At 35.5% G+C, this 72,089-nt stretch overlaps 3 protein-coding genes and 1 long non-coding RNA gene across 4 annotated transcripts; 1 reads left to right on the top strand and 3 right to left on the bottom strand.

Moving 5' to 3' along the window:
- Positions 1 to 27,356: 27,356 nt before the first annotated feature.
- Positions 27,357 to 32,033, bottom strand: LOC134854620 (uncharacterized). The gene is made up of 3 exons (XR_010164420.1): positions 31,894 to 32,033; positions 29,548 to 29,681; positions 27,357 to 27,653 (listed from the first exon to the last, which is right to left on the bottom strand). It is a non-coding gene; the product is annotated as an uncharacterized LOC134854620 (long non-coding RNA).
- Positions 32,034 to 42,300: 10,267 nt separating this feature from the next.
- On the top strand, positions 42,301 to 48,131 carry LOC134854091 (uncharacterized). Its single transcript, XM_063870192.1, has 4 exons — positions 42,301 to 42,548; positions 44,931 to 45,047; positions 45,349 to 45,463; positions 47,612 to 48,131. The coding sequence occupies exons 1-4, from the start codon at positions 42,516 to 42,518 to the stop codon at positions 48,061 to 48,063; spliced, it is 717 nt and encodes a 238-aa protein (XP_063726262.1). The 5' UTR covers positions 42,301 to 42,515; the 3' UTR covers positions 48,064 to 48,131.
- A 1,131-nt stretch (positions 48,132 to 49,262) lies between these two features.
- Positions 49,263 to 58,000, bottom strand: LOC134854217 (small ribosomal subunit protein uS7m-like). Its single transcript, XM_063870384.1, has 3 exons — positions 57,499 to 58,000; positions 53,253 to 53,399; positions 49,263 to 49,570 (listed from the first exon to the last, which is right to left on the bottom strand). The coding sequence occupies exons 1-3, from the start codon at positions 57,992 to 57,994 to the stop codon at positions 49,452 to 49,454; spliced, it is 762 nt and encodes a 253-aa protein (XP_063726454.1). The 5' UTR covers positions 57,995 to 58,000; the 3' UTR covers positions 49,263 to 49,451.
- A 122-nt stretch (positions 58,001 to 58,122) lies between these two features.
- Positions 58,123 to 68,685, bottom strand: LOC134854011 (zinc finger protein ZPR1-like). The gene is made up of 7 exons (XM_063870073.1): positions 68,413 to 68,685; positions 65,477 to 65,620; positions 64,857 to 65,085; positions 62,067 to 62,175; positions 61,630 to 61,713; positions 59,565 to 59,793; positions 58,123 to 58,926 (listed from the first exon to the last, which is right to left on the bottom strand). Exons 1-7 carry the CDS (start codon positions 68,678 to 68,680, stop codon positions 58,595 to 58,597), a joined length of 1,395 nt encoding a protein of 464 aa, XP_063726143.1. The 5' UTR covers positions 68,681 to 68,685; the 3' UTR covers positions 58,123 to 58,594.
- Between the last annotated feature and the right edge of the window lie 3,404 nt (positions 68,686 to 72,089).

Genomic DNA, 72,089 nt, shown 5'->3' with positions numbered 1-72,089 from the left:
TAATTGCAAAGGTGAATAAAATTTCGGACAATGGTAGAGCCAGGCAACATTGCCATTGGTCTCTAAGAACATAGAGCGGTTTTTGGTTAGAATATAGCCAGCCAAACGTGGGCTTTCAAGTGAAAGCATTAAAGTATTTAATATTGAGGAGCGTTCTAGCTCACATTGATTTTGCAGAAGGGCTAACTCGGCCGTTCTGAGCACTTAGAAGCTATAAAAAAGAATATAGTCCAATTTGGTTCCTATATGAGCTTCGTAGTCAATTTGATGACTTGAAAATTGCAGTGGCGGCGAATCATCACTTAATGTGAGAAAAGTAGAATTTGGTTGGCCGGCATTATGAATAGTTCCCGTTTCTGGGGTTGGCTTAACTTGGATTCCAGTATCCATATTGAAACCGTCAGTGTATGCAATAAAAAGTGGGTCATATGAAGTTGGATACACTATTCTGAGATGACCACAAAGAGATTGCGGTTTATTCATCACCTGTAGCATAAATTTTTGTGAATCCCTTGTATGGGTACAATGAATAGACGGGCTAGAATCGCCTTTAATTATATAGTATGATTCTTCGTTTTGAATCATTTTAGCCGGAAATCTGTTTAAAACAGTGAAAATGCAATTGTTGGGTTCTTCCCAAGTATAAGCGAAAGCGTCTAAGGATGCTGTTTCACATCCATTTGTAGACACTGGACAGGGCAAAGGAATGTTTTGCCAATTATTGACTGTTCCATCTTTGAGGTTAACAGTCAGAGTTACATTTTGCATGTAAGTTTCAAAAGTGTCCAATTTAATCCAAGAACGGCCATCACATTCGTTATGATGTTTGCCGTCAACTTTGCCAGCATGGGCATTAGTTACTGTTTTAACATTAAATTTGAAAGGAATATTTCCAATACTAGCATAGCCTAGGTTAAGATAGCCTCTTTCGGCGGCCGATTTACATTGATCGGCAGATAAATGGAGATCAGTAGTGATCATATTTTGTCGAGCGTCGATACCACTCGAATCAAAAGAATCGCAGAACCAACGCATTGATTGGTGTTTGATTCGACACATTGTCGCATTTACTTTTGTGCGATAATGTCTCTGATATAGAGTAACATAAGCATGGGCTACTTTAATATTTTCTGGTTGGACTTTGCAAGGTGCTACTTTATTTAGAGAGAACATTTTGTTAGAAGTCATTAGTTGACAATCATAATGAGCAACCCGAAGATTATTTGCAGTATTTGCATATAATTGTTCTTTCAGATCAAATGCTGAGGTTTGATTCGAAAGTATTATTAGAGTTAAAAGACCAACCAAATAAATTTTTTGCAAATTTATTTTTTGGTGGTGAATGTTAGCAAAAGAACTTTTAAAAGTACTCACTTTAAGCATTTCCTCGAGAGTGGTTAGAACAGGATCTTGGTCCATTAGTTCACCTTCCTCTAGTTCACTATTTGGATTTGTCATTTTGTGGATTTTTTGTGATGGGAAATCTGAGTTAGATTTCAATTTTGTTGAGGAATTCAGGAGATTTATTTTTTGGAGAGAGAGGAGGTTTTGAATGGAAGATGTGGAATTGAGCAAGAATGAAAACAACTGTATATCAGTTAGTTTTTAAAGTTTGTTTTTGCTTTTTTGCAAATCTAAGCTCTGATTGGCCGTTGTTATTCGGCGTCTTTCGGAAGTGACTCTTTTTAAGTCGTAATTCCGTCGCCATTCGTTTTGTGGTTTTTTCCACTCTGGTTTAATGTCGTGGTTTTTCCACTTATTTTTGATTTGTTGAGATCTAGCAGTGGAATGATTTTTATTCGTTTATGCTGATGTTAATTTTTAACAACTGCATTCCCCTTCCTTATTGGAGGAGGAAAATGAAAAATAACATCTCTTCATAAAAGAGGACTAAAAGCAACATCATTTGTTTGCTTTCCTTTTAGCTTGAACGATCTGTATTTTATCTTTAAAAAAATTTTTTTTCATCGTCCAGAATGAATTTTATCAATCCCGATGATAATTTGGTGGACTTCCCGGAGAAGTTTTTGAGCTAACGGGATGAGCTAGATTTCAAACACGAAGCCTTGCTGGAGGACAAGGAAGTCGAGAGAAGGGTGGAAATCTACGACGGATTAATAGAGAAAGGTGCAAATCTAACGCCCATGGAATTCATGATTTTTATGGACCGGAGTTACGTCTTCAAGTATCCGGTCCTGAATACCGATGAGTTATTTGAGCTGGGCTCAATACAAAGTAGGTGCTTCGCGAAGAAACTTCGGAGCCCATGGAGTGGAAACCATGTGGTTTCGCAAGAAACAATGGACTTTTTGTCCTTATTCTTTGGGGAGGATGTAAGTTTGTTTTATAATACACCCAATTTTAAAAGTAATAAAAAAATCTTTTTTATTCAAGTGGCATACTATATAAATTTGTTTTAGTTCCAAGAAGAATTCTTCAAAAAGCCAGTGGCAGAGGAAGAGTTTAGAAGAAAAATAGAGCTGGATATTATGTTGGAGGAGATATATCAAGCTTGGTGGCGGCCTTACTCAGCGCTGCAGTTTGCAGTGAGGAGCCTGAGTAGGGCCGCGGAAAACTCTTTGGAAAAGATGGCGGCAGTCAAACTAGTGAAATCGTACACAGATATTAAGTCTTACATTTATAAAAGTTATTTTTAAATTTATGTTAATATGTTATTTTTGGTGTTTTGTGCTTTTATTACAAACGAAATATTTATAAAGTAAAAAAAGGAAGAAAAAAAAAGAAAGAAAAGGCCAATAAAAAGAATTAAAAAAATATTTAGTTTGGCCAAATAAATGGTTTAGTGTTTTTATTTCTTTTTAAGTTTGCCAATCAAACTAGATGGAATTGTAGTTCCATAAAAGTTTGTAGGACGATTTGTCCGTTTAGGTTTTTTGGATTCAGAAAGTGATCCAGGTGCGGATCGAGTGTTTTCATAAAAACTTTCCTGAGAGCTATGAGGGATATTTTTCCATCAGTAAAGCTTTCTGATGATTCAGATAAACGAGGGATATCAGGAGGACGGGGAGTATTATATTGTGTTGTTATATTTTGGTGGCGGCGGCCAAAGTCATTTGCGAGACTAGTATTAGGACTTATACTGCGGCTAGGTAGGCGGCGGTGGTCATAACTACTAGATTGACTAGTTGAAGGATTAGGGGTTTTATCAACAGGATAGGGGGTTGAACTTCGAATAGGTCTAAGATTCTGGTCAATCGCAGTCGCATCGAACAAAGTTCTTAGATGCATGGTTTCTCTGCCTGAATCTAATGAGTGTTCATGAACAATGGTTTTATTTTGATCCTCATTTGTAGGGGTATGATCAGTCATTTGCTGATAACCATTGTTGACTACTGGCCAAAACTGGTATTGTAGATTTTCAACCTGTTTAGGTTTATTGAAAGAGTCGATTTGATGATTTGTTATATGATCATAAAAATCACTTGAAAATAAATCACTAGAGTACTCTTGTAGTAGCTTGGGCATTTGTTGTTCTTTAGGAAAGTATTCAACAATATGATTGCGGTGGACAATCTTTTTTTCGTTAGTGAAATCATTTTGAATTCCGTATGTTACTTCCGTGATTTTTTCAATCACGGTGTAAGGTCCAGATCTCAAATTCAAAAGCTTTTGACTTTTCAATAGTGGTTTGGATCTATTTTCTAGTAACACCTTAGTGCCTTCTTTTATAGGCCGTCCTAATTTAAATTGATTTCGGAACATGTGGGCCTTATTAGTGATGCGGCGGCAATGGGTATAGGTGTTACTATAAATCAACTTAAAATCATTTTCCCTTTTTAGTATTTCGGCGGAAATTTGATTTTTTAGAAATCTATCTATGGTCTCATTGTTTGACTTATGCTCGGTATGAGCATGATTTTCGAGACCAGCGCAAAATTCAGAGGTACATCTTTTGTTTTGGTCGAGGTAGCGGCCTAATTTAAGGCTAAGGGGAACCTGTGGTTTTATGCCAAAGACAATCTCATATGGAGTGTAACCTGTACTTGAATTAATGGCGGTGTTATGTGCAAAACCAAATTTATTTGTTAATTCAGACCAATTTGAGCCTGAGTTACTCAAAAAATGTCGAAAGTACTGGGTTAAATGTTTATTCTGGACTTCAACCTTTCCGTTAGTCCAAGGCGAGTAAGTAGTTCTTGGCCTCAGGGTTATTTCCAATTCAGAGGACCAATGAGCAAAGTCATTACTCATGAATGCACTTCCATTATCATTAATAATTTGTTGTGGAATACCAAATGTTGTGATGTATTTCTCTAAGAGCTTAATAGTTTCCTTAGGGTCTGCATGGGTGCATGGATATACTTGAAGATATCTAGAGAAGGCATCTATCACAACTAAGCAAAAGTTTTTGCCATGACTTGATGGTCTAAGTGGACCTTTATGATCAATGTGGATCGTTTTCATTGCGATTGTTTCTAATTGTCCCCATTGTTGTAATGGAGCTTCATTCAGGTCTTTTCGTTTAGGTTTATTTTTCTGACATTCTAGGCAATCATGAAGAAGCATGTTGACCCATTTATAGAGTCCGGGCCAATAGAAATATCTTTTGATTAATTCCAAAGTTTTTGTTTCACCGTGATGACCGCTAAGAGGATGCTTATGAGCTAACTCAAAGCAGTTTAGCACTAGGGAGATTGGTAAGCAAATTTTTGGACTCTTAGTATAGTCATCATTGTATTCATTAATCCATAGAAGATCATGTTGGTCTTCAATGAATAATAATTCAAATTGCCTGATATAGACTTTTAATCCTTTTTCTTCACGATAAGGATTTTTTTGTTTCTTTCTGGCTTTTCGTTTTGCTTTATGCACTTTTTGATATCTATGATTACAGTATCGTTACACTGCTCTTGCATAATTGTTTCAACGTCTAAATTTGCTTCTTTAGCAAAGTCGGTCATTTTTGCTATCAGTTCAAGAGAATCTGATTTATTCTCTTCAGATTGGAGACTTAGGGGTTCAATCAACTTCAAAGATCTTGTTTTGGTTGCAAATCATTTTTTGCTTTAACCAGGTCGTTGAGAAGGTTGTTCTCAACATTGCCTTCATATAAGTCAAGCCATTCTGAATTTTCCAAAAGATCATCAAGTGCAGATACTTCATCTGGAATTTCTTCATAAATATTTTGATCGTTCATATCTGGTATAGATAGTCTTTTGATTTGGTTAATTTGTTTGCCAAATCGGAAGAAATCTGTTATATTCTGAATCGCACTACACGATTCTTCAAAATATTCTGGAGCATCTTCAATGCTGAAGTCTCCTCTGTCACTTATGTTGATTAACTTCTTTTTTCCACCTTGCACTTGAGCAATGACTGGATAGCAATCGTTTTGAAATATGTTATCATCTTTGTGGAGTACTGAATAACATATTTGTTCTCCATTGTTTAGGATGAACTTTATATCATTTGGAATGGTTTTGTGTTCTGGTTGATATCTTTTGATATCAGCGATGGGTACATTTCGGCTCAATAAGTCAGGAAAGGCTAGGTTTGAACCTGGGGTATAGTTTATTTTCAAATTGTTGAATTTTGTCAAGACGACTTGATATTTGAAAAATCTATGAGAAAGTTGTCCTTTTCTGGACCACAAGAAGAGAATAGGTCTGTGGTCGCAATATAGGTATAGAGGAAAGGGTGAACCTATAATGTAGAATTCATAGGTTTGCAAAGCAGATATTATTCCACATAATTCACAATGTTGAGTAGACATTTTCTGCTCAGCTTTATCAAAGACTCTAGAATTGGCAGAAACAATTCTTTTCCCTTCAGGAAAGTCTTGGATGAGTATACATCCGGTTCCTACATTTGAGGAGTCGGCGTGAATGTGGAATGGGTAGTTTACATTAGGTATGGCATTTGAAATATCATGACAGAATTTGTCTTTCAGTTTTTGAAAAACTTCTTCATGGTATGGTAGCCATTGAAACTTATCACTACTGTTTGCCAGTTCATATAGACATTTTGCGTCCACATGAAAATTGATGATGTATGTGCTGTAGAATCCCATGACACCTAATACTCCTAGAACTTCTGTTTTTGATTCAGGGGATTTCAATTTTTTTTATGTCATCGATTCGTGAAGCGATTGGAGAAAGACCATCTTTAGAGACAACATGGCCTAAAAATTTAACTTTTCTTAGGAAGAAAAAGGTTTTTTCAGGGGCAGCTTTTAAGTTGGCCTTCCGTAAAAGAGAATGATATTCTCGAATTGTGTCAAACATTTCATTTTGACTTTGACTCTGTAACAGAGTGTCGTCTATGTAAGTAATTGCTTTTTTTTCTTTAATGAGGGGTCCGAAGGCATATCTCATTAGTTTACTGAAGAAATTTGGAAGTGGTTTCAAACCATAGAAACCAACTTGGTAGGTATATTGTCTACCTCCTACAAAAAAACTTGTTAATTTCTGGGCCTCATCTGTTAGAGGTACTTGATGGTAGGCGCAAGAGAGATCACTACTTGTGAAGTATGATCCGTTTATTCTGGTCATGAGAACTTGTAGTGGTTCTAATGGCCAACTACAATTGCTAGTATCTGTGATTGAGTTTAGATACCTAGCATCCAAGACCAACTTTACGTAGTCTTTTTTTGGAAGAATGATGACTGGATGTACGAACCATGAGTTCATATCATCTTTTTCATTTAGTTCTCTGACTATGCCTGCTTGGATTAATTCATCCATTAACTTGTCCAATTTATCTCTTAGATGGACTGGGATTTTACTTGTTCGTTGTTTTTTGAACGTTGCGTCCTTTTTGAGTGGTATATGGAATTTATGTTTTGTTTTTCCCATATCATATTTGTGATGAGAATAAACATCTTGATCCTCTATCAGCATTTGAATTAGATCTGCAAATTCATCATCCGATATATCACTTTGGGTGAAATCGAAGTCAGATAAGAATTTAATAGTAGTTTCGATTTTTTCCAAAGTACTACTATTGTCATTATCAATTGAGGAGTATTGGGTAAACGTTTCGTTGACTAGAAAGGCAATTAGCCGATCATTATGTTCTTTGTTTCGGTACTTTTTAAATTGTTCTTTCAAGGGAGGCCTGCAAAGGTTCTTTGCATCATTAGAAAAGTCGGTTGCTATTTCGTTTTCATTTTTGCATACTTTGACTATATCTGAACCAATTTGTTCAAATCTTTCTGATACATTTTCTGTATCAAACACTTCAAGGGCAGGCATGTCCTTGATTTCTTGTCCTGAAACATAGACAAATATAGTAATTCCAGAATGTTGGAATACATCGACAATGATTTTGGAAACTTCTTCCCAATTCATTTTATCTAAGCCACAAGCAATTTTGGGCATTGCGATAGATCGAATGTTATTTGCTATAGCATGATCTTTCATTTCGGACAAGGTATTGAATATAGCGTCGTAAGTGGGTTTCTGAAAGTACCTCTGTTTGGTAATCAGATTAATATGATTTGTCCAGATTTTGGATCAGTGAAGATGAGAATATCGTTAATGTTAACATGTATTGAGTTACAAAAGTTTCGTAGCTCAGGATACCTTTTGCTAATCGATTCAGCAAATCCTTTTTTCATTGCTCTATCTGCAGAGATTGTATGAGCAATGGGCATATTCGATTCGAATATGGACCTTTTTTTGAAGTCTACATATTGTAGACAGGGGCCGGATAATTGAGTATTGCTTTCCTGTGTTGTATTGACAACAGTGTTCAGCATGAAACAGCTATCGAATTCCGAACTTTCGTTTAAAATTCTCGTTGTGAACTCATCACAATCGTGGATAGCAAATATTTTATCCTCGTATCCTTGAATATCAGTTACTGCATAGCCTAGTACACACTTGTTTAGTGTGACAGGATGATCTTTCTGATTCTCAATTAGGATAGGTAGGCTTTGCTCAATTTGAGTACAAACTGTATTAATGAAAACCAATTCGGTTTTAGTTGTATTTTTATGAGGCAGGAATGTAGTCCCTTTTTCGAAGTGTGAATTTGGTTCAGCCAAGTGTTTGTATAAGTATGTAGAGCGTGCTGGAATGAACAAGGGTTCTTTCAAGTTAATTGAGACAATTTTTGAAACGTTAGGATATTCTTTATCGTTGTTCATCAGCCCGTAGGATATTACACCTTCTTTTGATTTGAGCTCAACTGCGGGGATATCAAAGTAGAGAGCTTTTAAGAAGAGATGACAAAAATCTACTCCTAACAGATTAGCAGTCTTTTCTTCAGTTATCCACACTTTGTGGTTAGATGGATATTTTCCATCAGTGTCAAAACAAGACTGAATAGATGTATTGCCAAACATACGTATATCAGATCCATTATAAGTCTTTGCTTTAATTTTGGATCGGTAAATTGTCATTTTTTGACCTAATTTTTCCAATTCTTGATAAGTTGGGTAGTTTATGATACTACAAGTTGATCCTGGATCAATCATGAATTCAATTTCAAGTCCACTATTATTATTTTTGTCTCCGGTGGCAAAATGATATAAGCTAAGATATATCCTTGATTTAGGATTACTATCATCGCTTGGTTTCAGAGATTTTAATAGTTTAAAGGAAAGAAATCAGTGATAGCATCACAGTAATTGACCTCTTCCTCAACCCAGTGGGTAGTTTCAGACTGTATTTGATTCGATCTAAAATTTGGTGATTGAGATCGCGTTGAGTCTCGACTGTTATTGCTATTATAGCTTCCAGTGTTATATGGTCGACCTCTAGGGTTACTATTGAATTGCCTATTTTCTTGGTCGTAGAACTGTTTAGCAACTTGTTCATTTTCTCTGAATTTGTTTTCTCTGGGATACCTATCATCATAGGTTTGGGGTCTTTTGTTATTGAAAGACGATTGTGCATTAGCCTTTTGGAAATTGTTTCCGTTGTAGTTATAATTATGGCGAATGCCATGTTTATTTTGGCTAGGATATGAGTTGTTAGTAGTTCTGTTTTGGTTATCCCAAAACCGGTTACTTGGGTTAGGGTTACTCTGGTTAGGGAAGTTATTCGGTCTTCGATTTCGTTTATAATCAGTTTCAAATGAAACTCTTCGTTCATTTTTTGTTGTGAGCTCTTTCCTCAACTTATTTACTTCGTCCTGAACTTGCTTTTTTGAACATCTAGATATAGAATGTCCATTCATTCTACAATATTCGCAGAATCGTGTACTGTTAGGTCTTCCCTTGATGTCAGGGTGACGTCGTTGAAATGAAGTCTGGTCACTGCTTGCACTAACTTCTTGATTCTTGATCAATTTAGTTAATTCTTTAATTTGAGTTTCTAATGAAGTCATTTTATCCGTTGTTGACTTATTAGCAGGATCAGTTGCAACAATGAATGTTAGATCCTTAGTGATTACATGATTTGTGAATTGATCCCAATTAGCATTTGGATGCTCTATCATGTATTCATAAGCTTTTTGTTTAAGGGCTAGAGGTCTTAGTCCCTTAATTGAGAAATCGATATACTTTTGAATTCTTTGTATGGTTTGTATAGTTCTCTCAGCATTTTGAGCAGCTTCAGTAGCATGAACGGTTTCATCAATACTTTCGGGCTATCCTCTATCTACAGAAGATTTAATTCTGTGAAAGTAATTTTTTATTAATTCGACATCTTGGCGAGCTGCATTTTCAGCATCAATTCTATGTTTGAATTGATCTCGTCCGTCGGTAAATCTGTTTAGGAAGAGATCTTTGAGTTGTGCCCATGTGGTAGCATTGGTTACAGTATCATTGAACCATTCAAGAGATGTATCAGTTAACAATGATCCGAATAGGGATCGTTGTCTGCTATCATAGCTGCGTCGTGCATCATTATCAGCAGGTCTTTGACCTAATGAGAAAAGAATTTTGTTTTCAACTGAATTCCAAAAAGCCGTAGCATTTTGGTTCAGATCGTTTCCCAAAAATGTCATTAAAGACAAATTGGGATGGGATATTGGGGTATCAGCCATTTTATATTTAGTTTAAAACTTTAAAAAGAAAGATAGAAAAATTTATAAATTTATTTAGAAAACTTAAATTTCCGATTTGGAAATTTATTACTTCTCTTTATTTGTAAGAGAAATTTCAACAATTGTCCAGTTTGAGAATTGGAATCTTTGCTGTTTATCTCTTTTTAAGACTTTAGCAATTTTTGCGAATTTTTAGAAGGTAAGCCTCACTGGTCGCACCAATTTATTACGCTAGCAAAACTATTTACGTCGGACAAAACGCTTGCTAGGAATAAAGGGTCCTTTCTGCTTTCTATCTTAGAAAATAAATCTAAAATTCGCTGAGAAATATTTTATTAGAAAAGAAGTTAGTATGAATTTACAGCAAGTTGCCTTTTGACTCAATATCTATTTTAACGGTGAGATTAGAGATATTTTTACTGAGAGTAGATATTATTTTAGAGATTGGTCGGGGTGGTAGAAGAGAGTGGTGTTGGTGTTAGAAGAGATATTGTTGGGAATGAATTCCCGTAGTTTTGAGCTTCTATTTATACTCAGATGGGGAAATCACGCCACTTTTCGTATCAAATGAGAAGTTACTTCTTAACTTCGTATTCTCTATTCGTACATTCGTATTTTACGAGAAGAAGGTTTCGTATGCTCGTATTTCACGAGAGGAATTGTTAATATTTGCTTTGAATGAGAATAGTCGTTTCAATTCTCAATGCTTAAAACGTTATACGAATTATTCCAATAGCATTTCCCTTCCTTTTGCAAGGGAATAAAAACATATTTCTTTTGGTGGTGGCGGCGGCGTCACATTTTGTGAACGCAATAAAATAATTCATGTTTCTGTTTCTATTTGAAATCAGAACACAAACTCCTGAGATAATGTATATAGACGATGCCAGTCAAATTAAGGCAACATCCTGAGTTACAAGTTTTCGGTTATTGCCATTCAAATCGATTTAAACTCTTGAGTTAAAATAATGGGGTTGATGCCATTCATATCAGGACAAAAGCCTCATTGATATGAAGACGGACAATGCTATTCATTTAAGGGCAAATTCCTGAATTAATTAAATACGGAAGATGCCATTCAAGTCAGGGGAAAATCCTGAGTTAAATGAATACGGAAAATTCCTCTCATATTAAGGCAACATACTGAGTTACAAGTACATGGTTATTGCCATTCATATCAGAGTAAATTCTTGAGTTAAATTAACACGGTTGATGCTATTCATATAAGGGCTAACTCCTGAAGTAGATGAAAGTGGTAATGCCATTCATATCAGGGCACACTCCTGAGTTAAATGTTTACGGACAAAGCCATTCAAATCAGGGCAAATTCCTGAATTAAGGGAATATAGATGATGTTTTTAAGGCAAAATCCTTTCATTTTAAGGCAAAATCCTGAGTTAACTGAACACGGCCAATGCCATTCATATCAAGGGAAAAGTTCTGAGTTAAAAGAATACAGACAACAAAGCCATTCAAATCAGGGCAAAGTCTTGAGTTAAGAGAATACGGAGGATGATATTCATATCAGGGCAAACACCTGATTTAAATGAACACAGATAATGCCATACCTATTGGTTCAAAAGCTTGAGTTACTCCTGTACGGAATATCCCATTCATATCAGGGCAAACTCATGAGTTAAAGGAATACAGAAAAAATCATTCAGATCAGGGCAAACTCCTGCGGTAAATGAATTCAGATAATGCCATATCTATCAGGGTAAAATCCTGAGTTAACTGAATGCGGACGATGCCATTCAAATCAGGGCAAACACCTGAGTTTTTTTTATACAGACAATGCCTTTCAAATCAGGGCAAAATCCTGAGTTAACTGAATGCGGACTATGCCATTCAAAACAGGGCAAACACCTGAATATATTTTATACGGACGATGTTACTAATGTCAGGGCGAACTCCTGAGTTAAATGATCACAGACGTTGCCATTCAGACCAAAGCAAACTCCTGAGTTAGTTTATTATGGCTGATGCCATTCATATAATCACAAACACCTGAGTTAAATAAAGACGGATAACGCAATACCTATTGGGGCAGAAGCTTGATTTACTTGTATACGGACTATCCTATTCACATCAGGGCAAACTCATGGATTAAAAGAATACAGAAAAATCATTCAGATCAGGGAAACTCCTGCGTTACATGAATTCAGATAATGCCATATATAACAGGGTAAAATCCTGAGTTAACTTAATGCGGACTATGCCATTCAAATCAGGGCAAACACTTGAGTTTATTTAATACAGACAATGCCTTTCAAATCAGGGCATAATCCTGAGTTAACTGAATGCGGACGATGCCATTCAAATCAGGGCAAGCAGCTGAGTTAATTGTATACGGACGATGTTAATAATATCAGGGCAAAATCTTGAGTTGAATGATCACAGACGTTGCCATTCAGACCAAAATAAATTCTGAGCTAATTTATTACGATTGATCCCATTCATATAAGGGCAAACTCCTGAGTGAAATGAAAACAGATAACGCCATACCTAACGGGGCAAAAGCTTGATTTACTTGTATACGGACTATCCCATTCACATCAGGCAAACTCATGAGTTAAAAGAATACAGAAAAAAGCATTCAGATCCGGGCAAACTCCTGCGTTAAATGAATTCAGATTATGCCATATATATCAGGGTAAAATCCTACGTTAACTGAATGCGGACTATGCCAATCAAAACAGGGCGAACACCTGAATTTATTTTATTCGGACGATGTTACTAATATCAGGGCGAACTCCTGAGTTAAAAGAATACAGAGAAAATCATTCAGATCAGGGCAAACTCCTGCGGTAAATGAATTCAGATAATGCCATATATATCAGGGTAAAATCCTGAGTTAATTGAATGCGGACTACCATTCAAATCAGGGCAAACACCTGCGTTTATTTAATACAGAGAATGCCTTTCAAATCAGTGAAAAGTTCTGAGTTAACTGAAAGCAGACGAGGCTATTCAAATCTGGGTAAACACCTGAGTTATTTTATACGGACAATGTTACTAATATCAGGGCAAATTCCTGAGTTAAATGATCACAGACGTTGCCATTCAGACCAAAGCAAACTCCTGAGTTAAAAGAATACGAACAATGCCATTCTTATCACGGCAAACTCATGAGTCAAATTAATACAGAAAAAAGCATTCAGATCAGGGTGAACTCTCGCGTTACTTGTATACGGACCATATCAATCATATTAGAGCAAACTCCTGAGTTGCTCGTATACAGACAGTGTCATTCATATCAAGGCAAACTCCTGAGTTACTTGTTTACTTGTTTACGGACAATGCCATTCATATCTGGGCAAACTCCTGAAATATATGAACACGGACGAAGCAATCCATATTACGGACAATATCATTCATTTTAAGGCAAACTCTTGATTAAATGAATACGGACGATGTCCTCATATCAAGGCAACCACCTTATTTATAAAAATACAGTTGATGCCTTTCATATCATGGGTAAACTCCTGCTTCCTTGTTTAAATGAAATCGGACGATACCTTCAAATCATTTACATCAGGACCTACTACTGATACAATTGCATACGGACAATGCCAACCATATCAGAGCAAAACTCTGAGTTAATAAATACGGACGATGCATTTCGAATCAGGGAAAAATCCCGAATAAAATGAAAATTGACGATGCAATTCGTATCACGGCAAACACCTGAGTTACTTGTATAGGGACAATATCAATCATATAAGGGCAAACTCCTGAGTTGCTTGTATATTGACAATGCCCTTCATATCATGGCAAACTCCTGAGTTACTTGTTTGCGGACAATGCCATTCATATCTGGACAAACAACTAAGTTAATTTTATACGGATGATGTTTATAATATCAGGGCGAACTACTGAGTTAAATGATAACCGACGTTACCACTCAGACCAAAGCAAACTCCTGAATTGAAATAATACGGTTGATGTCATTCATATAAGGGCAAACTCCTGACTTACATGAACACGGACAATGCCATTCATATCAAGGAAAAAGTTCTGAGTTTAAAGATTACGGACAATGCCAATCTTATCAGAGCAAACTCATGAGTTATAGGAAAACCGACAAAGCCATTCAAACCAAGGCAAACTCCTGAAATAAGGGAATATGGAAGATGTCATTCATATCAGGGCAAAATCATGAGTCAAAGAAATAAAGAAAAAAAATTATTCAGATCAGGGCAAACTCCTGAGTCAAATGAATACAGATGATGCCTATCAAATCAGGCAAAAACCTGAATCAAAGGAATACGGAAAAATCATTCAGATCAGGGCAAACTCCCGGGTTAGATGAATACGGATAATGCCATAACTATCGGAGCAAAAGCTTGAGTTAACTGAATACGGACAATGTCATTCATACCAGGGCAAAAACCTGAGTTAATGAAAACGGAAGATGCATTTCATATCAGGGAAAACTCTTGAGTTAAATGAAAACGGACAAGGCCATTCATATCAAGGCAAGTTCCTTAGTTTAATTTATACGGACGAGGCCTTTCAAATCAAGGCAAACACAGAGTTATTTTTATATGGACGATGCCATTCATGTCAGGGCAAACTTCAGAGCTACTTGATACGCCTATCCCATTAAAATTAGTGCATACTCATGAGTTAGAGGATTACGGAAATTGTCATTCATACCAGGGCAAAGTCCTGAGTAAACTGATTATGAACAATGCCATTCATACCAGGGCAAACTCCTGAGTTGAAGGAATACCGAAAATGCCCCTTCAGATCAGGGCAAACTCCTGCGTTAAAAAGATACAGACAATGCCATTCATATGAGGGCACACTTCTAGGTTGAATAAAAGCGGATGATGCCATTCAAAGCAGTGCAAACAGCTGAGTTATTTTATACAGACGATACGATGCCTTTAAAATCAGGGCAAAAACCTGAGTCAAAGGAATACAAAAAAGTCATTCAGATCAGGGCAAACTCCTGGGTTAAATGAATACGGATAATACAATACCTATCGGGGCAAAAGCTTGAGTTAACTGAATACGGACGATGCCATTTACACCAGGACAATCACCTGAGTTTAATTTATACGGACGAGGCCTTTCAAAGCAAGGCAAACACCTGAGTTACTTTTATTCGGAGGATGCCATTCATGTCAGGGCAATCTTCAGAGTTACTTGTATACGCCTATCCCATTCATATTAGGGCATACAAATGAGTTAGGAATACAGACAATGCCATTCAGATCGAGGCAAACTCCTGCGTTAAATGAATACGGATTATAAGCCACACATATAAGGTTAAAGTCCTGAGTTAACTGATTACGAACGATGCCATTCATACCAGGGCAAACTCCTGAGTTGAAGGAAAACCGAAAATGCCCCTTCAGATCAGGGCAAACTCCTGCGCTAAATGGATACAGACAATGCCATTCATATGAGGGCAAATTCCTAAGTTCAATAAAAGCGGACGATGTCATTCAAAGCAGTGCAAACAGTTGTGTTGATTTTATACAGACGGTACGATGGCTCTAAAATCAGGGCAAAATCCTAAGTCAGAGGAATACAGAAAAAATGATTCAGATCAGGGCAAACTCCTGGGTTAAATGAATACGGATAATGCCAAACCTATCGGGGCAAAAGCTTGAGTTAACTAAATACTGACGATGTCATTCATACCAGGGCAAAATCCTGAGTTAATGAATACGGACGATGCCATTCAAATCAAGGCACTTTCCTGAGTTAATTGAATACGGACGATGCCCTTAATTGAATACAAACTCCTGAGTTAAAAGATTACGTACGATGAGTTTCATATCAGGGTAAATTAAAACGGACATTCCCATTTATACCAGGGCAAACTCTTGAGTTAAATGAAATGAAACATTGCCATTTTTATGAGGGCAAACTCCTGAGTTAAATCAACACGGACAATGCCATTCATCTCAAGGCAAACTCATGAGTTATATGAAAACCGACAAAGCCATTCAAATCAGGGCAAACTCCTGAGTTAAAGGAATACGGACGATGATTTTCATATCAGGGCAAACTCCTGAGATACTTGTATACGGAATATCCCATTTATATCAGGGCAAACTCATGAGTTGAAGGACTACAGAAAAAAAATTCCGATCAGTGAAAACTCCAGCGTTAAATGAATACAGATAATGCCATACCTATCGGGTCAAAAGCTTGAGTTAACTGAATATGGACAATGTCATTCCTACCAGAGCAAAATCCTGAGTTATTGAATACGGACAATGCATTTCATAACACGACAAACCCTTGAATTAAATGAATGTTGACGATGACTTTCATATCAGGGTAAACATCCGAGTTAAATTAAAACGGACATTCCCATTCATACCAGCGCAAACTCTTGAGTTAAATGAAATGAAACATTGCCATTCTTATGAGGGCAAACTCCTGAGTTAAATCAACACGGACAATGTCATTCATCTCAAGGCAAACTCATGAGTTATATGAAAACCGACAAAGCCATTCAAATCAGGGCAAACTCCTGATTTAAAGGAATACGGACTATGATTTTCATATCAGGGCAAACTCCTGAGATACTTGTATACGGAATATCCCATTCATATCAGGGCAAACTCATGAGTTGAAGGACTACAGAAAAAAAAATCCGATCAGTGAAAACTCCAGCGTTAAATGAATACAGATAATGCCATACCTATCGGGTCAAAAGCTTGAGTTAACTGAATATGGACAATGTCATTCCTACCAGAGCCAAATCCTGAGTTATTGAATACGGACAATGCATTTCATACCACGACAAACCCTTGAATTAAATGAATGTTGACGATGACTTTCATATCAGGGCAAACTCCTGAGTTAAACGAAAACGGAAAATGCCTTTCATATCAAGAAAAATTTCGGAGTTAAAAGAATACGGACGATGACCATCAATTCCTGAGTTGAAGCAACACGGACGATGATACCCATATCAGGGCAAATTCCTGAGTTATTTGTATACGCCTACCCCATTCATATCAGCGCAAACTCATGAGTTAAAGAAAGACAATGCCATTCAGATGTTATTCATACCAGGGCAAACTCCTGAGTTAAATAAAAACGCACGATGCCATACATACAAGGGCAAACTCCATATTATGGCAAACTCCATATTATTAGGGCAAGCTGCAAGCTGCCATACATGTTAGGGCAAGCTTGAGTTAACTGAATACGGACAATGTCATTCAAACCAGGGCAGAAACCTGAGTTAATGATTACGGACGATGGATTTCATATCAAGGCAAACTCCTCAGTTAAATGAACACGGACAATTTAATTCATATCAAGGAAAAACTTCTGAGTTTACGGAATACCGACGATGCCATTTATATCGGGGCAACCCCTGAGTTACTTGAATACAGACTATATCATTCATTTGGAGGCAAACTCATGAGTTATATGAAAACGGACAAGGCCATTCATATCAAGGCAAACTCCTGATATACAGGAACACAGAAAGCGCATTCAGATCAGGGCAAAAACCTGTGTTAAATGATTACGGATAATGCCATAACCATTGAGACAAAATCTTGAGTCAACTGAATACGGACCAGGGTAAAGCCCTTAATTAAAAAGGAAGACAACATGAGCCAATCAGATCAGGGCAAACTCCTGCGTTGAATGAATTCAGAAAATGCTAATCAAATCAAGAAAAACTCCTGAGTTATTTAAATCGGATGAAGCCAATCAAATCACAGCAAATACCTGAGTTACTTTTATACGGACGGGTATACCTGAGTTACTTTTATACTTACATGTCAGGGCAAACTTCAGATTTACTTGTATACGCATATCCCAAGCCCATTCATATTAGGGCAAAGTCATGAGTTAGAGGAATACAGAAAATTCCATTCAGATCAAGGAAAACTCCTGCGTTAAATGAATACAGATAATGCCATACCTATCGGGGCAAAAGCTGGAGTTAACTAAATACCGACGATGTCAATCATACCAGGGCAAAATCCTGAGTTAACGAATACAGACGATGCATTTCATATCAGGGCAATATCTTGAGTTAAACGAAAACGCACAATGTCATTCATATCAAGGCAAACAGCTGAGTGAAATTTATACAGACGATACGATGCCTCTCAAATCAGGTTAAAATCCTGAGTCAAAGGAATACGGAAAAAAATCATTTAGATCAGGGCAAACTCCTGGTTTAAATGAATATGGATAATGCCATACAGGGGCGGATTTGGGGGGGGGGCGGGGGGCGGACGCTTTTTCCTCAGGGATTTGACCCCCTGCCGACCCAAAGGGTCCCCCCTTTGATACTTTTTCAGAAATCCATTTTTGGCCGACCGACCCTAAAATTTTTCTAAAGGCGCCTTTGGCGCCAATATATGCTATTTTTGAGGGGGAGCGCGCGCCAAAAAAACGCATTTTTTTTTGTCAAAATTTTTCAAAAAGTGCCTTTTTTTGACTGTTTTTTCAAAAATTTGGCTGCGGCGCAGAAATTTAGCCAAAATAGGGGCAAAACAGCGCTTTGGGAGAGCGCGAAAAATAAAAATCAATTTGGTCGACCTAAAAAAAAAAAGGTCGTCAAAATTTTTTGAAAATCCGCCCCCCCCCCCCCCCCCCCTCGAGAAAATCCTAGATCCGCCCCTGATGCCATACCTATTGGGGCACAAGCTTGAGTTAACTAAATACTGACGATGACCATCGTACCAGGGCAAAATCTTGAGTTAATGAATACGGACGATGCCATTCAAATCAAGGCAAGCTTGAGTTAACTGAATACGGACAATGTCATTCATATCAAGGAAAAACTTCTGAGTTTACGGATTACCGACGATGCCATTCATATCGGGGCAACCCCTGAGTTACTTGAATACAGACTATACCATTCATATGGAGGCAAACTCATGAGTTATATGAAAACGGACAAGGCCATTCATATCATGGCAAACTCCTGATATACAGGAATACAGAAAGCGCATTCAGATCAGGGCAAAATCCTGTGTTAAATGATTACGGATAATGCCATAACCATTGAGTCAAAATCTTGAGTCAACTGAATACGGACGGTGCCATTAATACCATTTAAAACCCTTAGTTAAAGGAAGACAAATAAGCCAATCAGATCAGGGCAAACTCCTGCGTTGAATGAATTCAGAAAATGCTATTCAAATCAAGAAAAACTCCTGAGTTAACTGAATGCGGATGAAGCAAATCAAAGCACGGCAAATACCTGCGTTAAATTTATACGGACAATACCTTTCATTTTAGGGCAAACTCCTGAGGTAAATGAATACAGGCATTGCTTTTCAGACTAAAGCAAAATCCTGAGGTAAATGAATACGGCCATTCATCTCAGGGCAATTTTTTAGTTAAGTGAACACGGACAAATTCATCGTATCAAGAAAAAACTTTTGAGTTTCATGTATACGGACCTTGCCATTCGTCTCGGGGCAAACATCTGAATTACATGTATACGGACCATCCCATTCATATCAGGGCAAACTCCTTAGTAAAAAGAACACGAACAATGCTATTCATATCAGTTCAAATGTGTTAAAGGATTACAGGCAATACCAATCAGATCAGGGCAAACTCCTGAGTTAAAAGAATACGGAGGGTGCCTTTCATTTCAGGGCAAACTCCTGAGTTATATTATTACGGTTGATGCCATTCAAACAAGGGCAAACTCCCATGAACAAGACAATGCCATTCATATTAAGGAAAACTTACGAGTTACATGTATACGATATTGCCAATCATGTCAGGTCAAACTCCTGAGTTATATGAAAACGAACATAGCCATTCAGATCAGGGCAAACTCCTGAGTTAAATGAATACGCACGATCACATTCATATCAGGGCAAACTCCTGAGTTAATTTATTACGGTTGATGACATTCAGAGAAGGGCAAACTCTTGAGTTAATTTATTACGGTTGATGTCATTCGAGAAGTGAAAACTCCTGAGTTTATTTAATACGGACAATGCTATTCATTTCAAGGCAAACCACTGAGTTACATGTGTACGGACAATGCCAATCAAATCGGGGCAAATTCTGAGTTGAATGAATAAGGACGACGCCATTCAAATCACAGCACACTCTTGATTTATATGAATAGGGACAATGCCATTCAAATCAGGGCAGTTTCCTGAGTGAAATGAATACGGACGATGCCAATTATATCAAGGCAAACTCCTGGAATGAATGAATACGGACAATTGCATTAAAATCAAGGCAAACTACTCAGTTACTTGTATACGGACCATCCCATTCAGATCAGGGCAACCTCTTGAGTTAAAACAAAACGGATGATACCTTTCCAATCAGGGCAAACACTTGAAGTAAATGATCAAAGACGTTGCCATTCAGACCGTTAGAGTTAAATGAATACGGACGATGCCATTCCTCTCAGGGCAAACTTCTGAGTTATATTAATACGGATGATACCATTCAAAACAGGAAAAATTCTTGAAATAAATGAATGCATACAATGCAATTCATATCAAGGCAAACTCTTGAGTTAGTATTATATAGAATATCCCATTCATATCAGGGCGAACTCTTAAGGTTTATGAAAACGGACAAAGCCATTGATATCAGGGCAAATTACTGAGATAAAGGAAGACAAAAATTTCCATTCAGATCAGGGCAAAATCCTGAATTAAATGAATACAGAAAAAGCCAGTCATATCAGGGCAAATTCCTGAACTAACTGAATGCGGACGATGCCCGTCAAATCAGGCTAAACTCCTGATTTAAATGAATCCCAGACGTTGTCCTTCAGACCAAAGCAAGCTTCTGAGTTAAATGAACACGGACGATGCCATTCATATCAAGGCAAACTCCTGAGTTAAATTAATGCTGTTGATGCCATTCATATAAGCGCAACCTTCTGAGTTAAATAAATAAGGACGCTGCCATTCATATCAGGGTAAACTCCTGAAATGAATGAATACGGACAATGCCATCCATATCAAGGCAAACTACTCAGTTATTTGTATACGAACTATCCAAGTTATATCAGGGCAACCTCCTTGGTAAAAGAACACGAACTATGACATTCATATCAATTCAATCTCCTGAGTTAGAGGAATACAGACAATACCTTTTAGATCAAGGCAAACTCCTGAGTTAAATGAACACGGATAATGCCTTTCATATCAAGACAAACTCTTGAGGCAAACGAACACAGACATTGCATTTCAGACTAAAGCAAACTCCTGAGTTAAAAAAATACGGACGATCCCATTCATCTCAGGGCAAACTCCTGATTTAAATTAATACGGTTGATGCCATTCATATAAGGGCAAATGAATGAATACAGACAATTGCATTAAAATCAAGGCACACTACTCAATTACTTGTATACGGACCATCCCATTCAGATCAGGGCAACCTCCTGAGTTAAACGAAAACGGATAATACCTTTCAAATCCGGGCAAACACCTGAAGTGAATGAACACGGATAATGCCTTTCATATCAGGGCAAACACTTGAAGTGAATGAACACAGAAGTTGCCATTCAGACCAAAGCAAACTCCTGAGTTAAATGAATACGGACAATGCTTTTCCTATCAGTTCAAACTCCTGAGTTAAAAGATTATGGACGACGCCATTCATATCAGGGCAAACTCCTGAGTAAATTAAACACGAACGATGCCATTCATATCAGGACAGACTCCTGAGTGCAATTTATACAGACAATGCCATTCACATCAGGACAGACTCCTGAGCTGAATGAAAAAATACGTTGACATTCGTTTCAAAGCAAACTCCTGAGTTAAATGATTACTGAATTGCCATTAAAATCAGGTCGAACACCTGAGTTGATGAATACAGACAATGCCATTCAATCAGGGGAAATTCCTGATTTAAAATAAAACAGAAAAGGTCGTTCAGACAATGGCAAACTCCTGCGTAAATTGAATACGGGAATGCTATTCATATCAGGTAAACTCCTGAGTTACTTGTATGCGGACAATGACATTCGTAGCAAGGCCAACTCCTGAGATAAATGAATACGAATGATGCCAATCATATTGGGGCAAACACTTCAGTTTAATGAAAAGGGACAACACCATTCTAATCAAGACAACATTTGAGTAAAATGAATACGTACGATGCTAATCATATCAGAGCAAACTCCTGAGTTAAAGAAAATCAGACAATACTATTCAGATCAGGGCAAGCTCTTGAGTTGAATTAATACGGATAATGCCATTCAATTCAGTGCAAACACTCAAGTTAATTGAACACGGACAATGCCGTTCAAATCAGGGCAACCACCTGAGTTAAATTTACACGGATGACGCCATTCATTTCAGGGCAAACTCTTGAGTTAAAAGAATACGGACGATGGCATTCATATCAGGGCAAACTCCTGAGTTAAATTATTACGTGTGACGACATTCAGAGAAGGGCAAACTCCTGAGTTTATTTAATACGGACAATGCTATTCATTTAAGGCAAACCTCTGAGTTACATGTATACGGACAATGCCAATCAAATCGGGGCAAATTCTGAGTTTAATGAATACGGACGACGCCATTCAATTCATAGCACACTGTTGAGTAATATGAACACGAACGATGCCATTCAATTCAGGGCAAATTCCTGAGTTATATGAATAGGGACATTGCCATTCAAATCAGGGCAATCGCCTTAAAAAAATGATGACGGATAATGCCATTCACATACGGGCAGTCTCCTGAGTTAAATGAATACGGACGATGCCATTCAAATCAGGGCAAAACTTGAGTTAAATTTATACGGGCGATGCCAATCTTATCAGGGCAAAATCCTTAGTTAATTGGATACAGACGTAGCCATTCATATCAGAGCAAATTCCTGATTTAAATGAATACGAATGATGCCAATCTTATTGGGGCAAACACTTGAGTTGAATGAAAAGGGACAACGCCGTTCTTATCAGGGCAACAATTGAGTAAATTGAATACGTACGATGCCAATCATATCAGGGCAAGCACTTGAGTTGAATGAATACGGACGATGTCATTCAATTCAGGGCTACCACCTGATATAAATTTACACGGACGATGACATTCATATCAGGGCAAACTCCTGAGTTAAATTATTACGGTTGACGACATTCAGAGAAGGGCAAATTTTTGAGTTTATTTAATACGGACAATGCTATTCATTTCAAGGCAAACCTCTGAGTTGAAGGAATACGGACGACGCCATTCAAATCAGGGCAATCGCCCTAAACAAATGATGACGGACAATTCCAATCAAATCGGGGCAAATTTTGAGTTGAATGAATACGGACGACGCCATTCAAATCACAGCACGCTCTTGAGTTATATGAATAAGGACAATGCCATTCATATTAGGGCAGTCTCCTGAGTTAAATGAATACGGACGATGCCATTCAATTCAGGGCAAAAACTTGAGTTTAATTTATACGGGCGATGCCAACCTCATCAGGGAAAAATCCTTAGTTAAATGAATACAGACAATGCCATTCAGATCAGGGCAAACTCCTGAGTTAAATGAATACGGACGATGACATTCAAATCAGGGCAAACTCCTGAGTTAAATGAATGCGGACGATGACATTCATATCAGGGCAAACTCCTGAGTTAAATTATTACGGTTGATGACATTCAGAGAAGGGCAAACTCCTGAGTTTATTTAATACGGACAATGCTATTCATTTCAAGGTAAACCTCTGAGTTGAATGAATATGGACGACGCCATTCAAATCACAGCACGCTCTTGAGTTATATGAATAGGGACAATGCCATTCATATTAGGGCAGTCTCCTGAGTTAAATGAATACGGACGATGCCATTCAATTCAGGGCAAAAACTTGAGTTTAATTTATACGGGCGATGCCAACCTCATCAGGGAAAAATCCTTAGTTAAATGAATACAGACAATGCCATTCAGATCAGGGCAAACTCCTGAGTTAAATGAATACGGACAATGCCATTCAGATCAGGGCAAACTCCTGAGTTAAATGAATACGGACGATGACATTCATATCAGGGCAAACTCCTGAGTTAAATGAATACGGACGATGACATTCATATCAGGGCAAACTCCTGAGTTAAATTATTACGGTTGATGACATTCAGAGAAGGGCAAACTCCTGAGTTTATTTAATACGGACATTGCTATTCATTTCAAGGCAAACTTCTGAGTTGAAGGAATACGGACAATGCTATTCAAATCAGGGCAAAAACTTGAGTTAAATTTATACGGGCCAATCTCATCAGGGAAAAATCCTGAGTTAAGTGAATATGGACGATGACATTCATATCAGGGCAAACTCCTGAGTTAAATGAATACGGACGATGACATTCATATCAGGGCAAACTCCTGAGTTAAATTATTACGGTTGATGACATTCAGAGAAGGGCAAACTCCTGAGTTTATTTAATACGGACAATGCTATTCATTTCAAGGTAAACCTCTGAGTTGAATGAATACGGACGACGCCATTCAAATCACAGCACACTCTTGATTTATATGAATAGGGACAACGCCATTCAAATCAGGGCAATCGCCCTAAACAAATGATGACGGATAATGCCATTCATATCAGGGCAGTCTCCTGAGTTAAATGAATACGGACGATGCCATTCATATCAGGGCAAAATCCTGACTAAAAGGAAAACAGACAATGCCATTCAGATCAGGGCAAACTCCTGAGTTATATGAATGCGGGCGATGCCAATCTTATCAGGGCAAAATGCTGAGTTATTGAATACAGACTTGGCCATTCATATCAGAGCAAACTCCTGATTTAAATGAAAACGGACGATGTCATTCAAATCAGGGCAAACTCCCGAGCTAAGTTAATACGGTTGATGCCATTCATGTAAGGGCAAATTCCTGAGTTAATTGAATACGGAAACTTCTATTCAAATCAAGGCAAAATCCTGAGTTTCATGTATACGTACAATTCCATTCATATCAGCGTAAAGTCTTTTGTAAAATTTTGTTTAAAATACTCGGAGGAACTACTCTAAGACCTGCAAGAAAAAGTTTTTTGTCCCCGTAAGCAATGACAAGTTATTATTTTGATATATTTTTTAGACTGCCGGAACTAACTTGAGAAAAAAAAACTGTGAGCATGTGTATGCAGTAATTTTCTTCGAAAGTTTTTTTATGTTTTAAAGCAGGCACTAAATTTTGAAGTAAATTAGATTGAGTTTTGTTTTTCTTCTCATACTTTCTATAGACAGGAAACGAAGAATGATTTCAGAGAAATCACTCGATAAGCGGCAATGCCGTCTGATGTTCTCTCGAATGAATTAATACTTAAAGATAAAAATAAGTTTTTTACTTTAACACCCAAAGACGAGTTTGTAGGATCCTTACTAAACAAAATCATGCATTTGTTAATTTGCTTTTGGTTGCAACTCTATTCTATTAGATTAAAAATGTAGCGCATTGTACTTTGCCAAAAACGTGGGGTGAAATCTTCAGACTAAAGGGCAGGGTTGCAATGTGTAAAACATGTTTTGTTAAAAACATGCTTAAATTACGTTTAGCACAGTGTTTAAATAACTGCCCCTGGCAGATTTTTTGTGTGCTTTGACTAACTGAACTGTATTCGTCGAAAAATCTCCTGAACGAGTTATCAAACGACGCGAATGGCTCGAAAGTGCCGAGAAACGGTAAAAATCTTCTAATCTGGATTCTTGAATTGCCGCGTTTTTTTGCATCCGACTTTTCCGGAGTCGATCCTATTGAAAATGAAATGAAAAGAGCACTCAACTTGGAAAATTATGGCGCACAGACTGCATATTTTTTCATTGTTTTTTTTCTGTTAAAAAATTTTTGTAAAATGTTTAAAACATTTTTTTACTCACAACGTGTTTTTTGCAACCCTCCTAAGGAGGATTTAGGGCATTTATAGTTTTGCCATGACCCGAGCAGGCTTTTATCAGAATTATTTGGATCTTTCAAATAATAGTAATTAACATTTTTATCATCAGTAAGTTAGAGAACTGATCGGAATTAAACCCTAAATCAAACCCTAATTTTGTTTAGAGAACTGATCGGAATTAGACCCTAGTTTTACATTTTTTATGAGCTTGGAAATTCGAGTTGTTCGATCTCAAAAAAATCAACAAAATTTTTGGAAAGATACACTGGGATGGCTTAAATTAAAAATCGATGAAAAGTTTTGAAGAAAAGCGTTCAGTCAGCAAAAACTTCCGATTGACAAAAAGTTTTAAAGAAAATTTTTCGAGAAAAATTATCCCATATGTACGCTCCTGTTATATTGCCTAATGCGATAGGGTGCGCGCGAAAGTTCATGGCAGACTGAACATAGCCTCTGTGGCTCCGCAAATTTATCTAGAGTCCCCTTCGTTCCCAAAGTATCTCTGGTATCTGCTGGGTTGACCTCCATAGAACAAAATGCTACTCATACAATTCAAAAAATTATGTAAATAATCCATAATTGAAAAAATAAAAAAAATTTTGTCAAATAAATGTTTATCATACAATTTCTATATGAGTTAGTTGTATATGACTAGAAGTGTTTTGATGGAGACGACAAAATTTTTTGAAAAAGTTGAAAAAGTACTTCCGAAAATGTCCAAAAAAAGTTTGTCAACGAATTTTGTACTCAAACCAATATTTCCGAAATTTTTTTTGCATGCAAATATCATATTTTTGTGCGCATAACGCTTAGTCTTAGGTAAACAAAAGTTGGGTTCACTCCGTTTCGTAGAATAACTTTTTTGAAAAAATCTCAATTTGGTTGAATGACATATTTATGCATGCTTTGACCAATACCTGATTAATCTAACTTTCAAATATGAAAAGATTTCATCTTTGATTTAACTTTTCATCTTTGATCTCTCAGCATATCATTTATGTAAGACAACTTGAAGATTATTCAGGCTTTTTCAATTGCATTGTACATGCAAGACGCTCAAACCCTTGGTGAATACCAAGGTCTTTGTCACAAGAGTTGTGAGAAATTTTAGAAAAAAAATCACTTTTTAGTTTATGGAAAAACTCTAGTCAGTTTCTAATCAGTTTCCATATATGAATCAGTAATCATAGACCTTTCATTCAGTTTTTTTTTATCAAATTGTTTGAAAAGGGGGTACTAGTTTAATTGTTTGGTCCCTCAAAGCTGCTGTGGTCCCTAATAAAAACCGAGGTACAGTATGTGACTAATTCTAGCAGTAAGCATTTTTATTTCTCTTTATTTTTTTTAGAAAATAGTTTTGTCATCTAAACTAGTTTTGTCACGGGAGTAAACAAGTAAACAAGTACCTAGAAAAGTGTATGATCAGCATTTTTGCATATACGATAATTGTATATTTGGAATTTTTGGTCAATCCGGGGGCTAAAAAACTGAATGTCTCAAATTCCTTGTCAAACGTGTGTCGCTGGAGCAAAAACCAAAGCTAAGCTAAAAATCTGCAGGCTATTATTTTATTGTGTGAAACCAAAGCAGTAAGAGTCAGTGGTTAGTTGTCTCAAGATCATGACATAATTAGCTTGAACTTTACCATAGATTTTTGAGTTTAATAAATTTTGGTCACAATCATTAGGTTTTAAAAATGGTTTGAATGGTGGCTGATTTCTGTTTTTTTTTCGTCTCTGCTGATTCACGATTCGGCTATGCACTGCCTTGAGGATGAAAATGGCATGAAGTAGAGACATTGTAGCTTGTCACAGCAGTCGCCTGAGCTGCGGCAGGATGAGCGTAATTTGCCGCATGTTTTCGTAGCCTAAAAACAAACAGACGACCCCCAAGCTTCTTTTAGTAATAATTATAAGATGCTATGTGAAATAATATTGTCGCGTCTCACCTATTAATTTTCAGGGTTTTAGAACCTAAGCACATCAGCAGCCATAAAACGTTGTTCACGTGTTTTTTTTTTCAATTCCAAGGTTCTCACCCGTAAGAGCCGTGTTTTTGATGAACAAGTTTAAATTAAAATAGACTCCAATAACGTGAATGTTGCTCCTATCTGAAACGGAGAAACCGCAAAAAAACACGTGAGCAAAATTTCTTTTTTTTCTAATATGATTGCGTCTTGGTTTATCAAAACCCAAAAAAGGTCCTGTCACGTGACATAGAAATTGTCATTTTGAGTTTTTCAGGCAATCCCAACAACAGAGATAAACAACAGAGATAAACAGTCCAAACTTTGACAAAGGATATATGGAACCATTTTGAAAAATATGACCGGATGAAAAACCTTAAGAAATAGTTTTGAATGAAATTTATGGCCATTTCATCAGAGGGCGTCAGAGAAGTGCTATTAGTTCCAAAATTTCTGTAACAAAAAGAAGCAGTTTAAAATTTTGAAGTTAAAAGTAATTGTAAGAAAACTAAGAATCTAAGGTACGCCCTCATTTATTTTTCTATTTATATAAAAGAATAGACCAAAATTGACTGGAAATTCAACAATTTGCTTAGCAAAATGCCTAAGTCTAAGTCAAATTTTATGTAGTTTCTGACTAGCTTTTGTATTCTTTTCAAAGATAAAAGAAACCTCTTTGACACCTAGCTTAGGTCCTTAGCTTTCAAACTAAACTTTTTAATCCAAAGTTTCAAACGGCTTCAGCATTACGAGGCCAAACTGTGCACTAGATAGGCGCACAATTTTGTGTCTGTATGTTCCTGGATTCCAGAGACAATTCTATAAACATGTTAAAATTTTGTCGGAACGATCAAAGGAAAGTAGAGAAAAAAAGAAAAACATAGGGAGCGTCCTTGTTGCGGAATCCGCTTAAAATGCAAAAAATGCACAGTTTGGCCTCGTAATGAGCAGTTTAAGGAAATTTTTGGCACTGAGAACACCCTCCGATTGAAAATCAAACAACGCCCTGAAAACAATACTTAAAAACTTTTCGTCCGGATTGTTTTAAAAACAGTTTCACCCCTCATATATCAAAATTTCAACAATTAATCTTTTTGAATTGTTAAAAAAACGACGTGAACGGAAAAAATATTCAGTCTGTTGCATGAAAATTAAATTCCAGCCTGAAAATAAATTTTTATTCAGATGCTATTATAATACTCAGATATTATACTTTCGAAAAACTCTTAATACAATTATTAAACACGACAACCATTTTAAGAATCTTGAATGAGAGAATGAAATGGTAAAGATTTGCAAAACTTGTAAGGTAGTCCATATAAAGCACTCAGTGTCTCAGGGTTCTTGTGCACTCATGTGTTTAATGCAAGAATTCATAAAAACCCCTGAGGGACTGAGTGCTTTAAATGGGCTATTTCTTTCAATACATTGCCTCTCTCAATCTCGATCGAAAAAACCAGCTTTGCCATCTTTGTCAATTGTCAGATCCATCTTTGACCATCTTTGTCAATTGTCAGATTGACAAACTTTATCGTAAACTTTATCGACTTTTTTACCTGATTCTTTCTTGGAAACTTTATATACTTTTTTACCTGATTCTTTCTTGGAAACTTTATATACTTTTTTACCTGATTCTTTCTTGGAAACTTTATATACTTTTTTCTACCTGATTCTTTCTTTGAAAACTCAGCTGTTAAAGAAATCACTGACCTTCATTTTTACACGAAAACATTTTTACACGAAAAAATTTTTACACGAAAGTTTTATATACATATAAAAACGGAAAAAAACACACCTCATTTGTGAACCAAAAGAGTCGCTTGTCATGAACACTGTCACTTTTTGGAAGATTGTTCGTCTGCATTGCTTCGCCACTGCTGAACGCTGATTGAGTACGCTGATTGAGAACAATTCGCGACAACACTAGCACTGAATCAGAAAAGCTTTTACTTGAAACAGGCAGATTTTGAGAAAAAAATAAGGTCGAAAATTTTATGAAGAAAAGTATAGCTATAATTAATAAATTTTATATCAAGCAAAGTTTCAATGTATAGATATTTAAACGCAATTCTGCCCCTTTTCAATGTTTTGGTTCAGCTATTAAGAAGGAATTGAAATCCTAATTGCTCTTTGGTCCTTAATTCAACAATTCAGTTTTTGAAATTTACATGCAAATAGTATCAAGACTAATTATATTTTTGAGCCTATGACCAATCTAAGAACTGATTTTTGAAAGGCAGTTTTGTAATTCAAAGTCGACGCATATAGTTCAGATTTTTTTGTAGATTGCACTGACTTTTTTAAAAAATGACCTAAAGTTTGTTCATTATATTTTTTGCGGTTTGACTTTTAATTTCGTTTCAAGTTTACTTCTTTTCATTTGTGCAAGCAAGGCAAATTCCACGGCAAATCCAACAGTAAAAATGTAAGGTCATGAAAAACGTTCAGTTCCTACCTTCAAAACTGGGGTGTAGTTTTCATATTTACCAGCGGAATGGAAAGTTCATCTAACGATCCAGTTTTCTCAGATCAAATCTATCTTATCAAAAAGTGTCAGTCATATATTATTTTGTCTGAAAGTTCACAGTTTGAAGTTTTTCCCTAAGTTTAAGTCGGTTTCTTTTGTTTCCTTGCCTTCCTTGATTTTTTTTTCCATTTTTCTGTTCGCTATACTTTCTAATTTATGGCAGAAAGATGACAGGTGGGGGGGGGCAGCATGGATCTGAATTTGTTATTTTTGGGGTTGAATTTAAGAAAAAACGAAATTCTAATGAAATTTTTTTCTGCCCACTCAAAAAAAGAAGGACTTAATTCTCCGCAATATATAATTTACGAAATCGATAATCATTTGTTGTGACATCTCATTGACGATGGAAGGTACAGGCGTAAAGTATATGTGATGCATACTTTATGTCTACCCATAGCCAGCAGATAACTTGAAAATTGATTTGAAAAACTTAAATTTTGGAAATCAAATTTTGTTTTCACGACAGTTTTCTAACTCAGATGATTTATGACAACATATTTTGCATAAAAAAGGAACAATAGATGGGATAGAGTCTTTCGCCACCACTAGGAAAAGGTTTTTAAGTTTATCGAACCGAACAAAAAAAAACTATCTTATTTCCTTACTTTTCGAAAGAGATGGTTGTCGCAGAAACTAGAAAAATTTAAATGATTTTATTTTCTTGACAAGCTCGCGACCTTAAAATTGACATTATCAGCAATTAGATTTAGGGAATAGTTATAACATTTTTAGGAACAGACTTCATGTAAAAATGCTATGTATTAGATCCCAATTTCCAAGAAATTAATTATCCCGGAAGTTATTTACAAAAATGAACTTTTCAGTTGAGGTTTTTTCAATATTCGGTAGTAATATCTTATTATCTGATAGTATAGTTTAAAAATTTGACCCCCATTAATTAGTAGGTCTGGCTTTAAGTTGTACTAACAAATCTTACTAAAATTTAATTGATTTTCTAGTGTTGTAAGAAGAGTTTTAATCGTAAAGTTACAAACAAGACGGGAGTTTGGAAAAGCTACTCGAATATTGAAAAAAAATTCAGCTCATGATGTTTTTAATGAATGATCGGAAATGCTATCTTATGTTTCTTGAAGTAATTTTTTCGTAACACGTTCTTTTGTAAGACGAGAGTTTGATATTAATAGTTATTGACGTCAAAGGTGCCTTCAGAAAATTTAGATTTTTTCTTTTTCTCTTTAATTTCAGTCAATCGACTTTTTTCTCAATCATTTAGTAAATAGTGACTGTAGTGAATTTTTGGATAATCGACCGGAATTGGATGTATTAAAGAAAGTAAAACTAAAGTGAGACCCTTTGGGTGGTCAGGTGGTTGAATATCCCAGAAGAACAAATAAGGTCTCCCCACCCCCCACCCCCTCCAAGTCGTCCATTTTGGTCGAACGCCTGAGAGGGGGTCATTTGTCCTCTGTTAAACCCGCTCATGAATGGGGACCTTTATTAGGGCAAATGGTCAAATTTAAATCCTTCTCTGTCCCTGTCTCGTATTAAGGGCGGAGATTCTTTTGTAACAACACGGATTATGGTTGCTTTGTCTGTTCAAATCTCCATATTTCAAGTGCATATTGTCGGAAAACGATATTTGAAAAGACTTACCAACAAAATGACGATAGCTCGTGAATTTCATTTTAATTTTTTAAATATTTTTTGCTTTCTTTAAGAGTCTGCTTCAGTTTAATTTCTTATATCCACTAAAAACACAATAATTGATATACACAACAATTGTGAAGTTGAGAAGCAAGCCATCGGAAATGAATTCAAATAACTTACCTCAACACTTTTTGATTATTTGTTGAAAGAGCAGTTAATGCACCTTTTAACAGTCGCCTTATTAGTAAACTACGTCATCAATTAAAACTTTATAAAGGAACAAGTTGAGCTATAAATTTCCTTTTGTCGAAATATCTTTTAAAAGCATTTTTTGTTGGAATTCAAGTTACTGAAAATGTCAACTTCCAAATTGCAGTTGATGTATCTGATAAATTATAAAAGGCCCTATTGATTCACTATAGGTGAAAGTAAGTTAACAGTTATATAAAAAGTTATTTACAATTAAGTAACTTTTCGTAGGAGATTTCTTTTCAAACCTATTACAATGATTCGCCAATAGATTTTTGGCAGCTGTCAGAAAAGAAAGATGTATTGAAAATGTTTAATAAAATTGCAGACGGCTTTTAAAATTCCCTGGTAATTAAGAAACTTGAAAACATTAATCAAAGCGGTCATCGTAGTTTCACAAATTTTCCTTCAGGTTGCAAAAAAATGAGAAAAAGATTAAATTATAAAAAAAATCAATTCATTCAAGCCTTGAATTTTGTTTATGCCTTGAGTTTTGATATGGCCAAAAGCTCCTGAATTGTTGCCAAGACGTCTATAAACATTATTCACAGAAAAACTTTTCTGAAGTAATCGAAATGTATAATTCCTTACGTTCAGATAAAAAACTGATTCTCATATTTGCACTTTTTCAAATTTCAGATTATGAATTGTGTGTATTAATTTGCTATATTGTGTACACATACAATTTTTTTCAACTTTTGGCGGCTGAAAAACTTTGTTGAATTATTAAAGGGTATTAAAACGCCCTCTTTGTTCCGACCATTGAAAATGGGGAAGAACTTTGTATTCGGGTCTGTTTTATTTTTTTTTGTTTTCCACGCAAAATCAGAAATAATTATCGAACTATGTTAACATATCACAATTTATCTTATTAGAGTCGTGATTTGAACCACACTAAAAAAATTTAAAAATTTCCCATTGTTGACAAAAACTGGTTTGAAATTTTAGATTTTTCGTCTTATTTCGAGTGAATAAAGCGAGCGAGATGCTTTATTTTAATTACTTAAAAGCTTAAAATAGTTCAAATTAAAACCTAAGATTGTTTCATTTGGGTAAAATTAGTTTACTATCAGTATTTTAGCGCCTTTTGGAATCAAAATTTTCAAAAATTCAAAAAAGTGAGTTTTTCGAAAAAAAAATCATTTTACAGTTTTCACAGTAATTTTTCTACAATTTTTTTTCAAGTGGCTTTTTTAGTATGGTTGTCGAGTATTATCAATCACCAGTTTTTCTTGTTTAGCTTCTTTTATTACGCCACGTCGAAAAAAATGACAATAGTTTGATACAACTTCGTTGTATTTTTTCAGACCACGATCGGAAAAATCTATGTTACTTATACAGTAACCAACTATCCTTGTTAAGGTTTTCACAATTTCATGGGAGGGAGCGGAAGCAATGAGCGCGGCCAAAATTCGAAAACAAACATAAAAACTTGAACCAAAATTATTTTCCATATTTTCTTAGAATGCTAAATAAATGTTAGTTTGCATTGGATTTTTTGTACATTTCTGGAGCTATCTTATGGGTAACTGGAGCTGTCTAATTGCATCTATGAATCTAGTTAACAATTGCCCCTTTTCAAGAAAGGAGACAGTTGTTAAGTAGATTAAGTTTGCAGCAATCAGGTTGCAGCTAAATTTGAATTTTAAATACAACGCTCTAGTGCTAATTTACTGCTTTTAATTACAGGTATGGTCATTCTTTAAAAGACGCCACAGGGATGGCGATTGTGAAGTAGATACTCATCTCTTTATACCTTGCTATAATGATGATCAGAACTCTAAGCTTACCGCGGATCAATTGAACAATCTCTCCCATTCCCGCTTGGGGGAGATAGATCAATAGATAGGTACTTGAGCCATGTTTATTACCACTTGAACTACATTTAATTGTATTAAACTATACGCCAGATTCTTCAACAAACGCGGAGAATCTCAAAAACTAGATTCAGAGTGAAAAAAAGGGCCAAATTAGTCGCATATTCAACTGGTTTTTTCCAGTTATCTTTGAACAAAAGTTTGCAATTACAAACTTTTTTAGGATGCTGCAGAGATTTTTTGGCAGATAAATCACACTGGTAACTTGTTTACCTCAAAAAAATTAATTTTTTTTTCAATTTTTTTTCGACACCAATATAAAAAACTTCAGTCGGCCAATTGATTGCGACCTATATACACTTCCACCACCTGCTTTTGTTTGAAAACGTCTCTTAAAGTGTTTTGCCGTTTTTGATTGGAGGAGATAGCTCAATTGGTCATCACGGGGGGATTGCTCAATTGATCCCTTACCGCAGATTTGTTTATTTCGCTCATGCCACTCTCTCCAGTGAGTTCAACAATAGGCAAAAAACATAAATTATTATTCAATCGTGTAAATTGAATGCAGCTGCTACGCCCTTTGTGAGCTAACTAATTTGGTATTGTTATATCGTTAAGCTTGTGTTATGTTTTGAATTATTCCATTGGTCATTTTCTCTTGCTATGCTCAATTTGATTCCAGTCGTCAAAATTTGCACTTCTAATCAAAAATAACAAAAAACAACCAAATCTTACCGGAATCTTACCCGGGTCGAAAAACTCACTTTATGTTTGTACTGCCTCGACCGAAAATTGGTAATTTCTACCGTATCGACCAAAGTTTGGTATGTTTTGACCGTGCTCGATCGAAATAAATATGGTTGACACAAGCAAGATATCTTTCGACCGTGCCCGTCCGAAAAATCTGCTGGACCGTGCTCGACCCAAGCATTATATGTTTCAATCGTGCTCGTCAGAATTTGGATATGTTTCGACAACATGAGTTATCCAAACGTAAACGTTCTAATTTATGTTTTTCTGGTAACATCATTTCATGCAATTTTTTCAGAATGAAAAGATAAGAGTTATTTGCAATTGAAATGCTTTGTACAGATAAACTATTTTTCAGCTAGTTTTTTTTTCGTTTCTTGGAATACTTATTTGCAAAAATGTTTAGAAAAAAATATGTTGATAATTGAAAGAAATTTTTTTTGAGTCCGCATTACCGCGGGACAATTGGTGTTTTTCGACCAAGCTCGAGGTATGTTTCGACTGTGCTCGACTGTCCTGCAGTGTGTTTCAACCTAGCTAAAGGTTTGTTTGGAGTTTGTGCCCGACCCAACAAACAACTGTCTCCGCTATTCTTTTTCGGTCGAGCACTGACATGCTCGCCTTTGAACTTTGAAAGGCGTAGCATAAAGTGAGCTCCTCGACCCGGGAACTGGTCCTTTTGTTCTCAAGCAATCTAGATTTGCTTCTAAAAACATTATTCTCATTAAACTGCAAATACTCTTCTCTACCACAATAATCAAATTTCTTTTCGTTGGATATTTTTGATTGTTCTCCCAAAGCCTTGCTTAATTATATACTTCTGCCTCGATCTTCCCTTAGTTTTAATTTTCATCTCACTAATCATGACCACTTTGATTGCTATTTTTTGCGCAAGTTCAAAATAGATGTCACGAATAGACTTAGAAAAAGAATGGCCTTTTGATTTTAACCAGCTATTTCAATCCACTATGACCTACGTTTGGGCCGAAATTCTAGCCTTTAGGACCAGGATCTTACGGATTATTATGATTATTTTGCACATTTTTGTCAAGGTTTTTTTCCTATTTTTTTTGTGGTGAAGAAAATTTAGCCAACTGGAAATGAAGCGAGTTACAAAAAGCTTAACTTTTCTAGTTATTTGCTAGCACCAATAGGGATTGATGCCATGTGTTTGGCTTGCATGAGACAGAAATTTCCAGTTTTTCAGTTATAACATTTGCACCATATTTCAAAAACCTATATCTAAAAACCATTCAGCACATCGTTCTTTGCTAAATTTTGTGGTTGATTTCTTTTTTCCTCTTCCTCGGCCTTCATATTTTATTCAATTTTATTGCGCAATTTTTTTTTTGCCTTAGGAGAAATACAATCCAGCAGTCTCCGCTGTGAAATTTTATTTAATTACTGCTAGAGACTAAAAAAATCTAAAAAAGCATCAATTTTAACAAAATCAGCAAAATATTTGCTATTTTGTTTTTTGCATTTGAAATGCAATTTTTTTGCAAGAACTTCGCTAAATGATTTCAAATATCGCAAAAAAGTAATAATAGAGTTGCATTCTAGGAATACTGGAGTTTTCATAAACTTTTGTAATTGTCAAACTGACAGGTGGCATTTTTTCCTGCTGTTTGGAACATCATTGTTGCTAAAGGTACTCTTAATGTTATTGCTAGCAATAGACTTTTCTTTGCAATGCGCAAAGATTTCTTTGCGCCAGCAACCAATTAAATGGCGACTTTTTTATTACTGTTTCAATGCATCCATGTTTGGTCAAAAACCATGTCAATATCTCAAAAAGAATTTTAATTTCACAAAATTTTGCGCAATAATTGGGATCGATAGTTTGCATTATTTTGAGAAATTACACTTCATAGTAAGATTTTGAAATGGCGGTAAAAATGACATTGAATTTAAAAAATGGGTGCAGTGAAGAAGTATAATAAAGATTTTTTAATAATCCAAATAACTAAATATAATCCTTGCAAATCCACCCTCCAAACATTATATCCTACTAATTAGAAACCTAAATTAACATGTTTTTTGCACTTTGTCCTTCCCCATATCAAACAAAAACTTCGTTTTAATGCTGTAAGTAGTGGTCTTAAATAGTTGGTTAAGAAGAGCACGTACGTTAAGATTTGAGTAGTAAATCCAGATACCAAAATTCATAACAATCAGACTAAATGATCAAGCGTTGTAATAGTATAACTTCAAATGTAGAGGGGTTAGTCTAATTTTTTAAAAACTATTCTGCATCTAAAAACAATAGTAAAAAAACTGTTTGTATCAGGGCAAAGCCCTCAATGTTTCGACTGCCTATAAAGGTCTTTGGAGCAATAATAACATTAAAAAATTAAATTAAATAAAATCAAAAGATTTTTTTTTAATTTGAGATTTTGTGCGAAAATCATACCCCTACACGCCATATAAAGTACAAAAGGATAGATTTCGCTCCTTCTTTCAACCAATTTGGAACGGTTTCTATGACGGATATTATCTCCGCCTACGAGTTAATCGCGCGAAATATATCACGCGTTAATTGTCCCGAATTGGCCAAAAAAGCAATCTTTAAACCCCCATAACTTTAAAAAAAAGATCACAGGTGAATTATCTTTTCGAAATTAGGCTCAGGACAGCAATACCTTTCTTGAATGATACAAGAAACTCCGTCAAAAATGGCTAGTCAAAAAGTCGAAATGTGTCTGAAGAAAAAAAACCCACCCCGAGCACAAATATTCCGTTACTTTCGTTACGAAAGTGGGAACAGCCTATAAGTCCAGTTTTATTTGATATAATCAATTAAAATATTTTTGAAAGCCGGACCGAACATTTCAACCCATGTCTTGCAATCTTTAGTTACATAACTGCTCCTGAAATCAAGCAGGTACTCGATTTTTGTCATGCAATCAGAAAAGAAAGAAGGATTCCACTTGCACGAAAACTGCCAAAGTTCATCATCTTTATTGGCACTAGTCATTTTTGGGAAAAATTCGTTTTCCAAGCATATTTCAAACCCTCTTAAAGAATCGTAATCCAGAACTTCAGCGTCGTATAAATTGTCCTTTTCTTCCATAATCTCAAACAACCATTTTAAATTAGTCGCATTTTGTTTTGAAAGTTCAAACAAGTCCATAACAAAAACTTTGTAGAAAGGCGGCAAATTGATGTTTTTGGCGACAATTTTTTCTCGGAACCATTTGAAAAATTCTTCGTAATTGTTGTCGGGGTATGCAACGATAAAGTTACCTTGGTCGTAAGCATTAACAAAAAAGAGTGGATGGATTTTGATATCGAATGTTAAAATAGATTTCGAGTTATTTTTAGTCAATAAAATCGAGTTTTGCAGCAAGTTGTTTTCGGTATCTCGAAAATTTAACGCAAAATGAGGGTCAAACTTTGGAGTTTCTTGATTGCAAGAACCATTTTGAATTTCAACCAAACTGCATAAAAAGTCGTAACTGAAAGTTGCTTCCTGAGAGCTTATCTCGATTCTTAGAATTGGAATTTTGGCGCCGAATAGCCAATACCTCATGAATTCGGTTACGTTCACAGTCGCATACGGACAGTCGGTTAACTGATTCATCACAAATTTTGAATTAAAAGAGCTGAAAGGATACTTCCTGAAGACAATACCCAGACATGCCATCAAATTGTTTCCCATTGCTGCATTTAGTAAAGAGGCAGCTTTTCCCGCTTTGTCGTAAAATATTTCAGTGAAACCTCTAAAATCGAATTTGTTTTTAGCAAGTGCCGAAGTGATTTTCTCTTTCACGGGGTAATTTTGGAGATCGTGAAATAATTTTACATTGTTTGCAGTTCGAGACAACCTACGAAATTTGATAAGTTCACGTGTTATTTCAGATTGCAGAAAAGTCGTGAAGCCTTCATTCAGCCAAAAACTGTCCCACCAATTGTTAGTTAGTAAACCACCGGTCCATTGATGGACTATTTCATGGATAATTGTGACATACATTGGTTCATACCATTCTGATGGGTGAGGTGGATACCCATTGCCCATCACATCTGGGTTAAAAGTTATCAACCCGGGTTGCTCCATTGCTCCAATTTTTCCAGGCATTTCTGTAACAACAAAGTCAATTTTCTCCGATGTTTTCCACTGCACTTCAAAACGAATCTCACAGAAAGAAATTGTGAATTGAATTATTTGAATTAGTTTTTCAACAGATTTCTGGTTGTTCTGAAACCAGCTTTCGTAATAGTACGACAAAGCAAAAACTCTAATAGGGATCTCAAAATAGTTAAACTCGGTTGCTTTTGGGTAATGTTCGGGGTTTAAAACGGCAATTGCAACTAAATATGCTGGTATTGGTACAGTTTCTTTGAAAATATAATTCCGAACACCACTTTTATTATTTGTGCTGTTTTCTTTCATCGCAGAATTGAATAAAACAAGTCCCAATTTTTGGTCTGGATCCTGGTAAATTTCGAGATTCAAGGAAAACTTGAGCCTGAAAATGGGTTCATCAAATGTTGGAAAAACTGTTCTAGCGAAAGCGGGTTGAAGGAATGTTACCAACTCATATTCGTAATTATTCCTGTCATTGCTATGCCATGTATAAGGCGAATAAATACCGTGGTTTTTACTTTTTTCGATGTTGATTTCGTACTCAATGAAAATCACTAGATATTCATGACGTGTCTCGTTGCTTTTCAAACTTATTTCCAAAGTTTCGTATTTGTTGACCAGTTTGAAAGTACACGCGATTTCGTCCCCCTCGAGTGTTCTAGTTTGAACTTTTTTGATTGACAGGTCGAAGGCATGAATGGTTAGTTTGTTCCAATTCTGTTCATCGACCTTTTTCACGTGAATCGAAGTGGTCGCTAAAATTTTTAGGTCTCTTGCGTAATATTTGAAATTCAAAGTTTGTTTTTCTGGGATGTAATTTTGGTTTAACCTGAATTCTGGGTTCAGTGAATGCAACTCAACGCTTAGAAATAAATTTAGCAACCCATACAAAATGTAAGACATCACTAAATTTTTGGTAAGAATTTTTAAATAGAAAAGAGTTTTAGTCAATGAAATGACCGCCACAAAAATTTTTATATGATTGACCGACATATGAAAATATGTTATTAGGCTACTATGCTATGACCTACATGAAAGCAGAACCTCTATAAGCACAAGTTTTCTTTTTTATTTAATTCAATTATTTCGGTTATTTTCAAATGATAATTCAATAGTATCTGTATCAAGTATAGCCAGCCGGTTGTTTTTCAAAAAGCAGAGAGATCAGACTGCCGTATTGTAGTATTTTAAGGCACTTAGCGGTAAGGCGTTCACTTTGAAATTGTCAGATTGTGTATTCGATCCCATGCCATGGCATTGATAGTGTCGGAGGACGAGCTCTCACTTGACATCTAGCTTCAGGTAAACAGCCTGACCAATTTCGGCTGGAACAGTGGTGTTACGTGAAAGTTCTACACGCAAAAAAACGGCTTTTGTCACAAAAAAGAGCCTTGCTCAATAAAATAACACAGTCTGGAATGTGGGGAGATAATACAAATGGACAATCCTTCGACAGGCATGTTGAGGCCTACTAATAGCTCCTCTGCGTTCGCAGGAACCACATTATATTTTGCCCTCTTCATCTTAATTAAATTGGTTTTTTTTTGTAATTTTTAGTGTACTAAATAGGCAAATAAATGTCCTCATATCTCAAAAAAATAGGTCATCGCTTTCTCCTGAGCCGTAAAGAGTTTCCTGTAGAAAACACTAACTCTTAGTTTTCTCTGATTTTTCCCTTCAGTTCTGAGATTTCACGATAACTGGTTTGTACCATTATTAAGGATTTGAAAAATGCTAGTCATACAGTTCCCAATTATGGCCATACAAATTCATTATGGGAAAACGCTAAACACACAGCTCCATAGTATGGAAAAAAGCTACTCATAGAGTTTTTATACTTTTTAAACGTATGAACTAAATAGGAAACTGTATGGAAATACTATGACTAGCATTTTTTCGTCAACCCAGGCACTCAGAAGAACGTGTGAATAAAAGTTTGATATACAGTGCTGATTTAACTTATCTGGACAAAACGAACAAAACTTGAGTTTTCAAACACGTTTTTCTAAAATTGGGTTAAGATTAGACAAAAATGAAGAGAACTAATATTTTAATAATTTTTTCTCCAAAATTCTCAACCAAAATTTTACCCCAAAAATGGGTCATTTTGGCTTTTTCCAATTAATCAAAAATTACGCTGACACTACTTTGTTAATTGATAAGAAAATTATGTCATAAGAAGCTTCTTACACAGCTTAACAAAATTTAAGAATGGGTAAATCTCCAAAAATATGCGCAAATTGTTTAAAATTAGTTTTTAAACAGAGATTCTGGGTTTTATATAGTAAAAATCACATTTATTGACTATCAAGTAAATATTATTTCTCTGATACTGGTTTTCGGAGATAAAATCTTTCTTGAACTTTGTTGGGCTGATTATGAGGCTTCCTGTGATATAGTTTTCTTATCAATTAACAAAGTAGTTTCAGCGTAATTTTTGACTAATTGAAAAAAAAGCCAAAATGACCCATTTTTGGGGTAAAATTTTGGTTGAGAATGTCGGAGAAAAAACTGCACCATTTTAATTCTGATGAAATTCTAAGCACCTTTTGTTCTCTTCATTTTTTGTCTAATTTTAACCCATTTTGAGAAAAACGCGTGTGAAAATTCAAGTTTTGTTCATTTTGTCCGGATAATTTAAATCAGCACTGTATATTGTTATAGGCTGAATGCATTGATTGGAAAGCGATCTCTGTAGGGTTAACAAAAACTTTATAATTTTTGCTCATTTCTTTAACAAATATTGTTTGTCGTTATAATTTTTCTGTGGTATTATACTTTTTCCGTTCAAACTATCAAGTCTATGATTCAGACTTTATGGGTATTAGATTGATTAAATGCTTGTTACTTCTAGCCGTACAACTACATTAGGTGAAGTGTCATCGAAAAGATTTTTTAAGCTCTATTTTACGCTGACAAACCGCAACGTTGCAAAAGCAAGTCTGAAGTGATCCGTTGCAAAAGCAGAAAAGTAAGTTGATCCTTATTGAGAGGACAAGTAACTATCCATGGGTAGGATTGAAGTGTTTGAAAGCAGGACATGGCAGGTGAATCATCAAACCAAACTGAGACAGCCGTTAAACGATAAGTGACAAGTTTTGGATGTTAGAAAAATTTATATGGATGAAATGGTTTGATCGAAAAACGATCAGAAAAAAACGGATTAGCTGCCAAAAATTTTAATGGCTATCATTTTGCGGAATGGTCGGAACTATAAAGCGGCCAACAATATATAACAAAATGATAAAAATGGAGTTCTAAACCTTTTTCTTATTTTGAGGAAAATAGTCGGAATGATGAGGTGGAAAACACTCGAAAACACTAGAAAGGAAAAAAAACCGGTGAAATTTTCCTCGTTTTTGGAGTTCCTACTAAGAGCTCTCTCAATGAAAAGAAACTTATACCAACATCGCAAAGTAAGTAAATCATGTTATATCTGAAGAGAACTGTGAAATTATATGCCACCATTTGACCATTTCTGAGTCATACTATTTCGGTTTGCATCTACAGTTTGTTAGAACGGCCACTGCTGTGTGATCTTTGCAAACAGAATATTTCAAGCGATCTGCCTTTACTTGGTGTAACTCCACGTCAAATCAATAAAACACTTGGCATGCCTTACTCAATTAAACTTCGACAATCCTATTGTTTTTGATAACTTATTCATTGCTTTGAATTTTGAGTTCTACGAAAACTAAAATTACCTTTTTTTCTCTGCTGGAGGAATGGATTTCAAACTGTGTGCAAGTTGCTTCAAGGTAACTTTTTTCAAAAACATTTTGTTTTCTCAAATCGCGTATCTTTTGCATAAAAGTGCGTATTTTGAATTAGTGTTCTGACTTTCGAACGTTTTGACAGAACAATTGTGCGAGGAGTTTTTTTATCCAGACTAATTTCGAGTTTTTAACTAGCCACTTTTACGTGTTTCGTACATTATCTGACCGGCTTTGATGTCCTGAGCTCACATTTGAACAAAACTGCTCGTATCAGGGCGATGCCTTAAAAGATCCGACTACCTATTAGGGTCTATCGAGCATTAAAAACATGAAAAAATTAAAGGTACTAAAATAAAACTACATTTTTTTCAATTTTAGGTTTTTGTGAAAATCATCCCCCACACACCATTTGAAGTGTATTGTGATAGATTTTGCTCCTAGTAACAAATCAATTATGGCAAATAAGCTTCCTTCAGCCAATTTGGAACGATTTTCAAGACGGATTAAATCTCCGCTTACGCGTTAATAGCGCAAAGTTATCCAAAATGGAAACCTTTAAAACTCCTTTAAAACAAGTAGAATATCTTTTCAAATTTAAGCTCAAGGTTACAATACTTTTTGAATGATAAGAAAAAAAATCCGTAAAAAATGGTTAGATAAAAATTCGAAGTTTGCTGGAAGAAAAACCAACCGAGCACAAACATTCAGTTACTTTCGTTGAGAAAGTCGGAACAAGATATATGGGGGTTTGAAACTGCCAATTTTGCCAATTTAGGATAATGAAGATGCAATCGATATAGTTGGTCTTAATGAAGCATGAGTGGCAAATTAAATTATTTCTCTGTTCTTTACCAAGTGTGAAAAAAAAACGTGAAACGTGAAGCATGAAACGCTTATGTCATGAATAACTGAAGTTTTTAACAAAAACCTCGGAATCTAAACTGTAGCACAAACTTTAAAATCTAGATAAAATTTAAAACAAAACAAGGATAGCCGGTTACTGTGCAATTAGGACAGAATGTTCCGACTATGGTCTTCAAAAATACAAAAAATTTTTTTTTTTTCAAATTAGTGTAGTTTTTTCTGCGTGGTTTGATAAAAAAAATCCGAACGAAAAATAGAATCTAAACATATTTGACAATCATAGTGAACTAAATCAGTTGGAAAACAGTTTTTGTAGACATATTACCTTAAACAAATGAAAAAAATTTCAAAAATTTCAAAATGTTTTTTTTTTCAACTTTTTTTCAGAAAAATTTGATTTTTTCTTTGAATTTCAGGTTCTCAAAACCGCGTCTAAAAACTCAAAATTGCTCAAAACTAAGATCTCAGGGCTTAGATTAGGCATAAATAAGCTGTAGTAAGCCTGCTCGCTCGCTTCAAAGGCGTTAAACTTGAAATTTAAAATGCATTTTTCTCAAAAAAGGTTGAGTTTAGGTGAAAACTTATGACGACAAATTTGCTTAAAATTTTAGCAAAATTATCATGGTGTAATTTGTTTTGCGTAATTCGGACCCTGAATTTCAGAATTTCTCCCCAAAAATGGGTCATTTTGGCTTTTTTAGTTAATCAAAAATTACGCCAAAAGTACCCAGTCGATCACAGACATAATTGTATCAAAGTAAGCCCCTTACGTGGCCCAACAAACTCTAAGAAGGGTATATTCTCCAAAAAAAATTGCAAACCGTTTAAAAATTGTTTTTAAATAAAAAGTTGGTATTTTATATGGTAAAAACGACATTTTTGTGTATCCAACAAAAAGAATTTAATTTACACAATGTTTTGCAAAATATATCCTTCTTAAAGTTTGTTGGGCTACGTAAGAGGCTTACTTTGATATAATTATGTCTGGGTATTTTTGGCGTAATTTTTATTAACTAAAAAAAGCCAAAATGACCCATTTTTGGGTTAAAATTTGAAATTTTGGGTCCGAGTTTCGCAAAACAAATTACACCATATTAGTTCTGCCAAAATTTTAAAAAGGTTTTGTCCTCATAAGTTTTCACCTAAACTCAACCCAATTTGAGAAAAATTTGTTTTAAAATTCAAGTTTATTGCGTTTTGTCCGGTTAATTTAAATCAGCGCTGTATATGGAAGGTCAAAAAACCAATACATAGCTCATTTTAAGTCACGCCGGTTGAAACATACCTGAGTTGGGTCGAAAAATTTTTGTTGACGCTAAAATCGAGACGGTCAAAGCATACCCATCAAAAGACAAAGTCGAAGCACATCTATGCGGGGTCTAACATACAAATTTCAAATAAACTCCGGTCGAGAAAGCCGAGAAAGTAGAAATATATCTGACCTGCAAGTTCGGCCGAAAAAGTCGAAACATCAATCAAGCACCTCGACTAGGGCACCATCATTACCCACTATAAGACCTGTGATTATTGTTATGACAACTCACCGCAATTTATTTACAGGAGGTTGACAAAGACAAGGAGCTCTACTTAGACGGAGAGCAAAACTATTATCACCCTTCTTGTGTGACATGCTCCAACATCGAATTCTGTCATCAGAGAAAGTCCGAAAGCGAAGAGGTAAATTAAATCGATTTTTACCAAACTTTTCTGAATTTAGCGATAACTTCAGAAAATTTTTGAAATTATTGTTTCTTTCAATACCCAGGCAGTGGTAGCCTGAAACACGTAGCAGGTATTTCCTTTTCCAAAAAACTGTACAGTCTTATAAACAAATTTTAGAGCCCGGCTTATTTGGCGAAAATCCTAGAATCAGCAGCGCAATTGGATCAGTACATTCTTCTGTTTTTTTTTAAATAATCAGAGCAAATACAAAACCTTGCAAACATTCCTGAAAATGGTGGAAACTGTGCGAGTTTAGGATGAAGGCAGTTCGTCGGAAATGTTCACGTGTGACAACAAGTGGTACTGCTCCGACTGCTACGAGAACATACAAGCTACACGCAACTGCTTCGTCTGCTCCTTTCTCATACTGGGCGCGTAATTTTGTTTATGTTATTTTTCTTTACAAATTCGAGTATCCCGCCTCATTTTTCACTGATAACAACATATCAAAAGACAGTTGGTTTAAACCACTTGAATCCCAAAAAGCAGTTCTAGAAACAAAAAAAAATAATTAAAAAATGACAGAATCTAACACGCAAACAGCACAAAAAAAACTTGAAAGGCGGTTTAAACTCGAACACTCTTAAATTAGACCTTTTTAAATTAACTTGAAAAAATATTTAATTCTTTAATATCACATTTCAATTTAAGGCTTTTTGCAAAGCATGGCACCCAGGAAAACTCAGTTTATCATCTATATACTGATTCAATTAAAAAAATGTTGTATATTGGGTGAACTAACTGAAGTCTGTACAAACACAAATAATACTTCTTGCATCAAGACAAAGCCCTGAATTTTCCGACTGCCTTTGAGGTCTAAGTAGTAATGTTCATTTCAAAAAAAAATGCTAAGATTTACAAAGAAAAACATTTTGTTTGATTTGTTTTTGAAAACCGCCCCTCACACGCCGTGTTAACTAAAAAGTGATATAATTCGATTTTGCTTTTGGACTATAAAAATTTTCTAGTCATTTTGAAGTAAAATATTTTCCTTATCAGCCTTGAAAGTAGGCCATTAAGAGAATGATGACATGAATTTGTGTTTAATTGGAAAGTCCGCAATTTAATTGAATGTAACATGTGAATGTTCGCAAGTGTAATTCAATCGAAAAAATTTTTTTTCTATTTCGGCGTAGCGGCGAATTTTTTCGTCTCAGAAAAACTCTAAATGGAGCTTATGCAACCTACCTAATTGATCCAAATGTAGCGTTAGTTGATCCAAATGTAGCAAATGTAGCATAATTGATTCAAATGTAGCCAAATGTTACATTGATCCAAATGTAGTATGATCATTTTGGAGGCGGAGCAATAAGCAGAATGGTCCAAGTGCAAAATGGGTCCAAGAGCAGAAAAACAGAAAAATGTTTACATATATTGGCTTATACGGGCTAATTGATATAACAATTATTAGAATTGTCAAAAAATACCAAGAAAACGAATAAATTATGCATGAATTGACTAATTTCATTAAGTTTTTTGATAATTATTTTTTTAAAATTCTTAATAAAATTGCTCAAATTGTGCATAAAAAGTTCGTTGCTTTGCTATTATTAACATTTCTGATAATTACTTTCCTGATTAGCTTATAGAAGTTGATATTTTTCTATTTTTCTGCTCTTGGACCCATTCTGCTCTTAGACCATTCTTCTTATTTACTGGCCACCTATCATTTTGAACTGAACTTTGCATGTGTGAAAATGATTTGAACTTTATTGTTCAGACTTTCAAAGAAAACGGAGTATTTATGCTTGTTGTTCCGACTTACCAAGAAAGTAAGGAATATATATATATATGCTCGGGGCTGGTTTTTTTATACGGACCAATTCTCAAAATTTTTGCCTCGGGGGATCGATCTATGGATCTTCGTGGTCCCAGAACGTTCGCGCTCACCAGTATACAATCCCGACTTAAAGATTACATTGTAACGCTCATTAAAAGATATTTCAATGCTCAGTTTGTCAACTTTTCATTAACCAAAATTTATTCGAGACCAATTTATGGCTAGTCGGAACGTTCAGAGATTTGCTCTGATACAAGCAGTCTTGTTCCTATTGAGAAGAATTTCATCTTTTCCTTGACAAAACCTGCAGCGCAAGCAGCAAGAACAATGAGTGTTTCAACTAAAATTTTACATCAATTTAGAGCTGGTGAACAGAGCTACACTCTCTAGGAAAGTATCTGTATTTGGTATGAATGACGTACCAGTTGATTACGGTTCTGAAAATGTCAGTATTCACTGTATGCAGTTAGTTTCATGTACGGCTTGAACTTTTTTCAATTAAGCAAAACAAAAAAGTTGTTCATGCCAATTGAAACATTCTGTGTGATAACTTTCCTTAACTTGACTTTTTCTAACAATTCCACGCCGCCAGGATAACTCATTGCATACTGTGAATACTGGCTTTTTCCGTGTAGCTAAATGTGGGAGGGACTTAAAGGTTGCTTTTCTTTGCTGGTGTTAAAATTCTTTTCCAAAAAATATAAAATAACTAAATTTTCAAAGCATTTTTATTTTGTAGACACAGAACAGTCAGTGGTTTTTGACACTTGGGTTGCAGACCAGAGAAAAACTGCGACATTGGCTGAAGCTACACAAAATGAAGATTCAAACAGCAGACTAACCAGTACTGCCGAAAGTGTGTCAACCGAATCTTCCGATCAGACTTGCGATGACACTCCAGGCACTCAATTTAATTCAACTCGCCAGATATTCATTCACTTGAGTTGTTTTAAATGCTGCGTGGTCGATTGCCCTAAGCCGTGGATTTCAACATGTACCCAAGATTTCTATGTGAGTCATAATACGGACGAGCTTTTCTGCCTTTTGTGCTTCAAGAAAGTTTTCGGCCGAATGCCAATCGGAACCGTGAACAGAAAATTCGGTAAATCTCTCGAAAGGAAAAAATCTTTCGGAAAGCAGCCAAATCCGATGTTCATAGCCAAAACTTTGGAAGCAGATGACATGCTGTAGAATTCAAACGTGTTAATCCAATTATCTCAGTTCGGTAAAAAAAAACACTTTAATTTAAATCTGAACAAATTAAGCAATGTTTTTATTGAGACGATAGTTTCAATTTTTTAAAAATTTATTATCATCTTCCTAAATATAACAAAGACACCAGTAGGCTAATTAAGCGGGAAGAAATTCAAGTTTTTCTGTTTTCTGAAAGTTTACACACGATCAGCTTAAAATAATTTAAACATACTATTAAGGAAAAAAGTTTGGCGTGTGAGTCAGTGATTGAACTCCTATGATGTTTAATCACTCGACCGTGAAATTTTCTTTATATGTGCAGATGAGCATGTGGAGTGTTATGGCATATTCAGTTTGGAAAATTTAGCCCAAATCAATTATAAAGGGTAGAAAATGGCGTATTATGACTTCTACGTATAGTTCATTTTTATTAGATGTTTGGAAAAGAGCACGCGCGTTTTTTTATCATGCACTCATGTTTCATGCAACCAGCATCCCTAAATTTAATTTCACTGAAAGTTTCTGAAACAAAGAATTGGAGATTCATGAACTTTGAATTGTTATCATTTTATTTTTGAACGCTTCAATCACACTTAATACTTAAACACGTACCATTTTACTCCAAATATTTTCTTCCAAATAACCTTGGTGCTTCTTACTCCAAATATCTTTTTTCCAATAACCGGTGCATGTTTTCTTCATTTTTTCCCCCAAACACGTTAAAATTGGGATATTGAGCTTAAATTAGCAGCATTTTTCCTGATGCGTACTCCAGGCCAAACTGTGTTTTTCGTGAATTGAAAGCGGATTCCGAAAACAAGGATGCATCTTTGTTCTTTCTTTTTCTTTGATCGTTCCGTTAATGTTTAAAACGTTTAAAGCCTTGTTTCTGGATTCCAGAGACCTACACACACTAAATTGTGTGCCTATCCAGAGCACAGTTTGGCCTCGTAATGGTCATTTGAAAATCCGACTCCATCACTTTAGCTCTGGCTCCTGTGTAAGAGATCTACTCCGTGGAAATCCTCGCAAAACTTACCCAAATTTTTGGCTTGCAATGACTTGCAAGCTAAAAGTTTCTTACAATTAACACCATCATCTCAGTACTAGCATAAATTTTCAATACTAGAATTGCGCTTTCAAACGAGTATTTTTCTTCATAAACGTATGGTCTCGTCAAATAAAACCATCAACAGTAACTGGATATTATCAATTTCAAAGAAAGCAATTTAAACACATCGAATGTAAAATTTTTTGAAGGGTTGTTTTTTCGACAAATCCCACAATTATTCGAAATCTGAGTTTAGTTTTTTGCAAATTTCGATAGTAAGTTTTCACTTTTCCATTGAGAGTTTCATCATTCCACTGCTGGTTTTGATGGATAACTAGACTATGGGTTTTTTGCGCAGCTGGATGTATGCCTTGTTGTTCTCTGCCAACTTGTGCATGTCGTCCCTCTTCGCCACCACTGGCCCCTCCCCCTCGTACATCTGCAGCACGTGACCTGAAGTTATTCATTGACGAAAACACGGCCAACAGATATTCAAAAAAGTTTTATGTGCTCAAGGAAACCAAAAAAATTACAGTTGCGTACAGCTCCAAAAGCGAAAAAACTCACCGGCAAAACCTAGCGACCAGTACAAAAAAAATAACAAATGCACTTGGTATTGACAAGTTGTGAATGCTTCCTCCACTTCGCTTCGCTGTGCTAAATAACGCTCTGCCGCCTCCAGCATGACTTCAACTGCGGTAAGGTACTTAGGGTTTTTGTTTTGTAATGTAACACAGAGGCGAAGCTGAGCTTCGCACCACTTGTCATACAGAAGAAAAAAGTTTTAAAAAAATCGAAAGATCGAAAAAATTAGATCTATTAACTGAATAAAGCTAGTTTTGAAACAAAAACATGCCAAATACAATAGAATGCGTAATAAGCATCGGAAGATAATGTACCCAGCGGTAACAAAGCGGAAAACACCACGTCAGAAACCTTGTCAGAAGTCGAAACAAAAATCAAGACTTCAAACTCCTGAAAAATTAATAAGTCCACCTCGCCCTCAAAACACTTTATTTACTCGTCAAATGAAACATTATGAGCCCACTTAGCCGATACAATATAGACCGAAACCTATTAAGCCCAAAAGAAATGAAGATAAAAACAGCCGAAAACTTAAGACTAATGAAAATTTATAAAGTCCCCCTCAACCTCGAAACAAAGACACGCACACACAAAAAATTTTTAGCTCGTCAAAAGATGCAATATGAGGCCAATAAGCCGATATAATATAGGCCAAAACCTATCAAGCCGAACAAAGGAAAAAAAGTCGGAAAAAATTGTTAGCATGAAAAACTTGAACTATAAATCTATAGGAATTTTAGCATTTTGTGCAATCCAGAGATGAGCATTAAAAATGTGTTTCCGTTGAAGCGACTCGGCAGAATAAAGTTTTTAATACAAGGTCAAGTTTAGTAAAAATACAAATAGCACAAACAGAGTGAAATCAGAAGACTAAAAGCAACTGCAATGTGAAAAAACTTAAAACAAAACACTACAATATGGCAATTAAGCGGACAAAACATAAGCAGACTATCATCAGCCGACAATTTTTATTGAAACGGACTATTTTCAATTTTGAAAAAAAACCGGTCCAGTCAGTTTAAAAGCCAGGACATTTGGCGTCCCAGGCTTATTCGTTACCTCCAGACTTAGTGTGCCGGAGACGCTCAAAAATTTGAATTCATTATAAACCAAGACATCAAATGATTCAAGTGATTCTGTTAAACTAGTTGTTAGCCGGAAAAAAGTCTATATTCCAGTTTGATAAAGCTTGCTTATCGCAAGCGTAATTACATATACTGTAACGAACTTCTGAGGAGTACTATCATCAAACGTATACCAGCAGATACCAAAAAAACGAATTCTATTTTTATAGTAAATAGGCTTTCGAAATTAAGTCTAACTTTCAAAATTTTAGTACAAAAAAGACGTAGGCCAATTTCGGTTACGTAGCAGTAAGTAGACAACCGCGTATTCATACTAGGCAGCGAGAAGACAAAAATATATTAACCAAGTAGACTTGTTTTTTGAAAAAGTTTCAACCTTCGAATTTGCAAGAAAAAATGTATGCCCTGGAAACTCTTTGAATTTAACAAATAATTTATGATTGGTGCTTTTTTGATAAAACTATCCCAATTCGAGAAAACTGGATCAATAGGTAAAGCTTTTATTTTGCTGAGAAATCTGATAAAAAATATCCATTTTCAATATTAGAAAACGATTACATTTTTCGTGACCTTTACAATTTTGCTATTCGATAGTGGTGTTTGACTTCCTTTTAACAAAGAAAATGCACTGAGCTTAAAAAGAAATCACAAGTCAAACCGCGAAAAATCAAAAATGAGCGTGAACTTCCAAAAAAAAAAAACTTTGGCTTTTAAAATCTTGCTGCTATCAGAACTCAGACACTGCAATAGCATACAAAATAAATCGAATGAAGGACTTTCGAAGCAATTTGGTAGTTTTCTGACGTCCGGAAAAAATCGCGGGTCGCCTCTCCTTCGCATTCGCAGTTGACTCATCCATTTTTCCATAAAACACTTGAATAAACAATGCCCTCTCACTCTACCGTAAAATTCGTGCGTGTTGCGTTCGCAGGGACAGCACATTCAATGAGCAGAATTACTCTTTCGATTGTTCCCTCCAGACAATTTTTTCATTTATCGCATTGCTACTGGTAAATTCAAATTATTATGATTATTCAGAAGTTCATTAAAGCGTTAAATATTACCCTGATGTGTTAAAATAAAAGGATAAAATCACATATTTTAAGCGCAGAGGCGAAGTTAACTTTTGCAAACACAAGCGAGAAAACAATAAGAAGGAGATTTCAAATGCATGAAAGAACGGAAATAAACCTACAAAAAGATTTGGACAATAAAATTTCCAAGCCAAGGCATCGAGCCGTCAATCCGATTCGACCAAATCGAAGACTCGACCAATAATTCTTAACAACTCACACTTCCGCGCATGGTTTAATAATAAATATCAGGCAGTAATGAATGTTTCTTCATTAAGCGGGTATAATTTATGCTGCTTATATTAACATAGCCAACAAACAGTTGGAAAAGCGTCGATGAACTCAAGTAGGGCCAAAAAATGATTGAATTGTGAAATTCTTGAATTTCGAAAAAATAAAATGAATTTCGAAGAAAAAATAAATCAGATTAAGCTCTTATTTTCAAGAATTTTTAATGACCAACCCTTTTTCAAAAAACTAGCCCAATTAGAGAAAACTGGATCAAAAAGTTTTGTATACCACTGTATATAACCACTGGACCATCTATATAAGTGTCCTCACTATGGTCATTATCGCTGAATGAAGCCAAAGCAATTTGCACAAGTCTGTTCAATGGAATTTCACAGAGCGATTTCCTTTAAAAAAGTGGACTCGTATTATCAACACGAGCTTCGCTTGCTTAATATGTGAAAATTGACTGTCTCCACCATTTTTTCCTTAAAAATAACTATTTCCATTATATAAGTTATACGGAAAACCAAGCCTCTTAATTCTCTGACACTATTTTTACCGACTGATTTGCTCAAATACAACAAGCATAGTGCATGTATAGCATGTACTTTTGAGATGGATCTCCAAATTTGCGATTTGAGACACCGGGAGAAGACATTTTGTGATAGAAACATTAGAAAAAATATCGTGCTATTGAGGACAGTTTGCTTAACCACAAAAACGCATAAATTATTGAGGTAGGAATAGCCAAATGTTGATTTATCTTGCCAAAACAATTTTTTCCTGATTACTCCGCTCAAGATCACAAATTCTCCAATTTCAGCTAACTGGTAGCTTTTTTTGCTGCGGGTGATATATTATGTCTAGATAAACTTAAAACCTTAGTATTTAAAAATCTAGATACTCTTCCTATACCAAAACTAACTCACGCAAAAGCAACTTGACAATTTTTTGGTAATAGCGATTAGTGGTTTTCATTTAGCGGGTCAAAATCTTGTTCAAGCACAAAATTCATTGGCGATGGAGAGAGAGAGAGAGAGGGAGAGAGAGAGAGAGAGAGAGAGAGAGAGGGAGAGAGAGAGAGAGAGAGAGAGAGAGAGGGTGGTAAGAGACTACTCGGGCGTTGTTAGTGTGAGGAGTGCTAGAACTATCCACACTCACCTGCGAGACTCTGGTACATTTTGGTGCGAACTGACTTCTCTCTGGCCTGCAGTTTGAGCCAGCGCAGAGCGAGGAAAAGTTTGGTGTTGTCGAATAAGGCAATGGGCACGTGGTGAGTAGTGCCCAGTTTGTTCACTTTTGTCGTACCTACAACAATCATAAAAATAGTTAAGAAAACAACAAGGTAAAGCTGAATTTCGCAAACACCAGCGAGAAAACGGCAAAATTAAACAGGAAACACAGATGTAAAAATGAGCCGTGAAAAAAAATTTCTGCTATGCTCTGGAATCAAACCCCCGACCTCGATATTAAGACTCACACGTCCTAGCTTCTGCTCCATGTTCGCTTTACAGATACAAAGATATTATGCTATGCAGCAAAAGAAACCAGATATAGTTCTATGCCAGCAAAAAAGCCATCAAAAATTTGAGCGTTTTTGTTGACTTTTTGGCTTGAAAAAAGGGACTCGTAATATAACAATACGCAGGCTAGCTTGCTTGTGTACTAATACTAATAAGGATTAATAAATTGTCTCCAAGCTTATTAAAGAAAAACAGAATTATTGTATTATATAACACTTATTTCAAAACCTGAGAGAACGCGATTTGATCATAAGGCCCGTTTATAAAACGTTTCTGATATAAAATCAGTTGTCAAGCAATCATAAACTGAATTTCAAAAATTTAACTGAACTTTGATTTAACTGAACTTAGATTGAAAGTAGCCCTAAAAGAGCCCAGAAGTGAAAACAGGAAAGGAAAAGATAAGCTTTGAAAACAAAAAAAAACAATTTCTGCTGAGCCGTAATTGAATCCTCGACTTCGAGATTAATAATCACACGCTCTAGCATCTGCGCCACGGTCGCTTCACAATAGTCAAACATTAACCACTAATAAACCAAATACAAAGATATCTAATTTGCTATGCAGCAAAAGAAACCAGAGATAAAATGATACCAGCAAAATGCCACCAAATGAGAGTATTTGCTTCCAATTTGGTTTCTTCGTAGTACAACAATACGCTCACTAGCTTAAAAAAACTAGAAGCAAAGCAGAGCGTAGCATCACTAGCGATAAAACAAGATCTATCAAATGAATTGGGATAGCTCTAAAAAAACATACCCACACAATAGAATGAAAAACGTGCATCGTAATAGAGCGCTAACAAAGCCGAGAATAACGAAATCAAAATTCTTCATGCCCAAAAAAAATGTTTAAAAATTCAAAGCTAATAAAAATGTTTAGACCCCTCAGAACACACACAAGCGCACAAAAACATTTTTTGCTCATCAAATAACCCAATAAAAGGCCACTGAGACGATATAACATAAGCCAAAATCTATTAATCCGAAAAAAGGAAATTGGAACAAACTGAGTTGGTAAAATTTTAAACCAACGCAAAAAGCAAAATTCGAATAGGCCGGATACTTAAAACGCTAACATGCTCAAAATATGGCTGTTGCAGAAGAATGGCCCAGAATATGAATAAGTCCAGGATCAGGGAGATAAGTCCTGTTAATAAAATTCTTAATGGGAAAACAATCTTGAACCCAATTTAAAAACTCGCGCTGATTGGAAGGGTAATAGAGCATTAAAATATTTTCAGGCTTTTTAAAAAATGGAATTAATGTACTATTTTCAACTTTTTTCTAAGCCTGGGAGAACGTCAGTCGACCATAGGGCCCGTTATCAAACGTCTCTGATGTACAATCAATTTTCGTACAACCAAACACAGCTTCAAAAAATAACTAAGCTAAGAGGCAAAGCAGAGCTAGGTATCAATTGCGAGTAAAGAAGATAGAACAAGTTAAATTTGAAAAAAAAAATAGCCAACAAATCATCAGATGTTTTAAAACAGAGGCAAAACTGCGCTTCGCTAACATTAGCGAGAACACGAAAAAAGCAGCTCTACAAAGAGCGATAAGAAAAAACAGAAAAAGCCTCGAATTAGTGAAAAATCGGCTTTTTCTCGGGTTTGAGCCGGAGACCTAGAGTCTCGAACACTAACAAATTAACCGCGGACGCTTAATACATCACAAACACTAGCCACAAAAACAGCAGAGAACAGATGTCTCAGTGAAATTTCCAAATACATGAACACTTCAAATGAACACTTTTATTTGCGGGTTAGGTTACAAAAAAGAAGGTTCGTACTAATAAACGAACGCTCGCAAAAGCTGGCTTGTGTAATGAACAAGAAAGCCAAAAAATAGAGTTGACCATTTTTGATAAAAACAAACCTATTTTGAGAAAACGATCACAAGTAACATTTATAACTAACTCTCGGAGAAAAGAACAAAATCCATTTTTGAAAGTAAAATGCCTTTTTTTCGCGTCACTTTGAATTTTGAATCAAAATGTGACTGATCTTCTATTTGGTACACACATGTGAATAGACCTTAGCAAAAATCTAAAAAAAACATAAATATTAGACTGAAAAAGAGAAGAAAGATCACTTGGTTGAATAAAACGCATCAGCTAATTCTAATCGCAGAAAGTGTTCATCGGAAAAATAAGAACTCAACATAGATAATAGCTTCCAAAATTACAGAAGCGAAGCTGCTTTTCGCAAACACAAGCAAAAATGGCAAAAGATCTTGACAATTGCAAGAAGAAATCAAAAGTAAACACAGAGGCGAAGCTGCGCGGGAACTTGAAAAAAGCAGCTCTATTAAGTTATATAAGAAAAAAAGAAATGACCGCTCGGCCACGAACGCTAAACAACTGACAAACACTAGTCACGAATAAAGCAGCTACATATGCTAATAAAATGCCAATTCTATGCAGCAAAAAAGGCACCAAATACAAATAGCCATAATTTGACTGGTTATAATTTGGAATATATCGAACTGAAGGCATCCACGCTAACTTTGCATGCATTAAATTTGAAAGCATAAAGCCAAATTATGCATACCAGAAGATAAAAAAGCCAATTAATGTACTAGATCAGAAGATAATTTTTTTTACTCCGCTAGGAAGTTCAAAAAATACAACAAAAAGTCATTCACAATTGTTTTTTCAGCACCGTTTTCACTCAGTTAATTGTAGAGCAGAATTTTCCTCCCTTTATTTTTAAATTAAACTAAAAAAACTAAGAGTCAAATTTGAAGCAACATTTGTTATAGTTTAGCTTCTTTTGGAATTTTGTTTTAGTCTAGAGTTTTGCAAGAGTGACAAAAGTTGAACAATTCCACAGGCTTTAGACTAATTTCTTATTCAAAAAAAACTATAAAAATCATTGCCTGAAAATTTTAGAGCAATGCTAAAACAATAAGCAAAATCAAATTTTCGAACAACCCCAAAATACATCAAATCAGTAGCCAATCAATTTGTCAGTTTTTAAAGCTCCAGTCCTTTTTCGAACAGTTTACTGAATTTAAATCGAATAGTAATTTTACAAAAAAGGAAGTAATTTTAATCAGATAACAAAAAGTTTCGCACACAGGCGAAGCTTCGCTGCGCAACCACTAGCAAAAGACGACAAAAAGCAGCTTTATAAAGTACAATAAGAAAAAGTATAAATGAGCGTAGAATTAGCAAAAATTCAGCTACGGCTGAGATTGAAACCCCCGATCTTGAGATTAAGAGTCACACACACTAACCACTCAGTCACGGAAGCTTATAAGTATACAGAAGATTAAACAATAGCCACAAATAAAGCAGAGAACAGATGCTATGCAATTTCCAATGCTACAGTGAATATTTCAAATAAAAGAACACTTTTAATGAACACTTTTATTTGCGAGTTAGGTTAGAAAAAAAGAAGGTTCGTAATAATACACTAAGCTGACGAGAATGTAATTAAGTTTCCATGCACTCAAACAATTTTTAAAAGATCGGACCACAGCCGTAACAATTTTAAGCTAGCGTTCCAAATTAAATAAAAATAAACATAATGCAGTGTAAAAATAAGAATAATACATGCAGTGAGACAATCCTTAGCCGAAAACATATCTTGCCAACCAACGATTGGAAAAAGGGCGAAAAAACAGTTGTTAGATAATAATAATTATGGTTTCAGCGATTCGCAGAGGATCTATAAACGGCTATCCGGCCTGTCTAAGCAGTCCGTTTCTCTTATTTCCCAACATTCCAGACTGAGTAATTTTGTTGAGCGAAGCTCTTTTTGGCGCTTCAAGGCCGTTTTTCTCAAAATTTTCTGGTTTTAAGTTCGCGCTTAAATCATAACGTTGTTAAGTCGACTTTCATGACACGGTAATAAAGATAGAAATAAAAACCTAACTAACCAACAAAAGGTTTTGCATTTTCAACTGCTTGCATGAAAATCTTGACTGGGTTCGTCTCCATTTTCGCTCTTTCCAATTCATCTTCACATTTCCAGTACTTTTCCACCTGAATTCTTTTGATTTCACACAACATCCTTTCTGTTATCATTCTTCCGTTATACTTACTCCCCTGCGAGACCATGTTTATGAATTTTTGAACTACTGGGTTGTGGTAGAATGTAGCCGGGTCATTAATGGTAGCCGCTTTCACTTTGCGACTTCTCACTTCGGGAGGCAGCGATTGTTGGATCTCTTGGTCGAAAACTGGAATAATGTACTCTGGAGGGTACCTGCCTCCTTTGCCACGATAGGGGTTCCAGGGGTCTTGCCACGCCTTCGGCTTCCGGTGTCTGTTCAGAACAATGACTGATCTAGACTGTTGAAGAGAAATTAATGAAGGTGTGGGTAGTTTGCATAAAAAACATAGCATTGAAAAAGGAGGAGGCGCCTTCAGCATAATTCACAATCTGAAATAGAGACATCAAACTAGAATATGGTTGTCATACCTCAACGTATGATCTTCTAATTCTGGAATCCGAATGGATCGATAAACAGATATTCTGATGCGAAGCTAGATAAAACAACTAATTTTAACCAACGTTAATTCATGGTCTGACCGTTCGTCATTTGAGAGAAGGTCTCTCAAGGTCGGTCAACCAGCCATATGTATGTTTATAACATAAATCAACATAAATAATATGTATAAATATATATACATATCTAAGTTTAGCCGATCCATGCCGGATGACAATGGTCGAGAAAATTGACAAGTTTCTTCCTTTCCCTTACTTCAACCAAATTTACAAATAGCATAACCATTTAAAAATCGTTGCATAGAAAATTGCCCTTCTTAACTATTTCATAATCGAACCACTTCGCAACAATTATTTGGCCAAAAACTTCCCAATAATCTTTTTCGAAGCTTGCGAAAACCAAGAAATTTTCAAAATATATTCTAATTACAACAAAATCAGCATCATCATAGAACCATTTGCATCGCTTCAGCGAACACTCAATGTGACTCAAAAAATATTCTGAGGGTTAAATTCAATCGGTGTCAGGTATCGCCCGCATTTTCGACATTTGTTTGAGTTGTCTCCTCGTAGTTTTCAGTGACCATGTCATTCAATCCTAGAAACTCTTTCTGGTCATATGACCTTTCGTATCTCTCCTCTGTCAACCCTGGATCGTTTTCATCGTCAATCTTCGAAATGAAACTGTTGCCAGCAGGGTCATCCAGAATAATGGTGAACGGCTCTTTCAGGTCAAGCAAGTCCTTGGCCTTTTGTTTGAATTGTTCAAACTTGTACGCAGTTGAAGATTGTGTGCTGTCCCCACTGCCAAACGGCGCCAACTTATCAACGCCCTCCAGGAAAGAGTTCACAAGTCCTTAAATACAATCCTCGATTTGAAAATATTCAAAACAAGACGAGACTTTTTGAAATTGCAATTAATTTTGTATTTACCATTCAGTAAACTGAGAGGTTTTGTAAGATCCAACATAAAATAGATACTTAAATTGGTAAGGCCAAAAACGCACAATTTCAGTTCATTCCATTACCACTTTTTCGATCACAAGGAAAAATGTATCAAATTAAACTATACACTTATTCGAAAAAACAACTCAGAGTCGAACATGAAACTGAGAGTAAATAATTTTTCAGACAACTTTCTGAAAAAAGCGACAAAACCATACGACCTTAATAAGAGAAAATTCTGTGATATGTTACAATAGGTGATAACTTTGTGCATGCATTGAATTTGAGAACTATTTATTATGCATAATACAGTCATTTCACTTTCAATCAATTGTATATGCTACTAAGATAGTTTTTTGTAAATACAGTACTTTGCCAGATGAAATGCTCTTCAACAATTCAAATTTTTCTTTTGCCAAAAAATGAGGCCTTTGAAATGAATTATAGTGTTCGAAGTATAACAAAGAGCGATCCAGCCATTTAGTTTGAATCTGCCACCTATTATAGTATATCACTAAAAAATTATTTCGCTCATTAACAATTAATCACCTTCAATTGTGGTGAAACGTCCACCCAGTGATCCGTGTTCCAATTCAACATCCAATTCAGGAATGCACAATGAACATGTTTCCGATTTCAACACGTCTCGATTCAGATCGATAACAGTTTCCACTTTACACGTGTACTTCACGCCCTTCGGTTCAATGCCCCCTCCCGATTTGACCTCGTCAGACTTATGGCCACAATCGTCACACACCGTGGCCATAATTATTACTTCCTAAAACCATGACGATCGTAAAACATTGAGTTTGTTCAAACTCGGCGATGATATCGTGAGTTCATTGGTATTTTCAATTGGACTCAATTAAAGCATATTCGATTTCTTTCAAAATTGAGAAAAGACTTTTTGAGCTTCGACAGCAATTAGCAATGTCTTTTGAATAGCTTATATAGCTATTCAGAAGATATTTACTTTCACATTTAAAATCGTTCTTATCGCCAACATTTCCGTGATACAAGGAAAACTTATATGAAATTGGAGAAAAAGCATATAGCGCAAAAATGAAAAGGGCGAGAATTATCTATTTGCGATTTATTTCAGCAATTTTTTAAGCTGAAAACATACGAGATTTCTACAATAGCGGGATTTGTAAACTCTTGAAGACGATCGTTCAGCCACCAAACACAGAGATGAAGCGGAGAGATACAACCGAGCAGAGCAGGGTGGCACGTTGAAAAATGATGAGACGAAAAACACTGAGTCGAAAAACAATTTTCATAGTACATCAATTTTACAACTTAGCCATGAAGTTTGAAAAGAATTTGAAAATAAGTCGAGAAAACAATTTTTTGCGTTAAATTAGTATTGGTTAAAACTTTTTTAGCGGTAATTAAGCAGTGTCAAAAAGTGGGTAGACATCCGTTCAGACGAAAAAAGCCAGAAAAAACTCCATTTTTTTGTCAGCCTTGAAAACACGCCTTAACACGAAAAAAGGTCGAGCACCCGGTTGCCAGAATCTTGCTAAGCGCAAGGCTAAACAAATACAAATAACACTCATTCCTTAAAAATTTTTAATTAGAAAGAGAAGGAAAATATTTTGAACAAGGATAACCAGTTACTGTGCAAATAGCACAGAAGGTTCCGACCTTTGTCAAAAAAATACAAAAAAGGTTTTTTTTTTTGCAAACTAAAGTAGTTTTGTTTGCTCTTTGTGGTAAAACGATCTGAACGAAAAACTGGAACTTAGGCATATTCGACAGTCATAGTAAAAAAAGGCACTTTTATAGAAAAACAATTATACAAAATTTCAAAAAATTCAAAATCTATTTAAATTTTTTGAATTTATGTTTTAAATTCTCAAAGGCGATGCAAAAAAATTGAAAAATAATTTACTTGAAAAACACACACACGAATACAAAGTTTCTTCCCACTTTCCAAATGGTCGGAACAAAAACTGTCTTTGAAGCTAAAATTCGTATATCAATGCGCGTGTTTAGTAATTATTCTATAATATTTATCAAGGCTTGTGACAGGAATAACACAGAAAGGAAGCTGGGCTTCGTAAACACTTGGGAGAACACTGCAAGGAAGCTTTATAAAGTGAAAAAAGGAAAAATAGAAATAAGCCTCGAATCAGTAAAATTTTGCAACGCAAGGGCTTCGAACTTGCTACCTTCAGAATTGGAGTCTCATGCCCTAACCTCTCGGCCACGAACGCTTAACAATCGGCAAACACCAGCCACAAAATAGCAGCAACACATGCTAATAAATTGCCAATGCGATGTAATAAATTGGAAAGCATAAAGCCACATGATGTATAAATTACGAATTCCAAAAAAATGGGAGATAGATTGAGTCAGAAAACTTATGAAATCAGGTTTTTATCATTGTTATTTTGTTTGAAACAAAAAACTTTTTTCGGTTCATATGATGAATTAAAAACGCATCAACTGTGTTAAGATTTTTATTCGAAAGCCAAAGCACATGCTATCAAAAAGCCGTAAAGATGCCAAAATGGCACCAATATTTGCGACTTAGTTTAGAAAAAAAGAAGAGTCGTAGAATTACACTAACGCCTACTATAGCTGGCTAGTGCAATAAAACAATAATGACCTTGAAGAATGGGATGTTGATTGACTTCATGTTTGTGTCACATTGGCGCCCACACGAGGGACAGTTGCTGTTGAATGTCATCACCTAAACAAACAAACCACCGTCAACCAAAAATACGCAGAGATGCAATCAGAAGTCTTTAGATAAATATTGATCCCACTTGAAGAAGAGAAAAAACAGCGAGGAAACGAATGAAAAGCAAAAAGAAAGCCAGCAGTAAAAGATATCTACTACTATGACGCTCAAAATTCATTTTCTGACTTTTGGGCTTGGTTCGTTTTACGCCACATTTTTTGGCACTGCAAGACTTCCCGCCAGCCGAGTAAAACATATATATATATATATACCATTCCTACACTGTGATTTTTCTATGACGGCGGGCGGACGGGTCTAATTGGCTTGAGGGCTATAATGGGAAAGAATGGACTATATCTTACTTCATTCTGGAAGTCAAGTTCTGTCGTATCATCCATGCCTTCTCGACTAGTGACTGCATCTCTCGCATGCTTCTCATTAAGACCCAGCTCCACGTCTTGATCGATCGACCTAAAGTGAACAAAATAAACTTGAACTTTCTTATCAAAATCATTTCACATAAAAAACATCAACTTCCTTTAAATATATATGTATCTGAAAAATACATTTCTTAAGTTGCCTTTTCAATTTCCCACGAAACGAATACAACTTGATCGACATACATTAAAGTCAATTCATCATATACTGCATCAGAACTCAAAAGCGTTGGCCATATCTTATATATTAAACAAACTAGCAAAACAATTGTATGCAACTACGAAAAACAAAAATATCAGAGCAAAGCGAGCTCTTGATTCTGCTAGTCAGTTGAATGTTTTTCGAGTTGCTATATTCTTCAATATTAAATGAACCTCTTAATGCGCTATGGACGCAACGTTTTAGTTTTTCTGTCGAGCACAACGTTTAAAAAAGCTTACATCCGAACGTTTAAGAATCATTCAGAGCAACCATCGAGCTCAATGTTTAAGAGACGTTAAGGCAAGAACTTTCAATCACTCTTTAGTCTGGAAAATTCTAGAAAGCGTTTCGGAGAAACTCCGAAAATCTTTAAACAAGATGACAACAAAACAATGAGCGGTATATTGTTTTAATGTCACAGAGCAAGACTATTAGTTTGTAAAACGGCAAAAAAAGACTTTAGAAAAAGCTTTAGTCAATCATAATTGAAATAACCTGAAGTAACACACTGATTTAATAGAAAATTGCAGAGAGGTTTTTGCTGTGATACACAACAAACATAGCCAACAGAAGTTTGAAAATAGTCACTAAACGCAAGTAAACGGAAAAAAACTGACTGATTTTGTAAAAAAAATCTCAACTTTCGAGTTTCAAAGACAAAAATAGAAGGCCTTAGAGCTCTTTGAAATTCTAGAACAATTTATGATCACATTCTTTTTGATAAAATTAACCCAATTTGAGAAAAATTCATCAACAAGTAATTATTTCATTTTGCAGGGAAAACTGCAAATAAAATTCCAGTTTCGAAACTATTAGTCGATCATGTTTTTCGTGACCTTAACACTTTTGCTGTTCGATAATGGAGTTTGCCTTCCTTCTAGCAAAGGAAATGAACTGAACTGAAAAAAAAGAAATCAAAAGTCAGTATGGGAGCCTGAAAAAGTAAATGTGAGCCTGAACCAATTTTAATACGACCTATATCTTATAATATCATCACAACCTATAAGAGTCTGAAGTACGTTCATCGATTCTTAAACATTGTTAGAAAGATAGATTAATTGTTTAAAAACAGGTAAAAAAATTGGTTTATGAGATTTTGCACAGGCGAAGCTGCGCTTTGCAAACAATTGCGAGACCACGACTAAATGCAGCTCTGTCAAGTGAAATAAGGAAAAGTAGAAATAAGCCTCGAATTAGCAAAACACCGGCTACGTGTAAGATTCGAATCTGCGACCTACTACAATGAAGAAATTTTGAGTCTCACACACTACCCCCTCAGCCACGCACGCTTAACAACTGACAAACATTAGTCACGAATAAAGCAGCTACATATGCTACCAAATTGCCAATGCCATTCAGCAAAAGTGGCACCAAATGCAAATAGACACAATTTTGCAAGTAATAATTTGGAATATAACAAACTGAAAGCATCCAAACTAATTTTGCTCATAATAAATTGGAAAGCACAAAGCCACCTTATGTATAAAGAAGACATTTCAAAAAATTGCGAGATTTATTGAGTTAGAAAATTTCTGAAATCGAGCTTTTATTAGTTGTTGTTCGAAACAAATAGTTTTTATTTTCGGTTCATTTGATGAACTAAAATGCATCAACTGTGTTAATTTATTACTATTCGAATGTCAAAGCACATGCTATCAGAGGATGCCGTAAAGATGCCACCAAAAACGCCACCAATATTTGCGACTTAGGTTAGAGAAAAAGAGTCGTAGCATTACACTAACGCTCACGCTCACTATAGTTCGCTAGCGTAATAAAACAATGGCATGTTGACTGACTTCATGTTTGTGTCACATTGGCGCCCACACGAGGGCTTCGCAAAAGTAAAAAATAACAAAAAACGAAAATTAATCAATATTTGCAAAAAGGATAGCCATTTGCTAAGCAATTGGCACAGAATGTTCCGACGATATTCACAAAAAAACTAGTTTGAACTTTTTTCAAATTAGTGCGGTTTTGGTGGGTGGTTAGATAAGAGAACTAAACAAACGCGTAAAAAAATAGTGGATTAGGCAAAATCAACAACAGGTGTCTTCAAAACATGAAAAACAAACAAAAATGAAGAAAATTTTATAACTTTTTTTGCACAATAAAATTAAAATTTCTTAAGAGAACTTTCCTTGCCTAACAAAAAGAAGTACTAAATAAGCAAATAATGTATTTGACATTGCGTTAGCGTTTGATTTAAAAAAAATAACTGCTAATATCTTAAATGGAAGTGAGGATATTTCGGGGTTCGCACTGATACGAGCAGTCTTGTGCTATTTAATTGATCGAGATTTGACGTAATCGATATTTGGAATCGAATCTTAAAGGTTCTTAAGGGCACATTGGACGCCAATATACAATATACTTACGTTCGAAACGCACGCCAGAAGTATTTTTTTTTAAAACTTTTACCATCCGAAAAAAAACGCAAGTTTTCTGAAAATTTTGAAGTAGCCGCAAAATCAAGTTTTCTGAAAATTCTGAAGCATCCAACTTAAACTCAATACCTGATGTAGTGACTCACACTTCCTCGCTCGTCTTTGTTGGGCGCGAAAGGGTTCTCCACGAAACTGTTGCCAGACGGATCATCCATAATGATCTCGAAGCCAGTTTCGTCTTCCTTCAGATCCACCAGTCTAGTGATGAACTGACTGACCTTGAGGAATCCTTCGGGATCAACTTCAGAGCGAGTCTGTTGGTCTTGAGTCAGACCATCTATCACTCTTTGAATAATTCCTGCAAACAACTCTACCACTCGAAACAACAAACAAACATACAGAAGAGTCAGTCGCAAACAACAGCGAATTTTGAATTTGAGCAGGCAACTAAAATATAAAAGGGAAGCTAAAAATAAATGAAAGGGTGGACCAAAAAGAAGTTTTACCCCCCCCCCCCCCCCAGCCATCCGAAAACACGAAGGTCACTGAACGCAAATTCAACGACGCAAAATTAGGTCAATACGTCGAAACAATTGGGGCCATATAAAAGCTTTGAAGTACAAAATTGAAATTAAAAAAACAATCAAATTAAAAAATCAAGTTGTTAACCAGAAAAAAGGATACATCTCAATTTTATAACGCTTGATAATAACAAAATAATAAAAAGAATAAAAAGATTGGAAGCATGCCTTCGATTGTGTTGATGGATCCCGGCTGTGACTCCTTCGGAATCTCCAGCTCCAGTTTGGGAATTGAGATAGTGGCGAACTCGCCCTTCACCACTTGTCTGTTCAGATCTTCTCCAGGCTTCACTTTTATCTCATAACGCACTCCTAAGCATTGCACAACAATAAATGACCCGCAAATTAAACAAAACAGCATCGCAAAATAATTGACCTTAAAACTTGATACATTTTAAACTAAATTGGTTCAGCATTTCACTAAGATGAACATAGATGCGAAACCGAGCTTCGCAACACATGTGATAAAATAAACACATAACATAGCATTGGCTATCAATTAGTGATAATGGCTATAGTCAGAAGAAAATAATACTCTGAAAAAATTTCTATCCCCTGAAAGTAAGCCGAACAATGGCATTGGTATTTTTTGCCAGTTTTTTCAATATTTTGCCTGTGACGCAGAAAAATGTCTACAAAAAAGGGTCTTTAGAAAATTGTGGGGTAGCTCGCAAAGAAGAAGAAGAATATGTTCCTTTAAAATTGCAAACAAAATCAATTTTGCTTTGGTCTAACTCAAGAAATAGAAATGAATGAAATTTTTTGTAAATTTGAATCAATAAATTATTGAATTTACTGCAAACTTAGAGAGGACAGACAAAGGGCATCAGAAATGTCCTATATGAGTCTGCCTTTGAGAAAACAAACGCGCCTTCAAAATAAATATGTTCCAAATTAATTATAGTAATATTAAATAACAAAAAAACAACAAAATATTTAAATTAGCTAATAAGTTTTAAAGATGAAAATTGCCTGCCAAGGAACTTGCTTTAACAGCATGAAACCTCTGTGCCCTCATGAGAATAAATCGTTTCCTCTTTTTAAGATTCCTCTTTTTCTGCAAGGTTTCAGAATTCAATAATTCATTGCTTATTCAGAAAACATTTTCGGGCTTTGTTTCATGGAAGTGCAGCTCAGATAATATTTAAAAAAACACGTACTTGATAATTACGAAATTGAAGTTTTTGAAAACTTACTTTTGTTTTGAAAAATCGCAATATCTCGGAAACTAGAACAATTCAGCATCATGATTTGAGAGTTGGATCGCAAACAATTTTCCTGTATATTAGCATTAAAAAAACATAATGAAATTTCATAAATAAAATAAATCTTTAAATACATATCAAGGCGTACATACAATTTAAAAAAATCTAATATTTTTGATCCTTATTAAAACGAAACCTTGGACCACCTCAAAAAGAAAAAATGGTACGCACTAAATTCAGATTTTTAAGATTATCTGTGCCTTTAAGTCGATGCGCGAAGCAAATAACCGCATCTTTGCTCATTTTTAAAGAATTTTCAGGCAAAACATGATTTTCGCTCAATAGATTTAGCAACTTGTATCCTCTATTTGTAACTGAGTATTGAATTTCGCTTCAACTTAATATTTCATAACGGGTTAGTGAAATTGACCCATGCTACACTTCTTGTTAAAAAGCTCTTGGCTTTTAAATGAAAAAATTGATCAAATACTCCATAATTGAGTTCATTAAAGGATCTTGGACAGAAATCGACGAGATTATACACAAATAGTCCATGTACTGTCAATATTTTGTTTGAAGAGAAAAAACTCCTAGAGCTGTCAAATTTTCGATTTGAGTAAGCCACTCTTTTGGATCAAAAAATCCTAACTAAATTTGCTTAGCAAATGCAACCATACAAAAGCAAACATATTGAATAATAGGTTGGATATTACTGAAATAATATTTAATAAGAACTTCAATGGAAACAAAACGCCGCACATCAGTAACAACTCAAAATTGTTTTAATTTTGACTTAAGCTTCAGTACATGAAAGAAGACAGACAGCTTGGAGTCAACAGTACACCCAAGGATGCGAGCATGGTTCAAGACGAACATCAATTTCATTGAGAGAAATATTTATCCTAGAAGCACTGGATGTAGTTTTAAAACTTACAAAACAGATTTATCTGTGCTGAAAGTGAGCTTGTATTTGCAGTCAACCATTAACAAATTCTGCTTATATCTTTATTGAACAGGTGAAAAGCTTTTAAAATTCAATTGAGTCAAACTAAAGAAGGATCGACATTTTTTTGAATTGGTTTTGAAAACTCGTTTCCCTGGAAAAAAATACCAGATCTGACCTTAAGTTAAATGTCATATGCAGTTTAAAATATTACAAACATAGCCAATGAATCAACATCTTGAAAAAACTGGATCAACATCTAAAATTTAATTTCTTTTCCGAAACTAACACGTTTTTTTTTGCGCCATTTTCACTTTCGTATTTGTAGAATGCTATTTACGTCACTTTCAGTTTCGTTTGAATGCATATCCGTATCATAAGATCATTTTAAGACCATTCCTGAAAAAAAATCACCAAGACCTATATAAGAGTCTTCACTACGTTCATTACTCATAATTGAGTTTCAGAAATGGATATGGTTGATTCAAGAACGCAAAATTATTAACCGGTAAGTAAAATACTCGTGCCCAAAGTAAAACGATCTAGTTAAGAGAGCAGTAACCCTCATCGATCTTGACATGGGCATAGCACAATTCGCTGCAGTTACCAATTCGTAAATGTTTAAAAAACAACTAAATCGCAAAGCAATTTCCTTAAGACTCATTACTTTAATTCCACGAAACAATCCACATCGACTCCCGGGCACGCTAAGGGTATGGTAGTTGGGGTGATGTGTATTGCTAACTCAATTTGCTTCAATTACTTATCTGTTTTTTGTTCTTTTTTTATGGCAAAATTCTCTGCGAAGAATTATCGTTTTTCAAAAAGCTACCAATTTCCAATAATAGCCTCCAGTCCAGTAACAAACAAAATATAGCAACACCGCTATACGATTTTGTATTACGAAGGGGGCTGTAATGGTTAAGAGCCGAAGTTAATTAGCAGCTTACAGCTACCTCTATTTTGGATCGGCTCACAGCTTTGAATATTCGTGTTCGAGTAATGACACAAATCACATCGGAATGAAGAAACCACAACGTCCTTGTAAAATGGAATCTTAGTCAGCAACAACTTAGTCTCTCCTTGCTCGTGACAACTCATACACAAGCTCTCAATGCAAGTCACATTATCCGCAATTTCATCTGACCCCAGGGGTGCAAAAATGACGTCAGAAGATGATTTGGAGGACTGATCATGCGAATCTCCCGCCCCTGATGTAGACATTTCACTCATCTGAAATCACATAAATAATTAAAATGACCACAAAGTTCCTAGAGGTACTTCGAAAACCGGCCTTTTTCACTCTACCCCCACACTGCGAAATTTCTGCTTTCACAGTAATTTTTCATGTTATTATTGTCGAATAAAAGATGGGGTCGAAGAAAATATTTGGAGCTAAATTGTATAACTGAATGCCAAAAGTATGTGCAGTAAAGGGGGAGGTGTTGAAACTCATATTTTGAAATAAAACACGATAAAGATCAACCGTACAACTCCCCTCCCCCCTTCGTGGCCTACCGTATAATTAGAATGCCCTCCCCAAGCATGTTTTAATTTAGAAAATTGATTCATATGCATTTCATACAATTGCTCAAAACAATCGTTTCGAAATTGTTCATTCAATTTTGTATTTTGATAGACAAAATCAACTGAATCGACATTTTATTTATGTTCCGATAATTTAATCTTGTTAGTAAGGTGATATATTTTCTCCTCAAAGTTATCATATGAAAAATTCGTATTTTCTCTAAATCGATTCGAACAAGATCTCAAATAAATAGAAAAAGAAAAGTAAAACATTGAATTGTTATTCATCAATATATTCAATTTAATTGAAAACTAAAAACTTGTCTTTCAATTCATCACAGTTACTGATCGCAGTTAAAACAAATGGACAAAACAACTCACAGAAAACACTTTCACTCTTCGTTACACGTATTTTATTGGTCTCACAATTCCTAAAAATGAAACCAATAAAAAAGCGGCCGAAAACTAACTCAAAACAATATTTAAAAAATACTCAAACTTCCATCGTTTCGCATTCGATTTCACGCATAAGCTGTGTCAATTTTATTGCATTTATTTCCTTTCTACTCATTTCAACGAATGCGAGGGAAAAAACTTCCCCAACTAACTCAAACTGGTCAGTGAAAATCAATTTAAAAAAAAAGATTGGTAATAAACACTAATCAAATTATTCCCTTTGTCGAAATTGGCTGAAAAGTCATCAATTTTATTATTCGATTTTGCTTACGGCACAAATTCCTCCAGGTGACAATTGCAACAATATTCAAAATTGTTTTTGTTACTGGTCGAAATTATTTTAGTTCTTTAATTTGTGCTACCTATTTATTTTGTGCAGATTGAGCGCTTAACTTTACCCGGGTTGACCTCCATCCAACGGAAATGCTCGTCATACAATTTCATACAATTTCGTACAATTCTTCCATGAAAAATGCTAGTCATACAATTTTCATATTAAGGATTGTATGGCTACCATTCTTCCGTCATGAAAATTCATTTGATCTTAATGAAAGTTGTACGGTTGGAATTTTCTACAAGGGTTTTTCAACGGTAATTAAAATACTTTTTAATTATTGTTATAATTATTCCAGGTGTTTATAGGGCAAAACGGAACCGAAACTGATTTCCGAGACCAACGATTCAAGATAGATGGGATTTTCTGACAATTGTGCAAATTGCTTTGAAATTTCTTGTAATACCAAAAAAAGCCTCTTTTAAAAGAGAAAGAATAATTAAAAGAGAAAGAATAATTGGTCAAATGATGATCCCTTAAAATGTTTAAATGATCAAATATTAGACGACCATGACAACAAACATCATAACAGTTGAATATAAATAGAATTTTCAGGCTCAAACTATCAAACTTATCGAGTTTCTCAAACAAATACTTTAACACAGGGTGTCGAAACGAGTAGCAAAAAGATTCATTTACGAGCCTATGAGGTTCGATGAAGGGAACGAAAAAAAAACGTATAACAGACTACCTGCTTCGCATATTTTCAAATCTGAGGAAAATTGCATGCTAAACAAGGAACAAACGAGGGCGCAGATAAATAGAAAAAGATCACGTAGTAAAAAAACCGAAAAATCTCAAGGAGATGTTTGAAGAAATGGTGGAATGTACTGCAGAGAATACAAATGGAACGGTTGACATTGCTATCCGAGGTGGCAATCAGTACGGCAAGATTTGGTTCAAAAACACCCTGCTAAAGAAGATTTAATTATGTAAACTTTGTTCATTGAACGGATTTTAATTTTGGTGCATTGATTGATGCTTGTTGCCTCTTCTTTTTGAATTTAAGTTATTTGAATTTGATTAACCATCTTTTTCATCTTTCGTTACACAAACAAAATAGATAGTTATAAAAAAAGATCAATTTGGTATCCTGTGAGTTACGAATGCTTCACTGGTGGCACATTCTTTCATCTTTCGAAATAACTAACAGTTCTTTCTGATTGTGATAATGGACTTGATACGGTTATTCGCACTTTGATTAAGATAAAATTGAACCTCTTCACGCCTAATGAGCAAGCAAATAATTCTGTTAAGGCAAATATTGTGCGTGGAGCCCAGCACGCGTTGCAAAGAACATTTGTATGATTCTAGTGTATCACCACAGTTGTCTTGCAAGGTTGAAGAAAAGAACGACTTTGTATGTCGTTGTCTTGTATGTCGTTTACAACCCCTGGGGGTCTCGACTGCCACTCCCCGGACACGCAGTGTTCCTATGTCTTGCTACATTTGTTTTTGTGATGGGGATCCCGCAGTCCGGGCATGTGGTCCTGGCTAGTGTGCTCGCGCTTCTAAGAGTCATTGTGTCATGTCTTCTCAAACAGTAGGTTCTTCTATGTCTCGCCATGTTCGTCGTGCTAAGTTCTTTCCCACAGTCCGGGCACGTCCCTCTTGGGGCCCCTCCACATTGCTTGGCGTGGTTCGTTCTTTGTGCTTTTTGTTCGAAAGTTGTGTGACATTTTCCACATTCAAATATTAGTTCATTGCGCTTGTGGATTCGTGTTTCATGATGGTCTCGTCCCACCTTTGTTCGGCATGTCTTTTCGCATGGTGGCCAACGACATTTGAACCCTTCCTCCGTGACTGGTTTACCGGCTTGGCTTCTGGTTGGTTTCAGATCCCCTTTGTGTATTTCGCACATCTTGTTCTCCCATTCATCCATGGCCTTCTTCCTCTCGTTCACAATACCCTTCCAATTTTTTCTGTCCATTGTTAGACCTTCGATGTTAGTCCAATCTAACTCTGCCTCTTTTAAAATTCTTTTCCAATACGTTATAGTATCGTTCTTCCCATTCTTTGGTCTTTCGCCTACTTCCGTCCAGTTGCCCAGAGTGATTTTCTTTACTGTTCTTGTGTCCGGCATCCTCGTCACGTGTCCTATCCTCTCCAGTGCCCGTGTTTCCATCTTCTGTCGAATTGATGTTATTCCTAGTTGCCTTCTGATCTCAAAACTATTCACCCCTTCCTTCTGCATCGTCCTTCTGTCAATGTCATCATCATCATCATCTCTGGTATTTGATTAAGGTGCTGTTTTTCTCCCATCAGACTGTGTTGGCAGCACCAGGCCATGTCGAACTGCAGCTTTCTGTGATACAG

Source organism: Symsagittifera roscoffensis, chromosome 9, assembly GCF_963678635.1.
Source record: "Symsagittifera roscoffensis chromosome 9, txSymRosc1.1, whole genome shotgun sequence".
In the NCBI taxonomy this organism is placed as follows: Eukaryota; Metazoa; Xenacoelomorpha; order Acoela; family Convolutidae; genus Symsagittifera; species Symsagittifera roscoffensis.
The sequence above is the reverse complement of the archived record's forward strand: the minus strand, read 5'-3'. Positions and strand labels throughout refer to the sequence as shown.

Bases quoted from the DNA above. Each gene is read 5' to 3' on its own strand.
- LOC134854217 (XM_063870384.1), bottom strand. From the start codon at position 57,994: ATGCTGAAGGCGCCTCCTCCTTTTTCAATGCTATGTTTTTTATGCAAA. The intron at 53,400-57,498 runs GTTAGTTAGGTT...TGATTGTTGTAG, and splicing joins AAATGCAAAACCTTTTGTTG to GTACGACAAAAGTGAACAAA. The intron at 49,571-53,252 runs GTGAGTGTGGAT...GAATAACTTCAG, and splicing joins AATGTACCAGAGTCTCGCAG to GTCACGTGCTGCAGATGTAC.
- LOC134854011 (XM_063870073.1), bottom strand. From the start codon at position 68,680: ATGTCTACATCAGGGGCGGGAGATTCGCATGATCAGTCCTCCAAATCA. The intron at 61,714-62,066 runs GTAAGATATAGT...TTGTTTGTTTAG, and splicing joins AACTTGACTTCCAGAATGAA to GTGATGACATTCAACAGCAA. The intron at 58,927-59,564 runs GTGATTAATTGT...ATTGTATTTAAG, and splicing joins ACGTTTCACCACAATTGAAG to GACTTGTGAACTCTTTCCTG.
- LOC134854091 (XM_063870192.1), top strand. From the start codon at position 42,516: ATGGATTTCAAACTGTGTGCAAGTTGCTTCAAG. The intron at 42,549-44,930 runs GTAACTTTTTTC...ATTTATTTACAG, and splicing joins TGTGTGCAAGTTGCTTCAAG to GAGGTTGACAAAGACAAGGA. The intron at 45,048-45,348 runs GTAAATTAAATC...GTGCGAGTTTAG, and splicing joins GAAAGTCCGAAAGCGAAGAG to GATGAAGGCAGTTCGTCGGA.